The 72,089-nt window shown below is 40.7% G+C and overlaps 4 protein-coding genes across 6 annotated transcripts; 3 read left to right on the top strand and 1 right to left on the bottom strand.

Moving 5' to 3' along the window:
- The first annotated feature begins 24,363 nt into the window (after nucleotides 1–24,363).
- On the top strand, nucleotides 24,364–39,618 carry chrna1 (cholinergic receptor, nicotinic, alpha 1 (muscle)). Its single transcript, XM_079168659.1, has 10 exons — nucleotides 24,364–24,500; nucleotides 28,530–28,672; nucleotides 32,488–32,532; nucleotides 33,105–33,214; nucleotides 33,338–33,533; nucleotides 33,747–33,984; nucleotides 34,378–34,601; nucleotides 34,678–34,792; nucleotides 34,939–35,063; nucleotides 35,860–39,618. Exons 1-10 carry the CDS (start codon nucleotides 24,446–24,448, stop codon nucleotides 35,986–35,988), a joined length of 1,380 nt encoding a protein of 459 aa, XP_079024785.1. The 5' UTR covers nucleotides 24,364–24,445; the 3' UTR covers nucleotides 35,989–39,618.
- Nucleotides 39,619–39,662: 44 nt separating this feature from the next.
- lnpk (lunapark, ER junction formation factor) lies at nucleotides 39,663–47,680 on the bottom strand. Of its 3 annotated transcripts, XM_079168577.1 has the most exons (16): nucleotides 47,543–47,680; nucleotides 46,055–46,115; nucleotides 45,310–45,351; nucleotides 44,868–44,918; nucleotides 44,642–44,778; nucleotides 44,424–44,482; nucleotides 44,232–44,272; nucleotides 43,803–43,886; nucleotides 43,650–43,701; nucleotides 43,379–43,495; nucleotides 42,857–42,949; nucleotides 42,600–42,705; nucleotides 42,186–42,256; nucleotides 41,915–42,085; nucleotides 41,201–41,290; nucleotides 39,663–40,046 (listed from the first exon to the last, which is right to left on the bottom strand). In XM_079168577.1, the coding sequence occupies exons 2-16, from the start codon at nucleotides 46,079–46,081 to the stop codon at nucleotides 39,841–39,843; spliced, it is 1,347 nt and encodes a 448-aa protein (XP_079024703.1). In that variant the 5' UTR covers nucleotides 46,082–46,115; nucleotides 47,543–47,680; the 3' UTR covers nucleotides 39,663–39,840. The 3 variants fall into 3 exon arrangements, with proteins under 3 accessions (XP_079024703.1, XP_079024704.1, XP_079024705.1); XM_079168578.1 differs by lacking the exon at nucleotides 41,201–41,290 and having other exon boundaries at nucleotides 39,663–40,041; nucleotides 41,865–42,085; XM_079168579.1 differs by lacking the exon at nucleotides 41,201–41,290.
- Nucleotides 47,681–55,569: 7,889 nt separating this feature from the next.
- Nucleotides 55,570–57,950, top strand: LOC306702753 (homeobox protein Hox-D11b-like; the record flags this gene model as incomplete). The annotated part of the gene is made up of 3 exons (XM_079168425.1): nucleotides 55,570–56,242; nucleotides 57,393–57,534; nucleotides 57,857–57,950. 3 exons carry the CDS (start codon nucleotides 55,570–55,572, stop codon nucleotides 57,948–57,950), a joined length of 909 nt encoding a protein of 302 aa, XP_079024551.1.
- A 5,155-nt stretch (nucleotides 57,951–63,105) lies between these two features.
- On the top strand, nucleotides 63,106–65,797 carry LOC306703523 (homeobox protein Hox-D9b-like; the record flags this gene model as incomplete). Its single annotated transcript, XM_079169521.1, has 2 exons — nucleotides 63,106–63,826; nucleotides 65,553–65,797. The coding sequence occupies 2 exons, from the start codon at nucleotides 63,106–63,108 to the stop codon at nucleotides 65,795–65,797; spliced, it is 966 nt and encodes a 321-aa protein (XP_079025647.1).
- Nucleotides 65,798–72,089: the final 6,292 nt, after the last annotated feature.

The following is a 72,089-nucleotide window of genomic DNA, read 5'->3' as shown; positions in this document are numbered from 1 at the left end:
TACACTGCTGGTTGTGTTTTTATATTATATATATATATTGGTTAGATTAATGTTTTTTTTTACTGGAGCCTATCACAGCCAGCACAAAGTAGAAAAAAAGCTGGTTTGTGAACTGGCAAGGCTGAATTATCTTTTTGGACCAGGGGGCAACATCCGGTTCTGACTTGCATTCTCTCTGCTGTCCACCAGGGGGCGACTCCTCTGGTTGTATAGAAGTCTATGAGAAAATGACTCTACTTCTCTCTTGATTTATTACCTCAGTAAACATTGTAAACATGAGTTTATGGTCTCAATCTCTAGTTTCAAGTCTTCTTCAATACAGCATGATGTTCATTTAGTAAATGATGGTCCATTTAGAGTCAAACAGACCATAAAGCAGGAGATGATTTAGGGCGGGGCTACTGTGATTGACAGGTCTCTACCACGACGTGTACGCCGTCTTTACGTCACTCCTCCCCATCTGATGCTAAAAACCCAAGATGGCGAAGATGAAATCGAGGCTTTAAAACATCAGTCCACAAACTAATGGGTGACGCCTCCATGACTATGTCCACTTCTTATATACAGTCGATGGTTTGGACACATATCACTTCAAGGAGGCTGTACAACGGATGATTGACAGCTCTGTCCTTCACTCAGACATCCTCACACTGTAAATCCTGCCTGTAGGATGAAAACACCACATTCTTTGCTCCTCACTCTCAAAATGGAAAAGCGTGGCTGCTGTTAAATTTCCCATCAACAGTCCACCCAAAAATCAGTTTCGGAGTAAATTTCAAATAAAGTTAAGGCCAGGCAGTAGCAGAACCAACCCTCAGTTTACATCTATCGAAGTTCTGGTCTTTTCATATCCCTGGGCAAATTTCAAACACTTCTACAACCCCAGACTTATTTAATGTCAAGAGCCTGGAGCCAGGAAGACCTGCAGTGTGAGTCTGTCTGCTTCGGGTGGAAGCTGAAATGAACAAACAGACAGTTTTCACTCTAATGCTCTACGTACAAACAGGCAGCATGTCAGCAGAAACAATAATCTCCCTTCAGTCACAATTGTTCTAAAAACTCATTTGAGTTGCAGAGAAAGGCACGTTTCCTCAGATTGTTACAGAACTTTCCATCACGTTGTTGGCATTGAGACTCTGACTGCTTGTCGTGTTGATTTGTTTCTGTTTGCTTCATTTATTCATATTATATTAAATGTATTCATTATTATTATTATTAACTTGCTATCTTGGGTAGAGAATAAATATAAAACAAAATTGAGAATCATAGCCTCTCTGTGAAAAAGAAATCTGGTTTGAATTGAAATCAAACACTATTACTAAGCTTGTTTACAAGATATTCGCTCGATGCTGATCTAAAAGCCTCTGTTAAATATTCATGTGGTGTTGTTTTTGCATCTGTTGGGACTTCAATACTTGAATTTACCTGTTTTGATCACAAAATATAAAATAAATTGTGGGTAGTGTCGGGTTAAGTTTATTTCTTCACGTTCCCAAATTAACACGGTATTGTTTTGTCTTTTTAATGAACAATCCGTTGGAATGAAAGCTTTTAAATTGCAACTGAAACCGATAACTGTTTGAAGTAGTATTGAGTGTATTGACAGTATATTGACCAAACTTGGCGTTTTCATCTCCTGTCTCTCACGCCAACATCCTCTCCTCTCCCATGAGCCATTTCTTTCCCTCGATAAACCTTTCGACCAATCGTTGAACAGCCGCAGACAAACTCCCCGCATCACAGCATAGATTACCTCGCTAAGAGAAAACAAAAAGCTCGGAGTCTTCTCCATCAGCCGTAAAATCCGACCATGGATCGAGGGATTACTCACTGAGGGATGGACCGTGTGGCAGATAGAGAGTTGTGGAGAGAAAATAAGATGTCGGGAGCAAGAGAGTGCAAATGGTACATAGAAAAGTTTTAAAAAAAGGAGCTCTAGAGAGTAAAGGACGCATGGAGGGAGAGAAATAGAGTAAGAGAAGAGAGGAAATCTATAGAGGTAATCCCTAAGATTCAAGGCTTTGTACACTCCATCATGGATGCATGGACGGGAGTCCGGACAGAGGTCAAAGGCTGAAAGGAGGATAAAGTAATGGATGAGTAGAGGGAGAGAAGGACTCATAAAGGAAGGTAGTGGTGTAGAGGCAGACAGAGAGGAACAGGAATAAAGTGAAAGATGGATGGATATAGGTGGACAGAGGGGGTATTAAACAGTGCTTTAGAGAAGTGGATTGGGGCCAAAGGACCACTAACAGCCTTTGCTTCTCTTAGAGGATCACTCTGATGGCTCACAGTCCGCTAATTCGGCTTTAATTCGGCTTTTCAAGAAGGTTTTTAAGCAACTGAGAAAGCATGAGTGACCGTTCTGCAACGCTGGATTCCTGCCAGAACTCTTAGCATCCAAATAAACAGTAAACCAACATACTAGAAAAACTCATGCAGGTATAATCCTTCAGTCCCACCGACCATGCAGAATGACTGCCAAGGCATTGTGACATTTAGTTTAGACATAAGACCAACGTTTGCAACTAGTGTTTCTAGAAGCCTGAATATTGGGATATTTCATATATTTTTCATATAAGCTAGTAGGTTGTAGCATTAGCCACAGGTGGGCCCTGTTTTGTCCAATTTCAGTGTTATAACAGAGCCGCTGGCCTCCGGAGCTTCCGTAGAAATCCAAAGTAAATATAGAAGTTATTTATGGAAAACAAAAAGGAGTCAACTTTGAAATAAAGTTAGTTTAAAATGTACAAATTTTGCTCCTATATAATAAGATACCTTACGCTTGTGGTGCATGTAACCCTGAACCGTTTCCAAAAGTGTTCAAAGCTCATGAACACAGGCAGCTTTTCCCAACCATTGTTTACTGAGAGAGACAACCTCCAACATGGCCACACACGGCTGAGTTCTACTGCCCCGAAAATCATCCGTTTGATTTTTTTTAAATCGAAACTGGGTCCTGTTGAATTGTGGCAGCAACAAAAACAGCACAAATCTTCCGCGGCGCCCCCCCCTAACCTGTTTGGACAGCCATGAAAAGACCAGATTTGAGCCACAAAGAGAGAAAAAAAAAAAAACATTGTTTTTCTCTCTCAAATGCAAATCCGGTAAAGTGCTTTCTTTTTTATTGGACGCTGTTGCCTGTGATTGTGATTAGCGACACTCGACGTCCTCTTTCTTGTCGGGGGTTAAAATGATTTGTCCGCTGGCAGATTTTTTCGCTCATTTACTTTCATTGGAAGTCGTCCATCTATGGCTAATTAGACGGCCTCTCAGTTTGGCTGCCGCTGGAATTCCCATCAGAAGGAAAATCCCCACATAATAGGAGAGGGGGGACGCCAAAGGGGGGGATTACCGAGAGGAAGAGAGGTTGTGTACGCTGTGTGTGAATGCATAGAGGTACTCTAGTTTGGTGAAGGCATCTGCAGCATGAGAGAGGACTGATAGGGAGACACATCTTTGCTCCTTGTTGCATGCTTTGTCATTTAAAATGCAATAATATAACACATGCATTACCTTGATCCCTAAAAAGTAAAGTTTGTGTGTGTGCAGCAGGTGGAGGAGAAGGTTGGTGTAACACTTGAGTTAAAAAGTGCATAATTGGACAAGGTTCCTGCAGAAAAGTGGCAAACATCCCCCAAGAAGACATTTATTTAGCTGTTGACCTTGGGGATACGGCGACGGCTTGAAGAGGCGGAAACAACATGATAAGAGCTTTTTATTCAGATAAGCGTCCCTCTTGCTCCCTTGTCCTTTTTTCCTACTCTGCATAATGTTGTAAAGTGCTACTAGGTGATTTTTCAGCACTCCAAATGGAATAATAACACTGCCTGCTTTTTTTGGTGAAAAACACCCCTAATTACCGCCAACCTTGCAGCGCGAGAAAAAGGGCAGACTACTTACTTTGACTACTCTCGCATTGAACAGCTCTCGACTTACAGACTCATGCATGAATCTGCATCCTTATTTGCTTGTAATGTATTGATTTGTCAGTTTATTGTTAAAAAAAAAAAAAGGACGCGCAGTAGCTCCTTTCATTTTTCAATCTGTAACATTCCACAAAACAGTATTTTGCAAGTCAAAAACCTCTGATTCTGACAAAACCATTATGTCAAATTGTGACGTTTCCTTTTTTACTATATGTTGAGTGAATAATTCATTCACATAGCAATCCTTTTGTCAACAAGATCACACTGTTTTTGTGTCTTCTATTTGTTACACAAAGATTACAGAATAGAGGTTTTGTTCCATTTGGTGACACTCAACTGATTGATCCCACAAAAAGACATGACGAGACTAAATGTCGCTGTAGTCATGGACACACTTGGCATCTTTGCACCCTGGTGTCCAAGTGAATTTTCCGTTGGACCGCAGGACTTTTGTGAAGCCACAACTCACGTCAGAGAACGCTCTTCTGGTGTTGGATTTCTTTTTTCTTTAAATTAAGAGTCATTTCACATTAATGGCGTTCCTCCACCGTTGCATGACCGCTGAAGAAACTCGGTTCTTTTCGAGTGCAGAGCTATTTATCACTTCAAAGACAGTTGTTGCAGACCCAGTCTTTCCCTCCCTCGGTTTCTCTCTCTCTCTCCTACTTATCTTCTCAATGCTGACTGGGATCATCACGCTCCACTGGTGCTAAATGACTCTCGGCCCTACCCTGCGTTTTCCTTTGTCTGAACCTCGGTAAAGTTTACATTGTTGTTCACACTCACCAACACAAAGCAAGCCAGGGCTCGTAAACAAAATAAACCATCAGTTAGTTCCTGGTTCTGGTCTTGCCATTCTTTTGTTCTTCTATATCTTCTAAACAAGAACACACTGATAAATCATTGAATACTAACTTTAGCAGCACTTTCTATCTAGTATCTTTCGTCATAGTGTAACTCGGTTGAAACAGAAGCAGCTTTGATGCAGTTTTTCTGTGATGTTAAAACTGCATTTTGCTCATTCGCTGAAAGTGATTCAAACTAACTGCTTCAGATAATCTGTTCCAAACATGCCACCCACTGGCTTGCTTCCACTTCCTCCTCTCTCTCTCTCTCTCCCCCTGCATGTCTCAACATCCATCTTCTCTCTCCGCTCGCTGTCTCTCTGGATAATAATAACCTACCACACTGGGCTCATTACGGCATCAAAGAGGGTCTCCGTGAAAACACTGATCACTGCGTTGGGGAGCGGAGCACTCGGCTTTGATTCCCTCTAACACCCAGCATGAAAAGAAACAGCTGAGGAAAAACAAGAAAGAAAGCTGTTCTTTAGCAGGAAATTTGTGCCGTCTTTGAACGTGATAAACAGGCGACAAAGACGCCCGACCAATTTGCCAATCTGAATGGAAGCAGCTGTTTTTCAGGGTTGTTTATGATCTTTCCCCTCCGTCCTTCAGAAACATTTTGCTCTATTCTCCGTGCGCTGTGATTACCGTCTCTGCTATTCCAAGAGGTCAACAGTATCCGAATAATAAGACATCGTTCAAGTGTTCAAGTGATAGCTGTTCTTGGAAAATACTCGTTTTTTTTCTTGGCAAGGACACATACTAGAAGATGACTACGTGAAGCGTATTGAGAGAATACTGATAGATTTTCTTTTCTTTTCTTAAAGCTACAGAAGAACATCATCCTGCATTGTGATCATTTCCAAATCTATATGTTGCATGCACATAGTGACATCTGTGACTGACCGCAATCAGATATTTAGAGCAGACTAGAGAAAAGAGTGGTAGAGAAACAAACGCTGAACTACAAGAGATCCGAGTGCCGACGTCTGCTGGAGGGCAAAAACTGAGAAAACAAAAGCCAGAAGGAAGGACAGGAAACTGACGGAGAAGGAGCAGGATTAGTTGGAGGCCTAAAAGACTTGGGAGACTGGGAGGGTGAATATACTGATTAAGGAGCAGAGTGGCCGACTTATGAGGAGATGAGTTGTTCAACTGAGTGATGATCTCTGGAAGGACCCAGATAAACAGAGAGCCAGGGGACGAAATCAGCACCTGCCGCCTGCCAAATACAGGCAGGTAAGTAATGATAGGTGACCTACCACCAATTCCTTAAAAACTGTGACTCAGCATTTACAATTCTCAAGTGTTCTTCATAGATTTCAGAGAAGGCAGACCAAAAGAATAAATAGTCTAAACTATTAATAAACTAAACTTGTGAGGAAATATATCACTTATGCAAATGCATTTTTAGTTGTTTTTGGTGTGCTATGGCACATTTTCTATTATACAAAAATAGTATAATATTTATAATAACTTTGAGGATTTTCTTTTTTCCTCTCTCTTCAGGACATTAGTTGACAATGATATAATCTCTATGATTAGATATCTGCATATGAATGCAGAGTCATCGCCAACGGCTCGATATGTTGGCGCTGGAAGCGTTCTGGTTTTCCGTTTGTGGTGTATTGACCAATCATCTTTGAGCCACATTTGGTTTGCATGCAGCTAAAGAGTCTGTTTGGAGAGCCAAAAAGAGCCGGAACGATTCGTCCAACGAGAACTTTTATTAATCTTTTCTTTTTCTTTAAAGAATAATTGACCTAACCTTCTCTCTCAAATCAACAAGCTTTGATAAATCCCCACAGCAGTGGACGCCGACTTGCCGTCGACTCCGACAAGAGAGGGAGACTGAAAGAGGACAGACGACGATCGTCTCTCAAGTTCTACCTCTCCTCTCTTTGCGCCCTTCTCTCTCTCCCGCTCTCTCAGCTCGTCATATGGAAGACCTTGACGTTAAAGAGCAGCTATATTGAAATTCAGGGCAGACAAGTGGAAATCAGTCTGAGTCTGAGGGTCGCAATTATCACACTGAAATAGCTCTGAGGGAAAGCACACACACTCTCTCACACAAAGAAAAACTGATTGGCATCAGAACAACATACAATCATAACACCCAGACCAACACGGGAATGTGTGTCGGTCTGATAAACAGACTTGACTCGCATATCTGCTCACAATAGAAGCTCACAGACAACCCACTTACACTCATTTTAACCCACACATAGAGACGACAGCTATACAGAGAGATGAGGAGAATCAAGTTGAAGGAGCTTCTTCCTCCACATGTCTGGCCTCCAGTTATACATAAAGCACCGAGTTCACGGCCCCCAGTAATGGCTTCCCAACCATCAGAGAGGCTGACCTGTGAGCTCATGGCTTGTTTCTTTTTACCCCCTGTGCTGTACAGCCCTGTGGGGCCAGCTGTCAGTCAAATACAGAGTGGAGTCGGGCTGTCAACATTCTCATACATGTATTTGAATCATAAGACTATAGATGAGAAGTGGACGTAGTCGTCGTGACGTCACCCACTGGTTTGTGGACTAACGTTATCAAAATGACACGCTAGGACACTGTGTCAAGGACATAATGCGCAAATAATATTCCTATGTGCAATGGTGGAGAAATCTTGCTTTTTTTTCTGGTTTGCTGTTTAAAATAATTTGATTCCTTTCAGCATTTCTTACACACAGCTGTGAAGTGACATCCTGAGCTATCACTTCTTACAAAACACCCACAGCTGACTGTGGAGAAAGTAAAAGCATAAAAGGAGTTACTGATCAACTTTGGAGGTGCAGAGTTAAAAAAAAGGGCAGTTTGATTCCAACTCTTTTCAGCCCGTGTCCTCACTGTAAGCAGCTCCGGATAGCGGCATCAGTTAAAGAGCCGAAACGTCAAATGGAAATGTCGGCAGCAAATAACCGATTGCCCGGGCGACTTGCTATCTCCGTGTCTGCGTTATTACACCGCAGCACCGTTCTATTATGCATGAGAGTGATTATGCGTTTGCAGATTACAAGCTGACCCCATTGCCTTTGCTTTTTACCTGAAGTGTAATTTGGAGCCGGCAGAGACGGGATCTAATGTTTGTACCATCAATCTCTCTGATGTCGGGGGATTGAATGCAGTAGAACAGAATAGAATGGGTAAGGCTCTTAATGACGTCCTGATATCACTTTAAAACAGAATGGGACAACAACATGATGAAAATGCTTATTTCCCTCGCTGACAACAAAACCAGTACAAATGGTTGCACACACACACACACACACACGCGCACAATGTTTCCAGTGGAAATGGAGTCAGCATGCGTGCACACGCTGCAGTATGATGTATGTCGAAGCTGATGTTAATGGAATGGATTCCGACTGACTGAGAGTGCCAATTGGATAAGGCTGGGTGAAAATGACCGAGCTCTCTCCTGAGCAGTCTAATATTTCTGGGCCTCGGTTCTCTCTGCGCCTCTGAAACACAAAAATGGTGGTTTGAATCTCTCGTCTGGTTGGGGGGGAAAAGTTGACCTTTAAGTGCCTTTAAGCCAGGCACTCAACTGCGTCGATGGAGCAACTTGCATTTCGTCTCCAGTGATCTTTTTCACAGAAGAAATTTTAATTCATTCAGCATTTGCAGCTATACCTACGAAACGAAATGCCCCGCAATTTGTAGATATCCCACGAAATGTTTTTGTAAGTTGTCCACATAATCATGAACGAGCAAGAATAAAGACCTCTAAAGCCTGCACACTGTCTGTTTTAGTGTGTTCGTTCCCCGTGTGAAACGAGAAGTCATTGTGGATTTATTTGTCTCGTAACTTCCGTAGTTATTTTAACCCAAATTACAAACTTTTCCAAAACCTAACTGAGTTGTTTTCTGTGAAGACAGGAGTTTATTTTGAAATCAGAGGAAATTGACAAATGTTTCCGGCTAACTTTTCATAAGATATCATACAAACCGCTGTATGAGGATACGTTGTACTAATAACTCTGCTTCATCTAGATGTCCCAGTGAGCCACCGTGAATAATAGCATGACCTAAATGGTACGCAGCCGTGATTACGACTTTTTCTGCCATCACAACTCAAAATGTCTGCCATGAAAAAGGTCTATTAAGTGCCACGTTAAATTCATTAAATTGACTCATGTCAATTTTCCTTCCACCAGATTTGCATGGGTGTTTTTGCCAAAATAGTTTGTCTGTGTTTATTTTAGCTTGTACAGAATTGAATAGTCTGTAGTTGACTGACATAGCTGAAACACACATAAACCCCAATTAAATACGGTACTTTGTGGTAATTCTGTCTTTCTCAGATTACCTTTCCTCTCCCTGGTTCCCGATTCCCTCGATTCCTTTCCCCTGGATTCTATCACAACGTTTCATTTCTATTTCTAAAAGTATGACCATTTTTTCTCTTCTCCCTCATTTGCACTTTTGCCACTTAAAAAGACTTGAAGCACCAGCCTACGCACACGCACACAAACCTCTCTTCATCCAAGGTTAGGATCAAAAGGCCAGTTTCTACCTGTCCCTTTCCTCTCTCAAGTGTGTCTCTTTAATGTAGAAGAGCCACAGCACAAAAAAAAACACCACACACACACACACACACACACACACACACACACACACACACACACACACACACACACACACACACACACACACACACACACACACACACACACACACACACACACACACACACACACACACACACACACACACACTCTGATGTCCAGCCTGCTCTCTTTGTCTGATCCAGCTTCAAACAGTCACATGACAGAACCAGGCTGGGTTAGAATGTTAATCAGAGACTAAAGGACAGCAACGCTGCAAAACAACTTCTTTAACAATTAAATGCAAACATGTGCTTCTACTTTCGAAAAACTTGAGTATTATACATCTGAAAGTGCGATTGTATACGGAAGGTTGTTCGTCAAATCCATTGCCTTGTTGTTCTATTAAAGAAAGGTAAAGATGGATGTAGTCCTCGTGATGCGATTGGTTTGTGGACCGTCGTTTTGAAGCCTTAAATTCGCCGTCGCCATCTTGGATTACGGCCGTCGCCATGTTTTTTTTGCAGCCAATGAATGGAAGATAAACTCATGTTTACAATGTTTACTGATAATAAATCAAGAGAGAAGTAGAGTTATTTTCTCATAGACTTCTATACAACCAGAGGTTAGGGGTGAATGCAAGAGAGAAGAGCAAGTTTTAAGAAAGTTCTGCATCAGCAGAACCAGAGGTTGCCGCCTGGTTTTGTTCAGACTGTAGAACGCCACACAGACCTTTATCGGCTTAATGAATGAACTAATTAATGAATTATCTTCAGCTTTTTGCAGCAGAGCCTTCTTTGAGACGCATTGCAAACACACTAAAACAGACAATGTTTTCAAAGTAACACGTCGTAGGAAAATGTAGGCTATGCCTCGGCCTCACATTGTAAATTTACAGTTTTAAAAGTTATTAAACACTTTCGTTTGTTTTTTGTTATTGCCCAATTATGCAAACTAGTGTCAGATGTCCCAGATGTTTTTAAATTAAAACATGATGTGATGATCATGATAGGTATATTGTTGGGGGGATGGATGCTACTCCATATCCTTGTGGAAAGCCCTGCTTACTTCCTATTACCAATAAACTCATCTTCATGTGTAAAATCAGAGTGCCCAAGCTGCTTAAGATGAAACACAGCATGTTACTGGCATGCTGGAAATGATCCATCCTTTAAAGTAGTTTATTTGGTTTGGTTTAAGTACCAGTATTTTAAAGAGATATTCAAATTAATCCTCAGAGGAACATTCTAAGATAGAAAAGAGATGCATGGAAGCAAAATTATTCTACTAAAAATATAAAAAGAATCAATAAAAACACAACGCGGAACATCGAAACACAAAATGAGAACTAATTTGTGCGGGTGACATAAAAGAAAACCTGAAAGGCAAATAAAACCATCTCATATCAGAGCTGTGTGTTGATTGCTTGTTTTCTCTCAGAGAATTGATGATAAAAGGTTACGAGCAGCGCTGGCAGAACAAGACGGAATGGAAATCAAAAGTGGGGAAGCAAAAGATGTAACGGAATTACAACAATCTGATATCAAATCAAATGACAACAGAGCTTTGGAACGATTGATTTTAGAGATGTTACGAAGCCTAGAAAAACACAGACAGGGTTTTCGATAATAGACATTAATTAAGGATGTTATGACATACCTTCAAAAATACATGTGCATTTTATGCAAAAGCAATTTGAATTGCATATTTACATCCATGTCTGTCCAAAATGTCATATCTTCATCATTTTACACAAATAGACATTTGTGTAAAATTGTCATAATTAGCATTTTCAACTCTTGAGTTGTGACCTTTGACCGGTCAAATCTCAACAGTTCATTGTTGACCCCGAGTGAATGTTTCTGCAAAATGTGGAGAATTTCCCGAAAGGTGTTCCTGAGATATGACGTTCTCAAGAACAGAAAAGAATATTTAATATTTATATTGTTATTATATTTTTAGAGACCTGAGGAAGAAACTCTGCAATCATGTTTAACCAATAAAGGTTTATTTGCAAATTCCCTCACAGTGGGACTAATAAAGGATTATCTTGTAGGATTATTTATCTTATGTGTGCAAATGTTATCAACGTCAATGCTAGTCTTACAAAATATAAATACATATTGGCATTAGTTCTCAAGATAACTTGTCGTGGATGAAATCTAACCCCGGTGGTTATCCTCATCACCAGGAATCTATAGGACTGTGAAGAGATACTGCAATCTGATCAGCAAGTGTGAAGCTCTCCTGAAGCTGAACCAAAACGACGGACAAACGGACCGATTTATAACCGTCCAGCTGACATTGCTATCTGTGTGTGTGTGCTTTCACGGGCTGTGGTCAAATGTTTCCCGATATGCTCCTTCAACGTAGCCATTGAGACGCAAAACTGTCCTTGTAATTCTCATTCCTGGGGGTCAGCACAACAGAGGAGACGTATGGACGTTTTGTGGAAAGGCCCCGTCTCTCCAGGTCCTCTGTGAGAGTGTCTGGCCCGGCGCCAGTTGTCAGGATGGCCAACGCTGTCCCCCGTCTCGCAACTAATTGTCAGGGACAGCCTGGTAATTCGGCAGGTAATGGCGGAGCAGCCCTCTGCTAATGTATTCCTGCCCAGGAAATGAGACTTTGGAACCACAATGACAGGATGACTGACAGCTAGATTAGAGCACAGACAGTGGGAGGATGGGGAGAAAAGAGAGAGACAGACAGGTATGCAAACAGAGAATGTGAGAGGAGAAGAAAAGAAAAAAAAACATGAGCACAAGATGGAATGAGATGAGATAACAGGAGAGAGGCCTAAAACTAAAGTTTAGATCGAAAAGTGTGCTTTCCCAAGAGAGGAACTCACTAATATGAAACTAACTGGTTTTCATGTGATTTGTAATAGATTACAACTGTTTTAAGCTAAGATTACATTCCTTGACATTTGGTCAGGAGATAACGCAAAACAATTAATAAAGTTAATAATAAAGTCTGAAGGGATGCGAGTCACAATAATACAGATTACTTTGATGGGAGAGGTGGAGCAGAGGATTGTAAGAAGACGACATGTTTTAATGGCTGACATCTTTAAATGTGGATAATATATCACTCAATGAGTTTACTCACCACTGAAAAATATACGGACAAACTTACTTATTAGCCCATGCCACTTCAATTATACATTTTATTCTAATAAATAATACTTCCTCCATCTCTAGACAGCCTTAATTCTTGATGCTTTAAAATCAGCCTGATTTCTGGTGCAGGCTTATTCTTTAAGAGACGTTTCTCTGCAGCTCATATTCTCTCTCCCGCTAATGAGGCACTTGTTTGGAACCGGTAGTCATTCCACTTTCATAAGAGGCTTTGAGCAAACATGTTTATTCCTTCTTAATCTCTGCACCGACAGTCCCCGAGAAGCTAAATGCCATTCAGAGAGTTTTACTCGAGCCTACGAAGGTGAGGGCTATTAATGCTCCGCCATCATTTGACAGCATCAAACTCTTTGCATGGAGAAGTCAACTAAGGAGGCGCAACCCCGAATTTAAAGAATCAACACATTGTTCTTATGTCCTCAGTATGTTCAGATGTAGTTTAATGTGAGACAGACATTATAGTTACATCACAACAGCAAAAGTATCTCAAATTGTACTCGAGTAGCTCCATTTTCTTTATACGTCGACTCCACACAAACAATGCATCACTGATTAGAATCCAGTTACAGGAAGTAAAAATACACATGATTCTCAAAAGGTCCATTCTGCAAAATAAGCACATTGCTTTAAGTACTTTGAGTACATTTTGATGCTTTGAGTAAGAATTTGAATGCAGTACTTTTACTTGTAACAGAGTGCAGCACTGTTGCCGCTGTTAGCATCGTTAACTGCTAGCCACCTGCTCAGCAGTCTCCATGTTGAGAGCTGTGTAGAGCCAACATATGCTTTGAATTCTGTAATTAGCATCTCTACCTAAAAAGGATCTGAATACTTCTTACAACACTGCACACAACCTTATCCATGCCAAAACAAAAGTCGTGCTTTCTTGATTGTGGTAGACTAACAGTACGTAGTCACACCAAAGTGTAGGTAAAGTCTGGGATTAAAAAGCAAGTTTTAAGGATCGTTTAAAAGCCTCAATTGATGTTCCCGTCTTCAGATTTAGTGGCAGGGAATGACACCGTTTACTACTTTTTCCCCTTTCTATACAGTCTTTGGATAATCATGTTGGAAGTGGTTTTTCCACCTGTCCTACTGTGTTGTGTAAGAACATCATCACTGTTTCCCACTAAAAGCCCAGCACACAGCGTAACGACATCACAGAGGATGAAAAGAAACATGTCCCACATTTTCATATCAGTCCTTGCTTTTCATAATCCTACAAACACCTCAATAATATTAAAAATAATAATAATGTTTCTGGCCTTTGAATATGATTGAATGATTTCAGTTCGAATGATAAAGCCGGGGGTTCCTCTTGGCTACTGGGAGGTATTTTCCACCAGGACATGAAGAAATATAAGGGGGGATTTTCTGGGGATTGCTTCAGTGATCTTTTCAGAGGGCGAACACCATTACTGCTGGGACATCATCATTACAGCAACACTACACGGGTCGACTTGGTTGAGTCCGTTGTAACCGTGATTGGGGCCCCGATTGCTTTCTTCACTGCAGCAAAAGAAAATGACAGCAAGAAGCAGCTGTACATCTTACAGAGAAGGTTAAAAATAGATGCGTCGAGATGAAATCCTCCTTCCGCAAAAGGTTGGGTTCGGGGAATTTCAAATACAAACATGATCATGTTCAGATTGACCATCATCTCTTGGGTAAGCTGGATTTGTTTTGCCAATTTAACAGCCTTAAACCAAACCCAGAAAATAATCCTTTTCTTTTTTTTAATCAAGCGTTTGGAACGTGCATCTGAACGGTCCTCTCGGCTCATAATGTTCCTTCTTTCCTCCACCTATTACTTTCCCTCCTTTACCCCGGCTTTGTCAGCTGTCTCTCCTACTCGCACCTTCTTTTTGCAGAATACGGAGAAGTGAATCACAGATGAGACGTCAACTTTGACAGAAAACCAGAGGCTGAAAAAACCAGAAACAGTGAAACAACACTCCTCTCTTTTCTCATTCCGTTTCCACTTTTGAAGCTCAGATGGATTTGAGTTCTCTTCACTGTCGTGGTTTCTGTTGCTGTCCGACTACTGTTGTTTTACCCCTCACTCTGTTTTGTCAGTACTCATCCGTCTCCCTTATTTCTCTCTCTTCCCTCCATGCATTCGCCTTTTTCCCTTGTTCAACAGAGATGACAGGATGTGTTGTTTGTTTCCCTGCTCGTCAGATGGTTCTTTCTCCTCTTTTTCCTTCATGTGCTTTCCACTTGTTTTTTGTTTTTTTTCCGCTCTCCCTCGCTCTTAGTTTTTCTGTGCCGAGATGAAAAGATCACTCTGGTCTGCCGTTTGTTGTCTTTGCTCAGAGTTTTTTTTTGCCACATGCTGCTAGTCTGACGGCTCGGGTCAAACGAACTGACCCGCCGCGCATTGCTAATGTGCTCCGGGGGAATCGGTTAAATTATGCTCACTGCGGGGGTGAAGACATACATAACACTGGCATCAAAAACTCCTCAAGGTTGCGCAGCATTTAGCCCTACAGCTTCCAGCTGTTTACAGAAGATGAGGCATGTTTGCCAAGTTGACATGCACATGTCATGCGGTTCTGCCTGCGTTGGCCATGAGAGTGACTGGGGGGCCAACATTACAGTCGACGGGCTGCATCGGCCTGCAGCGGTCTCAGGGAAGATACGAGATGACGGTTTGTACTGCTGCACTGCCACGGACATCTAAAGGGGGTTTATTTTTAACACTTTCACCAGATCTGAGCCACACACACACACACACACACACGATGTCAGTGTTATGTCTCTGGTAGGTCTGACACAGCTCAGGGCTTCTGCATTTTTACAGCAAATTATGTATTTACTATTTTTAACATATTTTTACTACTCCTTCCTTTTTTCAATGCACCCTAGAGGACAAAGAATCAAGATTTATATATAGATAATACTACCACGTATGAAACTGTATACTTCATCCTAATTATGTGTTATTAAATCAATGACGTGGCAATAAAGCTTCATTAGCACGGCAGAAAATGCCAATGCTTTGATGAGGTCATTGATCAATGTCCACGAATCGGGTAACTCTTCGGCCACATGCTGAGATTTCTATCTCACCTTCCAGAAACACAGACGACGAGAAGACAGAACAGAAATAGATCAACAGACCGACAGAGGAGAGCAGACATGCGAAGCCCGAGGGAGATGTTGGGTCTAGGTGAGGTTTTACAATGTGGAACATCACAACACATCCATATCAAACATCAAGAGGATTTCTACAACTCTCTTCTGTCCTCTCTCTCTCTCTCTCTCTCTCTCTCTCTCTCATTCTCTCTCTCTCCACCACTGTTTTTCAAATCTTTCTGCAGCCACTCCTTGTCTGCCACCTTTTGTTTTGCTGTCACTTCTGCTCCCTATTATCCGAGGTGGAGTGAGACAGATGACTGCTTTTCTATACATACTGACATAGAAGTGCAGTTACAAACACAAAATCGGCAAGTAAAAGTAATACGATTTTGTGAAAAGCCCTCCACGTACCATCGAATTTTTCCAGACTCTCCTCACACCTATAATAAAGCTCAACTTAGCCGAGCCCTGCGACCAGATGGCAGAGAGGACCTTTCCCACTCCTCAGTTCCTGGCACTAAAGGGCTTTTTAAATTGTAAAGAACGAGTGCTGCTTCTGCTGCTTAAGTAACTGCAGAGTGCAGTGACTCATTTATGGCATGAGTACAGCACGTCTCTCTTCTTGTCCTCTATGCCTCCCCATCTCTCCTTTGACAGCATGTTAATGCCTCCGCCAAGGCAAGGCCATGGACAAAACAAAAAAAAAAACACACAAGACAGGGAGGGGGTACACAGACAGATCCAGAGATAAAGATGTGTATGTACGGTACAGAAAAGAAGACAAAGATAGACGGGGTGAGCAGAAAGGCATCAAAGAGGAATATGGAAATCTTATGCGGGGAGAAAAGTGATATCACACTGTGGAAGAACTTTTCTATCCAGGCTCCGAGAGCCATATTAAGGGAAGGAGAAGAGAAAGATACAGCATCATTTGACTTGCAGATTTTTTTTTTGTTTGCCTGTGTGTGTTTTCATGCTGACTGAGGAGTCCGACTCTTCGCTTTAGAAGTCACCTCCACCACCGACAGACAGACAGACGAGGACGAGCGAAACGCAAGAATGTTTCAGCAGAATGCACGACGTAGCCTGAGGTCTAACTGTCCCCTTCGATAAGGACAGACAAACTTTAGAAACAACCAACCGGAGAAAACAGGAATGCCAAGACGCATCACTAAGCTCGTGTATAACATTAAATAAATAAATAATTCAGGACGTTCAGGAAAAGCCATGAGGGGACCTTTTTGAGAATTTAAAGCAGCCTTCGGGGATCACAGCTTGGTGTTTTGTTTGTGAGCAGTTCACCGAGATTCACAAAGCTCTAATCCTGCATTATTAATCGACTTTATTGTTGCTTGGCAGTACATGTCAGAGACGACCAGATGGTTTATCAAAGTGATAAGATAATAAAAGCATTTCTCAGTATCTCAGTGAGGTGAACACGTCAATACATACATTGCTATTAATTATAGTCTTAAATATAATCCGGAGATTTACAGAGTTCAGTCATTATTTGTACAGTGAAATAATTACCTCGGTCTCAATTGGTGCTCCGTGGAATGCAGAACGATGTTTCTACAGAGGCAGAGTCACTTGCCAGTTGGAGAACCTTTCTACATGTTTCACTACTTTTGTTTTCTACACATTTTAGCATATGAATAAAGTCAATTTACAGAGCTTCAAAGGGTCCCTGAGAAGGGTAGGTTTCAATATTGTCGTCTGTCCTGTTTAATCGGGTTCTAAAATGGCGGAGTTTTGTGGACGCTAGGGCGCAAACGTAGCAAAAGTTATACGTTTTAAAAAACGCAAATGTAGTCGTGTGGATGTAGCCACAGAAGAGTGAGACCGTTTTCTCACCGAGATCACAATTCTGGGTTATCTGGCACAGCGGCTGTTTCTGCAAGTTCAGACTTCTGAACACATTTGAGAATCTGTTTACATGAACACACGCAACAACAAAAAAACATTCAAACGTTAAAGTTAAAAGAGTTCAGGTGGGGAGTTAACTGTCACCTTCTTTACTGTAAAACTTTGGCTGTATGGTCCTCTCTAAGAGACGGGCCAAGATTGATTTGCCCTTCTCTCTCAAATCATTCACATCAGGCAGCACTGATAAACAACACACACACACACACACACACACACACACTGTATTTCTCATGACCAGAGGACTGCTGGTCTATGAACCGTACCCTGTGTATCTATATGTACGACAGCCTATATGTGTTTTTCCATACATTTATTTGTTATCGTGTGTGTGTGTGTGTGTGTGTGTGTGTGTGTGTGTGTGTGTGTGTGTGTGTGTGTGTGTGTGTGTGTGTGTGTGTGTGTGTGTGTGTGTTAAAGGGTGAAGCTGTCAAGTGCACTTAGCTCAGAGCCCAGTGATGAGTTCTCCACAGTGGCTGGAGGGGTCACGACCCCATTATACACAGGTTACACACATGGAGCCTTTAGTGTGGGGGTTTATGGGAGTGAAAGTCCTGGTGTGGTCAGATTGTGCACTTTATGGATTATATATTTTGTACGTGTGTGTGAGTGTAAAGAAAAAGAAAGACGGGATAGAAATAGAGTTTCATATTAAACGCACATAGAAAGTATAGCTTTTTTCCTCTTAGAATTTATCACACAGGTGAAGGTAAAAGAGCAAATAAACAATCGTGGCTGAGCAGCTTCTGATTAACTCATGAACTGTTTTTACACCAGAGTATATTGCTTCCAAACGGAGTAAATGTAGTCTCTTTGACTCAGTCCCAGACACATTACAACTCTTAATGTATTTGCTATGTAGAGAATCGAACAGAATATTTAGTTTTACACCTCGGTATTCTCCACAGTCAAGACAGTTTTACACCTGGTAAATATCTTCTTTTTTTCTTGAATTCACAAGAAAATGTAAATTGACATCTTTTCTCAAGTGACCAGGAATGTGGTACATAATCTAAAATAAATGCAGACTATAATAGTTTTGTAATGAGGTCTTTAGGCGGCATTAATAGATTGGGGGCTTATGGAGGACACAACAAGGCAAAAACTACACACCTCAGGTGTATTTATTTAACTAACTCCTGAAAAAGAAAAACATTTGGCTCCAACAGCTGCTAGACGTTTGACTTTCTTCACCAGCTAGTTGCTAACTTTGTCAACATTGAACGCACCGAGAAGTAATCAGTTGGTTTATTTGGTGTCACTATAAAAAATATGAATTAGTACAGCTTTAAATAGGAGGTAAGTAAATTCTATTTTTTCATTTTGTCACCTCTTGTTAATAAATTAAACAGACATCCCATTTATAAGAATGAAGAACGGCCTCTTGATGAAGTCATTAGACCCTGATCCAGCTCGTCACTGAGATTGCTCTCTCCACTCATGTTGCTGCACTTGTGATTTGCTGCCTTCACCTTTTGACGTCAAACTGAACTTTTAGCTTCTGAAATGATTAATGAAGTTACGCTGCTGTTCTTCCTGCGTAACTGCGCACAGCGTCTCTCTCAGCTGTCTGCTCCCCGCCATGTTCACATTTTAGAAAATGTCATTGATATTTTCCTCATTAACAAGATATTATTTCACCCACCAGCAACCCATCTGTTGTTAATGGAGAGTAAGATGTGATGCATTTCTGCCCTCCTCAATGCACAAACACTAACCCATCCATAAAACACTTCAGAATGTTGTGAACCGTTACACCCCTATACCTCTTGTCCATCTGGGACAGAAATTTCGTAAATGTAGGTAAATTAAAAACACATCAGTGCTCTCCTCTTATGAGGACTCAATGCGAGTAAATATAGCATAAAGAATCCAGGCTAATTAAAAAAATACTAGGACTCTCATCATTTGGGGACTTGTCCTTAGTAATCATGTCTCACCTGGGGGCCTGTTCAAAGGGGACGTTTGTGTTTTGAATTCCCGTCCTTCAGACTTTTTGCTACTTCAGTGAATCATCGCCACTGAGCTCAAAGAAAGAGGACGGGAGGGGGGGTGCCCTCTAACAACAACAAATTAAATTAAATCACCGACTGAGTGAGCGACTGAGTCGGTCAATCACTCAGTCGGTCACTCGCTCAACTGCTGACTTGCTCAGTCAGTCGGTCGTCAGTCGGTCACTCGCTCAGTGAGTTGCTCAGTCGTCACTCGCTCACTCACTCAGCCTGTCACTCAGTCAGTCGCTCACTAAGTCTGTCGGTCACTCGCTCAGTCAGTCGTCACTAACTCACTCAGCCGGTCACTCAGTCGGTTCCTCACTCTGTTGATCTCTTACTCACTCAGTCATCCCTCACTCAGTTGCTCACTCACTCGCTTAGTCACTCACTCGGTCGGTTGGTCGCTCGCTCGGTGCGTCGGTCACTCACTCAGCGGTCACTCACTCACTCAGCCAAATAGCCGCTAACTTGGTCGTTGACTCTGTCGCTCACTCACTCAGTTGGTCACCGAGTGAGTGAGCGAGCTAGCAAGTGACTGAGCAACCGACTGAGTGAGTGACCGACTGAGTGAGTAAGTGACAAGTCAGACAATCCTGTCGCTCCGTCTGCGGTCCAAAACAAAATCATTTACTGCACAAAGCTGCATTTACAAATACCATGAAGGAAAGAAACAGAACTGAATAACTGATAAGACCATTTTCAAATCTCCCGATGGTGTATCAGAACAAAGGCCTTGAAATAGATTTGATTCCGAAAGTCTCTGGCTGTACAATCGCCCTAAAGGCTTATTGTGGTTATACAACATGTCTGTCCTCTTCTTTCTCTTTACTTTGTTATTAGCGTTCCATATGCACGCGATAACCTTCCTTCACATGAACCTATACGGCCAACAACTTCACATCAAGTGCCTCAAACTGTCATCTCAAGCATCCAGTGTTACAACTAAGCCTCCCATAGTGTAAAACAATAAATATGTTTCATAAAAAGGCTTCATAACCTCTTTGCTTTGACCCGATAACAAACTGTACATTCTGCCTCTCGCATCAAAAGTAAAATAATCCATTGTGACACACGAACGCCAACTTTAAAACTTAAAATCTTTAGTTATAGCACCGCGTCTGTGTCTAATTCAATACATTTCACTACGCCTCCAAGCACATCTTAAACTGTTCTGTTCATTTGTAAGTAGAGGTTTAGGATAAACACAGAATAGATTAAGTGTAACCTCTGAACGGTCTCTCCAGTTAATGAGAAAACACTACTTTCTAAACGCAGACATTTGTGTGACTAGTTTGTTGTCGGCTTCCTGCAGAACGCTTCCTTCTTCAACTGAATAACCTTTTCATCAACAAGGAAAGTAAGTTTCATTCTAAAATCAGATATCTGCCATTTCAAAGAGGAGACACTTCCTGTGAAGAAATTGACTAATCTAGGAAATGGAGATTTTAAAAAGGGTATTTGGGAATGCAAGAGTGTGATTGACAGCACCCTGATGCACTAAATTATTTTCAATAAATTATAGATATACAGATGAACTTTGAGTAATGATTTTCTGAATGTCATTAAATGAGATATGAAGTGTCTATAAGACACTGACAGGCAGCTTACATTACTCATCTCAAAGTGCTCTTTCATATCACCTCTCTAAATTCAGTCTCAATCCCCCCCCCCCCCCCCCATGTATCAGGGAGGATGGAGGAAAAACAGAGGTGAGAGTAACTCACAAACAGAACAGAGACAGCGAGACAAGCAGATGAGAACAGTGAGACGGAGAGAAAGAGAAACCAATTGGGGGCAAATGTATAGACGGCCAGAGAGTGCCAGACAGACGGAAACACACCGATGCAGACTGAGCACACACACACACACAAGTATATGTCACATGTAGACTATAGCGTCATCGAGCCTTGTGCTGCACTGTCTCAGTCTTGTACTGCCATCTAGTGGCGAGTACAAAATAACCACATAAAATATCAGTTTGTTCTTTATCTGGAGAACAAGAGACACACTAAGCTAGACAATTCTTGTAAGATAACGAGGAAAAAGATAAGCTGGGCATTGCCTTTTCGCCCCCATAGTGGTTTGTGATACCAGCAGACGCAGTTTGTTTGGTGCGTTTACTCGCGTGTCTGTTTTAGAGACAATGGTGACGGAAATGAAGTCGCTCGACTGTGGGGTGAGAAGTTCGACTAACCCGTCAACATCGTCAGAAAATGTGCAAATTGATTCAACTGACAAAGAACTAAATGAGTATTGGGAGGTGCATTATCCCTGCATCTTTGAGCTGGACGGGAAAATTATACCATAAATAGCAACCGTTCTTGTTTCAGCAACTAAAAGCTGCTTACCGCTAGTGTCGAGCCCTGACTCCATGGTTCGTTGGCACCCTTGTAATACAGTCAAAAGCATTAGGAACGTGTTGTGTTGAGCCGTACAGCATGAGAATGACAGCATGGTGGGTTTGCGTGAGCTGAACCTGTTCATTGGACACAGTACACAGGACTGTGTCATGTTTTACCTTTAAAGTAAACTCTGTTTATAGTGTCTGCTTCAACTGTGAAATTGCATTCCCTTAGCTACAACTTTATCCAAGGGCAACAGCTGAATCCTTGCACTGTTGTGGACAATAAATATTGAAGAATATCGGCATTCAAATATTGTCCACCTGCAGGAAAACTCCCAGTTTCTTTCTTAAGAGCTTTCATAAAGAAAGAAAGTCGACCCACAGGCCCATTGTGTCTCCATATTTGTTCCTACGTCTCTGTGCTGGACTGAGCTTCCTGCCATCCAGTGGATGAAATGCAACATAACATTGGCCCGGTTACAAACATATGACAGGTCCTGGTCTTTTTTAATTGATATTATTGACAGAATTTTAAAAAAATTAAATATTGCAGTTTTGGCCAGGTTCTCTTTCATTACCAAAGTAAATATGCAAATTCTATTTTAAATGATTTTGAATAAAAATAACCTGACTGAGCTTGTTGAACTTCATCCAGGGTCGCTGATTGGACCAAACAACAAATCCATCCTGACATACTTTTCATTAATCAGTAAGTCGATCACTTACAATATAAAATATCCAATGAAAACATGTGCATTAGCGATAGAGTAATGTAAAAACTTGACTTGTGCCAGTCAGTCAGTACGTCAGTCAGTCAGTGAGTGAGACAGATGATTGTATGTTTAATTGTTCAATACTTCTAAACTTTCATCCCAATGAAGCCAAATTGAATTGTGAAAGACAGAGACACACAAAGACACAGAGAGTGAGACAGAGAAAGACAGACACACAAAGACAGATAGACACACAGAAACACAAAGACACAGAAAGACAAGAAACACAGAAAGACAGACAGAGACGGAGACAAAAAGACAGAAAGACAGAGACAGAGAGAATGAGACAAAGATAGAGAGAAATAGACAGAAAGACAGAGAAAGAGAACAAGAGGAAGACAGAGACAAAGAAAGACAGACAGACAGACAAAGACAGACAGAGAAAGACAGACAGAGAAAGAGACAGAAAGACAGGCAGAGAAAGAGATAGCAAAAGACAGAGAAAGAGATCGCGAAAGACAGACAGAGAAAGAGACAATGACGGACAGACAGAGACAAAGACAGAGATGGACAGACAAAGACAAACGGATAGAGAGAGACAGACAGACAAAGAGATGGATAGAGACAGACGGAGACAGACAAAGACAGACAGACAAAGAAAGACAAACAGAGTGACAGACTGAGTGAGACAGAGACAAAGAAAGACAGAGAGACAAAGGAAGACAGAGACAAAGAAAGACAGAGACAGACAAAGACAGACAAAGAAAGACAGAGACAAAGAAAGACAGAGACAAAGAAAGACAGAGACAAAGAAAGACAGAGACAGACAAAGACAGAGACAGACAAAGAAAGACAGAGACAAAGACAGAGACAGACAAAGAAAGACAGAGACAGACAAAGACAGAGACAGACAAAGAAAGACAGAGACAAAGACAGAGACAGACAAAGAAAGACAGAGACAAAGAAAGACAGAGACAAAGAAAGACAGAGACAGACAAAGACAGAGACAGACAAAGACAGACAGACAGAGACAAAGAAAGACAGACGGACAGACTGAGTGAGACAGACAGAGAGAGTGACAGACAGAGAGAGTGACAGACAGAGAGCCACAGACAAAGAGCGAGACAGACAGCGAACCAGAGAGAGAAACAGTGACGGAATGAGACAGAGACAGACAGAGAGAGATAGAAACAGAGAGAGAGACAGAGATACAGACACACACCTCAGTAGTGTGAGTGTGTGTGTGTGTATTGTGGGGTAGCAGCATGTGTGAACATGCTTGTCATTCCATCAGTGACAGCTCTCAGCTGTCCTCCTGTCTGCCTCCCTGTCCCCGTCTCCGTCCCCCTACACCGTCCATCTGTCCGTCCTTCCTCATTTCCCCACACGCTACACGTCTGTCGTCAACCCTCTCGCTGCCCTCTGCTTCTCTATCACGCTGATATAAGAAGCTATACTGAGTCATTACCGTAAGAAAAACTTCCACATGTGAGAAATGATGACGGTGTTGATTTGTGAATATTCAACACCCACCCACCCACCCACACACACACACACACACACACACACACACACACACACACACACACACACACACACACACACACACACACACACACACACACACACACACACACACACACACACACACACACACACACACACCCCCAGCTGTCTCCCGTGCCTTGAAGTGTGCTGAGAGGTTGGGATGTTGTTGGGTGGGGGAGGAGGAGAAACCAGAGCTCACTTACTGGGTGATCCACCTTCCCACCACCACTCACTATAACTGCAAAGAGACTCGGCTTTAGTGCACGTCTGCTTCTGTGTAGAGTCAGTTAGCTTGAGGTTAGTTTGTGACCTGCTAACAACGCAGTATTTAACGGATGCTGTAGATTTCAGGGCGGTTTTACATAAACGTCTGGTGGAGGTATGAATCTCTCCAAGGTCCAGATCTTGCTGGCATGGATTCTTGGTGTACTTGCCGGTAAGTTTTCCTGTGTGTGCGCGTGTGTGTGCGTGTGTGTTCAAAGCTTTGAACGATACTGCTAACTATAATCAAAAATGTTTTTCAGCTCATAGAGGGATGAGCCTGTCGTTTCCACAATCTCACCAACTTCATCAATTTAGTAAACAACCTCCCAGCTGTCTTCTTATAAAAGCCATTCGCTATTCAGTTATATTTTCATCGTCTCTTTGGGGGGATTAAGTCTGTGTGACAGGAGCAGTCCAACAAACAGTCCGACCCCGTTTGTGGATCACTTTACAGCTTTGTAAATCATCCATATACTTGGCTTTATCTTCTCTTTAACAATGTATTCTATCACCTAAACATGCGTTTCACCTTATCGAATGCAAATTAATAAAACTACACATTAATGAAATGCTCAAACTATGTATTCCACAAACGCGGCTTTGAAAGAAAGTCATTGTGACATAAGCGAAAGGCCAATGAAGAGACCATGACTTCACTCACTGAAAACATCAACACATGATCCACTCATACCTGCCGCCGAGCATTGGACGTACCTGAAAGAGAACATATGATCTAAAATCAACTGGAAATGAAATTAGGCAGAGGGAACAAGAGCAGAAAATCACATGGCTAAAATAAAACCTTAAAAAAGAATATTATCATCACAAATATTAATAACACAGAATAGCACAGAGTTTTGATCGGCTCTTAATACAAAGTGTTTTACCTTCTGGAACTGCTTCAGTCAACACTTTATAAATAAGTGTGTTCCTCAACACAACTGCCAAAACATTTTTCATTAAAACGGTGCATTCATCAGGGAGACGTACCTGATTTTAACAGATTTCAGCTCGGTGTATATTTGAGTTCTTTCTATAATCAAGCATTACGTGTCTGCACCAGCAAGATTAACAGTCTATTCATTTCAATACTTGTATTTATCCTTTTCCAATTCAGCGATTTGAGCACTGGCACATCTCCTGAACCCCACTGGTGACAAATGGATGTGATTTGAAGGTCTTCGTTCCTGGATGCTACACGTATTTACTGGCTGCAGCTTGTTTTTCCGTATATCAGACAGATTATTCCAGTCTCCAAACATGATTGTTTTGTCTCAGGTTGGATGAATTGAGATGTCCAGATGACTTGAAAAGATAAATCACACTGTGGCCTTCCATTGCCACATGATGAGCTGGTCAAACATAGAACACGTCCGTCTCTTAATGAGATCACAGCGACAAGGAAGATAAACCACAGGAATGTTTCAGCAACACAAAAACAAAAGCCAGAAACACAAGGATTCATTTCTTGGCTTTAAACTTCGCGCAGGATGTTTTAACTTTCATACAGTACTCAAGAATTTAGGAATAGAAAGAATGAATTAATTCACTGACAATAACCTTAATAGACAAGAATGCAGCCAGAAGTATTGTGTGTTTAGAGTCAGATTTGTGGCTGTCATCACAGACGCACTGCAATGATCCGAGTAACTAGTAATTTATAGCCAAACATACCCATTCAACAACATGTCATACCCGATTTCTGGAGATTACACAACTTCAAGGGGAAAGTGAACGGATGAGGCAATTTGAGGGTAACTGGCTACCTATTTTCTTTTCTTTTGCTCAAATGCATTCTAACAGCAGGACCGATTAACTCTCCTCAACAGACTGCCACAAGACATTTGGTCAAAAGCTTATTTCCCACAATATCATCATGGACTCAAATACAACCAGAAATAATCTCCACACTTCTGTCACTTTCCAGCTAGAACGCGTCAGCAAATACGAAAGAGTCTTATTATCTTGTATTGTGCACTGGTGGTTCGGTATCCTGCGTAAATTGGGAGTTTAAAGTGGGCAATGATTGACAGCTCCAAGTGGCTCCTCTGTCCCGCCTTCCCTCCCATCTATTCCTGTCTGTGGCCGGATCAAAGCGTGCTCACAGGACAACAGACAGGCAGCAGCCATCGCTGGCTAAATGAAACCAGATCCTACAGCCGGCTCAGTTCAGATTCCTATAAAAACATGCAAAGGATGGAACTTTGCATTATGTTAATTTGCTGAGTGATATTACAACAAAACTACGAGGTGCGTTTACTGCGATTACATGAACAAAGGTGATGCGATAGTCCACTTGTAGCACACAGTAAACTACAGTAATTAAATCAAGAGAAACTACAAACTAAATACTCTATCATAATAGATCGTTTGACATGAACGTACGAAAGTCTGAGAGTCTCGTTTAACAGCAGACAGGATGATATCTAACAACGTAGGTGTCTCGCTGATACCACGATTGAATGCAAGGATATTATGAGTAAGCATGCATCAGAGGAGACGCATCCGCAGGATGTATGAGAAATTACAGGCCTAAATATGCAATACAGGACATGGCATCGTTTCTTGCAGAACCAGACCAGTTTCTAAATATGTTATCAACAAGTACTGACCATAGATAAATGTTTGCAAATATTCAGAAATAAATTGCAATCAGAAACTCTTCAAGTTGAGGGATGTATGCTAACCGTTCGTATCTGGAATTCTCAGATATTAACATCAACAAGTATCAGCTCCACAAATTCAGCCTCTATTTCATATTCAAAACAACAACAACAAATTAATGCTCATGTGGATAAAAAAAAGAAATCTGTCTCTAGTTCATTGTAAAGCAACAAGTGCAGCTGGTATATGTTTATGTTGCATATCATAATGTATAGGCTCATAAAGGCATGGTTAATAAAAGGAACTGTAAGTCTGTTAGCTGGAAACACCTTTTGTATGAAGGTGTTAAATGCAGGTTAAATGTTCTGAACTCTAACTGATCCAGACTTGATGTCAAGGCCAGGGATGGTTTTCCCCAAACCCCCTCTTAACACTCAGATTAGGTTCTGCTCCGAGGATTTACACAGACACGCACTTGATCGCAGTGCTTCGACAGCTCCAGAGACACTCAGCGCCGAGGCTTTTCGCCAGCATGGCACGCCAGTCACTCCACTGCTCTCTCATCTGATATATTTCCTGTAACTTCCCGTCAACTGCCTCTCTTCCAATGCATTCTCTCTCCCACTGAAGGGTTTCAGGTTGCTGGTTGTAAGCCTGGGAAATGTTTGCAGTGTGAATCACAGTTAAAAGCAATCTGCTGGCCTGACTCACGCTTCAGCTGTGATTTTGGTTCCAGCGTGAAAATATTTGCGGGGACACGGGCGTCAGCTGGATGTGGTGACATGTCCTATTGTGCATCTCAGTCAAAGTGAGCACAAAAGGAAATGTATAAAAGGTCATTGACAAATAAGGCTTCTAAAAAAGGTCATTTTAAAAATGATCTTCAAAATGGATGTAATGCATATCTTTGTGTCCGGAACAATGTGGTGAAACAAGTCTAAAGTTGTGAACCAACTTATATATACAGTGGGTATGGAAAGTATTCAGACCCCTTTAAATTTTTCACTCTTTGTTTCATTGCAGCCATTTGCAAAAATCAAAAAAGTTCATTTTATTTCTCATTAATGTACACTCAGCACCCCATCTTGACAGAAAAAAACAGAAATGTAGAAATTTTTGCAAATTTATTAAAAATGAAAAACTGAAATATCACATGGTCATAAGTATTATATACTTATTATTATATAATGAAACAAAGAGTGACAAATTTAAAGGAGTCTCAATACTTTCCGTACCCACTGTATGTATGTATGTATGTATGTATGTATGTATGTATGTATGTATGTATGTATGTATGTATGTATGTATGTATGTATGTATGTATGTATGTATGTATGTCATGAATTGATACAATTATTTTGAAAGGAAATGGTGGACTCGGACACAGAAATACGCACGTCATGTCATTGACCCATAAACCAGTTTGCCTACAGCATAAAGCTCACATTACAGACATTACTTTCAAGTAAAGTTGAATTCCTCTACAGCCGAAATCTGTGTTTTCCTCTGACCTCCCTGTGCAATATGTTCAGAAGATGCCACTCATCAGTGAAAGGTGTGACTGAAGTATTTGCGTACACGTCTGTGTGTCCTATAGGTCCAGTGTTCTGCTCAGAGGATGAGACGCGTCTGGTGAAAACGCTGTTCACTGGTTACAACAAGGTGGTTCGCCCCGTTAACCACTTCAGCGAAGCAGTCGAGGTCACCGTGGGACTACAGCTGATACAGCTCATCAGCGTGGTAAGAGAGAGGGATGGAGGTGCTAACACCAGCAGCGAAATGTATGAAACATAACTACTCAATTTAAGTGGCATGACATTATGCTCACGACATTTGCACTTGAGGCTTTACTCAAAATACTATCGAGAGTGAAGAGCGTCCGGTTTCTGCATTTTACATAAAATAAACGATGTAACTTTCACAGATGTTTGAATTATCATCGGGAGTTGTTAAGATGCAGATGATTTAAGTAAAAAGCGCACCATATTCTGGAGCCTACATGTAAAACGGTGATGTACATCCCAACGTGACGTCGGCCACTATTGGAACTCAGCTCCACCGATAACAATAGTTTGTAAAATGTCCTATGAGCACCATTTAATGGCCGACCTCTACTCCACACCAGTCACGATTAAAGACCAGAGGTAATGACAGTTTCACTTCACTTAATGATGTTGTGCTACTTGAAGTTAAATATAGGATAGATAATATTCATTTACAACAAATTACATCAAGAAATAGGCAAAACAGGCCCGTTCATCTGAGAAAAAGTCACAGCAATCTGTGGTATAAAAGCATGGATTATGCAGCATATGCCACTATCCATGGTACCGAAATAAACAAGGCAGGTCTGAAAACCTTCTCGGTCGATTCAAATAAAAAGATTGCATTTTATGCAACGGCCAAACTATGTGAAATAAAAACACCACACTCACATGCAGACAGCAAGTCACAAGCATTTACAACACGTCATGGCACGGCAGCCAACATAACACAAAACAACCAGGTATTTGGGCCAAAGACTCACAAGAATCCAGCCGGAATGTTTATGAGAAAAAAGATGCAACAAGGTGAAAGAGAGCTCATGACCAAAGGCTGGGCGTGGCAGCCATGTCTGCCTTTACACTGTAGCACCAGGGTCACTACAACCATATCTGCTCTGTGATGGCACGGCGGCCACTAAACACAATGCATATTAAAATGAATTGCTCTTACTGTTTGTAGCTCTCCTTCTGCGTTCAGGCTGTAACGAGGTCGTCCATGGCACTTCACAATGCATGACGTGAAGAGGATTTGAAGTCTTCAATGTTTCACTCCTGCTGCAGGGGGAAAAAAAATATGTCGGCTCCTTGATGGCACGGCGGCCAAAAAGGAACACAAACAGCACAACACAAGCACAATGCAAATAAACAATAAGATGGCACAGCGGCCAGATAACACAAGCAGCGCTACACAACCAGTCTGTAAAGATGAAGACCATGTGGCACAAATGGAAATTAAACAACTGAATTTAGCTTTATCGGCACATAAGTAGACCAAATGATGAAGATTTTCAGTTTTCACATGAACAATGTGGATGTGCACCTGGAGTGGAGTCATCAATAACTCCAGTCCCATATATGTTAAATCTTTTGGGGGGGGGTAGGCTAACCAGACTATAGGACCAGGATCACGTCAAACATATCCACTCAGAGATGACACAAGCAACACAAGCAGTCTTTAGCTAGGCAGGCAGGTCTGAAAACCTTCTCGGTCAATACAAAAAAAGTTTGCATTTTATGCAACGGCCAAACTATGTGAAATAAAAACAGACAATATTCCGCAATGCAAATAGCTTCTCTTTTCAATTACCATACCAACACACTCACATGCAGACAGCAAGTCACAAGCATTTACAACACGTCATGGCACGGCAGCCAACATAACGCAAAACAACCAGGTATTTAGGCCAAACACTCACAAGACTCCAGCCGGAATGTTTATGAGAAAAAGATGCAACAAGGTGAAAGAGAGCTCATGACCAAAGGCTGGGCGTGGCAGCCATGTCTGCCTTTACATTGTAGCACCAGGGTCACTACAACCATATCTGCTCTGTGATGGCACGTCGGCCACTAAACACAATGCATATTAAAATGAATTGCTCTTACTGTTTGTAGCTCTCCTTCTGCGTTCAGGCTGTAACGAGGTCGTCCATGGCACTTCACAATGCATGACGTGAAGAGGATTTGAAGTCTTCAATGTTTCACTCCTGCTGCAGGAAAAAAATATATATATCGGCTCCTTGATGGCACGGCAGCCAAAAAGGAACACAAACAGCACAACACAAGCACAATGCAAATAAACAATAAGATGGCACAGCGGCCAGATAACACAAGCAGCACTACACAACCAGTCTGTAAAGATGAAGACCATGTGGCACAAATGGAAATTAAACAACTGAATTTAGCTTTATCGGCACATAAGTAGACCAAATGATGAAGATTTTCAGTTTTCACATGAACAATGTGGATGTGCACCTGGAGTGGAGTCATCAATAACTCCAGTCCCATATATGTTAAATCTTTTGGGGGGGGGTAGGCTAACCAGACTATAGGACCAGGATCACATCAAACATATCCGCTCAGAGATGACACAAGCAACATAACACAAGCAGTCTTTAGCTAGTTCAACCAGTCCGTAAAGATGAAGACCACAATGCAAGGGAATAGGAATCTTTAAAAAGAAAGTTTAAATAACAACAATTTAACTAAAGTATTACAATGTTCACCCCACCAACGGGAACATCTGAGCACCTTCAACTGATGTAAAATCTTTCAGGGGTTTACCACCCAGACTATAGGACCAGAGACGACACAAGCATCACAAGCAGTCTTTAGCTGGATCAACCAGTCTGTACAGATGAAGACCATGAGGCACAAATGGAAAATAACTGTGCCTGGCGTGGGAATCCAGTCAGTCTCAGTGTTATGCTAATGTTTGGCTAATAAAGTCAGCAAAAGACACCTCATTTTTCTACATAGTCACAACAAACATATCGGCTCAGAGATGACACAAAACAGCACAACACAAGCACAATGCAAATTTAAAAAAAGAAGTAGCTAGTTGTATTAGCTCTTACTGTTGTAGCTCTCCTTCTGGGTCCTCAGCTCGCTTCAGGGGTCTGAAGACCGGATGAGAACCGTGGCTGAAGATGAGACCAATTAACTAGCTAGCTAGCCTTAGCGGTGTTGACAAAAACACTAAGTTTGGTTCATAACTCAAGCTCCTCAGCTGGTGAGCGCCGAGGTGTGACTGCTTCAAGTCCTCCAGCTCAGTCCTGCAGAAGAAAGAACTCAACTGTGTGTGTGTACATTCTCAACGTTCTAGATCTAGAACGAGGACGAGCGCACGTCAATCAAGCGCGCGGCGGTGACGTCAGCGGCACTTGCTTTAGCAATTAGCCAATCAAATGACATTTTTTTTGTTAGATTTTTTTTTTTGGCTCTGAGCATGCGCATTGTTGTTTTTTCACACTACCGGTACTTGACCTTGCGAGTCAAGCCAAACTTAATACACCATTTAAAAAGCTATTCTATCCAGTCACTGATCTTATGTTGTATAGTAATGATAAAGTACAACTGAGGATGCTTTATGTCATGCATTAATACAGAATTATCCACACATGTTTTTTTGTTGCCAGCAGGTAGCGCTTGACCATTGCTTCTAATTATTTCTCACATTAACATTAGCAGTTATATACACCCAAACAACCTGTGACGTTGCTGGCATATGTTTTAACATTAAGGCAGCTGTGACTATCTCCAAAACCTTTTTACTTTGAATATGTGCTGTCAAAATGTTTAATTCTCATTCCAGATTACCTCGACCATTAATATAATAGGATGTTTGCCTCTAAATGTGCTTTTTTTTATTGTTAAAATGCCACAGACTGTCCATAAAAACACAAAATAAGTGGTTACAAGCGTGCAGGCTATATTTTGTCCTGAAATCTCTTATGAAAATCTTATTTGCCTCTGACTGATTTTGTTTATTCTGTCTTGTTCTGCTTCTCTCAGGATGAAGTTAACCAGATTGTGACCAGTAATGTTCGTCTCAAACAGGTAAATGTGACTGTTGAATTCAGGAAAACCAAAAATATATGCCAACTACACATTTAGAAAATTCCAATAAAAATGCTCAGAGGGTACGCCACATTGCAAGTATGTAGATTTAACAGGATATGGACCAATGGATTAATTAATTAGTATTCATTTCCCTAGAAATTAATGCTATTAAAGTTTGTACCATGTGACACCTAAAATACAGTTACTCAATTATTATAAATCATATATTTTAACAGTGAATCTGCTGTTTGATTTACATACTTTGATGTAGTTGCAACTGGCAGCCCATTATCGTGTATTTATATGCTTTTTATTGGTGAATATATTACACAAATAGTGTCACAAATGAATGATATTTGTTATTTACTAGTTGAAATAGAAAGAAGGGTTTATGACATGGTGACTGCTGGTGTTTACAGGATTTATATTTATTCTGCTGTGATATATACTGTACATGACAACTTGTATTTTCACAATGTATTAATTCAGGCAATAAAAACAACTAAACTTGGCTTCATCAGTACATTAGTAGACAAAATGATCTCACGTTTCCCTGATTTTCACCCCAGCAATGGCTCGATGTGAACCTGAATTGGAATCCAGATGACTACGGAGGCATCAGGAAGATCAGAGTCCCTTCACCCGACATATGGAAACCAGACCTGGTGCTGTACAACAAGTAAACACACACTACTCAAACTCACACACACACACACACACACACACACACACACCTATACGTCCAAATGCCTCACATGCTTCTCTCCCCATCCCCCTCTGTCCCCGTCTTCCTCTTCCTCAGCGCTGACGGCGACTTTGCCATCATCCACGAAACCAAAGTCCTGTTGGAGCACACTGGGATGATAACGTGGAACCCTCCGGCCATCTTTAAGAGCTACTGCGAGATCATCGTCCTCCATTTCCCGTTCGACCTGCAGAACTGCAGCATGAAGCTGGGCACCTGGACGTACGACGGACTGCTGGTCGTCATCAACCCAGTGAGTGTGACTTACAGATATATATTCACAGGGTTATGTTGACAGATCAGTGTGAAAGCTTGTGTCTGTGGTTTCAAATACTACAGATTTAGTAATCATTACATGACTCCTGTCATCAAACTGTAGTTTACAGCATGTGACCCCTAAATATCTTCACCTTTAAGGCCCTTTTCTACTGCGGTGCATTACCTCCTATACTCCTCTGTCTTCTAGGACAACGATCGGCCTGACCTCAGCAACTTCATGGAGTCTGGTGAATGGGTGCTAAAGGACTACCGGAGCTGGAAGCACTGGGTTTACTACACCTGCTGCCCCGACACGCCATACCTCGACATCACCTACCACTTCCTGATGCTGCGTCTGCCTCTCTACTTCATCGTTAACGTCATCATTCCCTGCATGCTGTTCTCGTTCCTCACCGGACTGGTCTTCTACCTGCCCACCGACTCCGGTACGTAGACGTACACAGAAACCTGTCCAAAAAAAAGCTTTGTTGGTGTGACTAAATAAAGTAGGTTATGAGCGTTTCACCAGTTAGTACAAGTGACACATTTACTTGCTCACATGTGTGGCACATATCAGGCAAGTATTGTGGAAACTGAGGAAAAGCACATGAAGTCAGATATTTTCACACCATTTTGGGGACACTTTCATACATGGAAAATACATGAAATCCAATGGGATGTGCTTGTACTACATGAGCTTGTCACTCTGTAACATTAGAGCATAAATAAAACACAAGCTAGTTCATCAGTTGGCCTGTAAAGCCATAACTTGCCACCATTTCTACTATAAGAGCCGTTTAAAAGCGTCTGTCTCTGTGTCCGTCTCCCTGTCTCTACAGGTGAAAAGATGACTCTCTCCATCTCCGTCCTGCTGTCTCTGACCGTCTTCCTGCTGGTCATCGTGGAGCTGATCCCCTCCACCTCCAGCGCCGTGCCTCTCATCGGGAAGTACATGCTCTTCACGATGGTGTTCGTCATCGCCTCCATCATCATCACCGTCATCGTCATCAACACGCACCACCGCTCGCCCAGCACGCACACCATGCCCCCCTGGATACGCAAGGTTTATACCCGCGATGATTTGAGAAAGTGTTGTGTGTGTGACTGAATAAAAAGAATGCATCGGTTTTTTGTCTCAGGTCTTCATCGAAACCATTCCCAACCTGATGTTCTTCTCGACGATGAAGCGTCCCAGTCAGGAGACCCGGCAGAAGAGGTTGTTCCCCACTGACATGGACATCTCTGACATCTCAGGCAAGGCTGCAAATAAATGAATGATACATTTGCTTTATTAGTAAAAAAGCTAAATACACTTAAAGGTTACCAGGATGCCGTTTCTCTCTGTGTTGTACTATTATCATGTTTATAATTAATATGTATGACCTGTCTCTCCCCTGCAGGTAACCCCAACCCCACCAGTGTCACCTACCAGTCTCCCATCACCAAAAACCCGGATGTTCGCAGCGCCATTGAAGGGGTGAAGTACATCGCTGAGACCATGAAATCAGACGAGGAATCTAACAATGTAAGACAATGGACACAAGTGTTTACACAATTCATAAAACAATTCATACGCTTATTAAAAAAAAAAGTCTCTACCAAGGCAGCACAAGAGTCGGTGTAATATTTTATTTTAAAAATACTGAAAGAAAGGCCTTTAAATTGCAGAAGCTAAAATTAATTGATTAATTGCCTGGCAACCAGCATAGACTCAAGAAAGTTACTCCGCCCGAACAAAAACAAAAAATAGACATCACATCTCATAAAACCACAACTTGTCATTCGTACACTTTGGTTTTTGTCCAGATTAAACAAAGAAGACATAACGTGTTAATAAGAGTCTTTGGATGGAGCCAGGCTGTTTACCTCTGTTTTCAGTCTTTGTGCTAAGCTAAGCTAACCGGCTGCTGTCTCCAGCCTCACATTTACTGTACAGACACAGAGAGTCGTATCAATCGTCTCGTCTTTTTTTTCCCAAATGTCAAAATATTCCTTGAAATTTCCATTAAATTTAATTAAAATGTAATTAATTATAAGATTTTTCAAATACCTTGGTAACCAGACCAACAAATGGGGACCAAAAACATTTGTTTTGGAATGGCAATTTCATTAATAATTTACCAACATTGACAAGTCTCACGTGTGTCTGTAAAGCAAACTTTAAATACATAAAGCAGCCAAACCCATCATACAACTGATGCAAAATGACATCAGTATCACATCCCTTTAACTAAATACCCAAATAACATTCACTCATAGTCAGAGCACTTCAAACACGACTCTCTCTCTCTCTCTTCCTTCCTCGTCTGGTCTCGTCTCAGGCAGCAGAGGAGTGGAAGTTCGTGGCCATGGTTCTGGACCACATCCTGCTCTGTGTGTTCATGGCCGTGTGCATCATCGGGACGCTCTTCGTCTTCGCGGGGAGACTCATCGAGCTCAACACGCTGTAGAGGACCCCGCCCCATGAGGGGGGTTTAGGTGTAAGGCAGACGTCGGTGTTCCCACACAGGTTTGAGTTGACCTTTAAATCACCTTCCAATGTGCACGTCGGTGCGTTCACTGACATCCAGATGTCCATGCGTCATACTTGAAGCTACTCTTGTCTGTTATTTCAGGTGTTTTTGTAGTGTTTTATTGCTGCCATTGACTCTGGAGTACATGTTACGTAAAAGCCATAATAATTCATTTTTGTCTTTTTTTGGGGGGGGAGTTTGATTTAAGGTTTGAGTCAGAGGATTTTCTTAAATGTTAAAACAGACCTTTTAACACGAGAACGTTTCTCATGAGGATCAACTGAGGATGGATGCTACATATCATTAGAAAATACTGTCTCTTAACAGTTGATGAACCCTGACTCATGACTGCAGGTCAGCCTGTTTAGATTTGATGTAGAAGACGTGTTTTAATTGTATTTAAATCTACCTTCATTGCCAGTTGTACAGCCTGAGTCAGGTTGAGGACACAGTCTGGGTCTTTGAGTGCAGACGAGATTTATTCCTGCATGGAAGTTTTATTGTTTTGTTTCGTCTGACACTCACTTGACTTCTAAACGTGTCATTTATATTCTTTGTGTAAATATTCATGATTTGGTGGCAAGGGTTGCTTTGTCGCGTGTAAATTCCTCTTGAATCTGCTGTACAGTTTGTTATGAGCTCACTAGTTTTTATTATTATTTTTGGATAAATGGTTTTCAACCACACTGAAGGATTGTGGTTGAAAATCAGTTTAAACTGATCTGCTGTTAACGGTGGAGTTTCATGAAGTTAGACGTTCGTTAGGTAAACTAACTGTTTTCCTTTGGGGAACGTGCGGTTAATGCTGATAAGTGTGTTTTGTGCAGCTTTAACTGCCACAGCAAATAAAATGAACTGACATAACAAAAGAAGCCACATCACAGCTGCAGTGTTGCTGCCTGAAGGTAACTTGATTTATTTTGCAGCTGTGACAAAAAAAAGAATTTAATTTGGTTTATTTGTACAATAAAGTTCTGCTGTCATATTGACTTGATCAGTTGTTATTTATATAATCACAGTTGTGAAAGAGTGACAAATAAAATGCATTATTCGTATCATTTCTACCATTCCATCTTTCTTTATTGTTGTATATATAAATAAGTGGCTTATTACTTCATAGAGAAAATATCTCATCATGACTGTAAACTTAATATCACAATAATGAAAATGTTCACACTAGTGAGATTCTGCAGCCGGTTTAATTTGGACCAAAACCTAAATGAACCTGTGAAGCGGACATGCAGAGCGTTCAAGAACCACAACTATTGGCTTCCTGTTGTTGAAAAACTTTATTAGGCGTGCCATGCGCCCACGTAATGACAACCAGCGTTGGCAGGAAGGTAACCGATAAATCTAGCAAAACTAAACTACAAATGCAAAGTAAACCGGCATGAAGAGATTCTGTGAGACAGAGCAGAATCTGAGGAGCTTTCAAATATTAAATGTAAGCGACAGCTCCAGATATAGAACGTTTACCATGTTCTCATCAACACTTGAACCATCAAAGATCAAAACGTGGTCACAGTGTGGAGTCTTTAAATTCATCACATGGTTTCTCTTCAACATTCAACAAACCTTTTGTCCAAAAAGCACTTCAGCTGCGATGTACTGAGTCACACGAGCTGAAACCTTTGAAGACAACTTCTGCCAAATAGTTCTGGGTTGTTGCGAGTTTTTGAGGAGTTCAACAACTAACTAGAAACACACACACACACACACTTAGTGTGGAAATCCTAAATTAAACGCATTAAAAATACATATTAAAAAGAATATAATGAGTTGTTGGTGTACCCCTTTAAGCACATTTAGCCTGTGTGTGTTTCTAGTTCCAGACCTGTACAATGCAGGTGACGCCACATATTCACATTTGCATAGACACTCATCATTTATTCTGGTTCTATTTAATAAAAGAAGAACTTGTTGTCAAAAACACGCCGTGCTACTGCCGGCCAACAAACCTCCTTAATTCTCATGTTGCTACAGCAGCTAGACATGGTGCAGGACACACTGTTAAGAACAGTAGACACACTAACATGGCACCACTTGCCTACTGCGAGTGCACACATTTAAAAACGGAATGAAAGCAACAAGAAGAAAACGTCAAAAAGAATTTTCAAAATCCTACCGAGCCCCAACCAGGCCGACATTTCTAAATAGTGATTCCTCGTCTAAAAGTTTAAAACCAAACAGTGCAGCAATACTTCAAAAGATTAAAACACAATACGGCCAAATAAATAGAAAGAAACTCAGTGCAAACATCCTCAGGACACACAGGTAAAACAGTGCATTTGGCAAACGATAGTTTATAATAATCCCACGGAGGACTAAGATTGGCAATAACCAGAAAGAGAGAAATTGGCAGTTTTAGCTGCAGTCGGTTTGTTCAGAGACTCCTTCACTAACAGCTTTGTTCATCAACACTGACGACGGACTCAAGATACTAGATTAGCTTGGGTTGACACGCCCCACTTTAAAGAACGACTACATTTAACTGTGGAGGTTCACTTCTCCCGTGCTGTAAATAAAATGTTGGTTAAGAGAGATAAGACATAAGAGTGCAGCTAAAGCAGCAGAGTGGTACTGAACAGGTTTTAACCACACATTTAAAATACAAGAAAACATGCTCCTCTGCTAAAAGCACATTTTCTGGAGTTATCAGAGTTCAGTTTTTGAGCGCTGCACGCCGTCTGAAGTGGGACATTTTAACATAAGTGAAAATAAGTTGCAGCTGACAAAAGTCGGCCAGTGAAAAAGTTCGACTGCGTCTAACTTTCTAACTAGAAAAGAGGAAACAAATGGCATCAATGTAGAGACTTTCAGCAGCAGCAGCTGCTGCTGCTGCTTTCTCTGGGGAGTATCATCGATTCAGCAGCAGATCTGAGAGCAGCTGACGAGCTCGTACGAGGATTAAAAGAAGAGATGAAGAAAAACTGAAGCAGCACCTTGAAACCTTGAGGTCCTGATTCACAACAGGAGTGTCTTCAGATGCTTTGTTTGATTTCATGTGTTTCTCACAACCCAACAAAAAAAAAGAAACAACATGCATGTTCCATACTTGAATTTGCGTCGTATTAAGAACCTGTGATATTCAGCTAAATATACAAACACCACACTAAGTGGTGTCAGCTAAATTAAGAATCAGGAATTAAGATTTAAACATGTTTGTGCTGCAGCCGTGTGTGTGAACCAGCAGTTCTACCTAAAATCACAACTCGTCATTAACAAATCAAACAGCAGCCGACCAACTACGTCAAACCTAAAAAGGAACCTTAAAGTATAGAAGAGTTAAAGATGAACTAGGTTAGTCGCCACATGTAGAGCCGTGCAAGCAGCCAGCTGCTCTATCGAGAAACAGCTCTGGGATTCAAACTACAATCATCGATCTGACACCTTCCCATGAACCGATCCAACTGTCAGCACATCATAGGTTGGCTTCATTTTAGGCAATATCGTTGGACTATTCCAGTATAATTAATGATGCATTAATTCATTTAGAATACACCATTCTCTGAGCACATCCTCAGAGTCTCCTCCGTGTTCTTAGTCTGACGGTCTGTTGATGGTGAAACATCAACAGACCCCCCCCCCCCCCCCCCCCAATAAAAGCAAACTGAAACAAGTGAGACTGATGTAGTTTTTGGTTGCAAGGAAGAACAATGTAATTAAACTGTTGATGCTTGTCCGCCTATGTTGCATTAAAATGCCACCCGTCTATCATGGCCAGTACCAACACCTGTTGTTTGGACCGGATGATCCGACGTCCCCGGTCCTCTTCTGGACTCTCTGCAACTACGATGGCTGAGACTCGGTCTCAGGGGGGGCGCTGTGACGCTGCTCTGATTCCACCTCTTCCTCCTCCTGAACCACTTCCTCCTCCTCTTCCGCCTTCTCCTTCTCCTCCTCCTCCTGCTGCTGCTGCTGCTGCTGCTCCTCCGACTGGCTCTCACTCTCTACTTCTTTAGTGGGTCCTTCGTCTTCCCCCAACTCTCTCTCATCTGAGGAGAAGATATGCAAGTAAGACTCGTATAGAACCATCAAATGAACAGAATAGTGAAGAGTCAGAGAAAGAGTCTCAGGTAATGTGAATAGTTTGCAATGCAGCACATGATTGGTTGTTGGGAGTTAAAATCAGTGTTAAAATCAAAGATAAATTACAGCATTCCCTTTGTTAGGGTTGGGAGGAGTGGAGAGCGTGAGAGGCGTCAGGAACGTCTCATAAAATCTCCTCCTCTTATCCAACAACATGCTTTCAAGAGGATCAAGAAGATGTCCGTTCATCTCAAACAAAAGCCCTTTTTCATCATCAACACCAGAATCATTGGTTCTTAACATCAAGCTTAGTATGTTTTACTGTGGATCGAATAATCTATCTCCATGCACCAAATTCACACGACACTGAACTGAAGATAACTGGGAATGCAGGTCTGAATGTGTGAAAACTCAGACACATACTTTAAAATACAAGGTACAGATGGGCCCTGAAATACAGGATGAACTAGCTGTACACAATAAGAAGATGTTAGGAACTCTAATTACAGCTGGGATTGGGTAAAAATGTGCTGAAGGTCGGATTAAAACCACTAATGAGAGCTTTTGTATTAACCTAAACTAATACATCTGGTCTGAATGGGGGTTAAATCATCAGACACAATATAAAACTTTATGCACAAAATACTTCCATGAAGTGACCAGGCACAGACTCTGATCCCTTTTAAACGTGCAGATTAGAAAGCAAATCAATCAATTAAGAAATACAGCTGAATGTTTTGTGCACTCAGTGAAGACCAGATGTGGGTCAAACAGGTTTATTTTCATATTTTAAGGTTATATTCATCATTTGCTAAACAGGACAATTCAGACGGTAATAAATCAGTTATTCCGTTTGTGATTTTCTAAACTTTGCCAGATTGATTTTAATTCTGTGAATAAAATGAAATGCATTTGGACACCGTGCTGGACCCAGGTCTGGTGAAAACATTAGTCCTTCAACCCTGAGGTCTTTAGAGTGTGATTAGAGGCAGCAGATTGGGAGCGGCATTGGGCTGCGTTCTACCAGGTTATGGACTCTACAGCGGAGCAAACGGATCCATTCTGAGGTAAATCAGTCTAGATTAAGCCGGATCAGACGGTGCAGAGAGAGGAGGGGAACCTGGACTCTGCAGAGGTCGGTTCTGAGGGGTCTTTGGACTCTGCTGGATCCGGAAACTGTGGACCAAATTCCACGGAGCCGGACCCTTGGCTAGAGGCAAAGTTACACCGTTACACCCGCTGGTCACGAAAACGCAACACGGTTAGTGCGCTCACAGCTCTGACAAAAAGGAAACGTGCTGAGGAACGTCTACGCTGTTCACCGTTTGTACAAATGAGACGAACTAGCATTTGGGTAAGACACACACTGTTTAACTGGTATACCACTCTGCAAGCTACTTTACTCTGCTTACTAGTTTGTGTTGCACCACCAGGACAACAAACGATTGCCTGCACCTAGAAGGAACTGGTAAAAAAAATATGAACAGAAGATATTGAGAGATTACCTCATGCCAGTTGTATTTCTCAACTCTAACGTTACAGGTTCTTAAAAACTCTGTTGCTTTCTGCAGCAAAGAGGATGGAGATATTTGAAGGTGGTGGTGTCTCACCTCTGCTGGCTCCTTGCTCACTAACAACTACATAAAGGGTAGAAGTTGGGAAAAGAATCAAACACTAACTAATGAGAAAAAAAAATCAACTGGAGCACTGCACTAGAAGCCTTTCACACGAGCGGTTAGGACATGGAGTCAGTGACATTAAGATGCACAGAACGGGGAGAAGACCTTGCCTTGCTGGCTGCTTGTCTGTGCATCTGTGTGTTTTTTCCCAGTACCTCCAGAGGGGGGCGCACTCTCCTCTGTGTCTGTCCCAGAACGAGGCGTTGGCCCAGGGGAACGCGATTCTGCTCGCAGCCTCCTCTCGTAGCTGAACTCTGGAAGCCTGGGAGCCTGAGGGCGCGTCTTCCTGGCCGGATTCAGGAAGTAGCAGTACGCACAACGGAACGCTGAGCGGGAGGGAGATAGGAAACAAGAAAGAGATCAGAAGGAGAGATTGTTAACGGAGAGTCCTTCTCATTAAATGTAATGGTGTGTTTCTGTTCTTACCGAGATATTCAAACTCTTCTTTCAGAGCCATGCCGTTATGAGAAAAACACTGCTGGCAGACCAAAGCGTACCTATAGGAAGGAAGGAAGGAAGGAAGGAAGAAAGGAGGGATAGAGGCAGATGCTGTTTGATAAAATACTTTTGCAATGTTCAGTGCAATCAAGGAGATATTTAGTAAAAGTTAATTTCCATTAATCTTCCTGGTCTGAGTCCTGAAGGCAGGAGAAGTATATTTATCATTCATTCCCAATCCAATAGATAATGCAGGTTTGTGCGGTCGAGGAGGTCTGACAATGACTGAACACCGCTCCCTTATGGGGAATCTGCAGACTGCTAAATGATACGATGAGTTTGGGTGAAAGTTACAAGCTACTTCCACAAGAGGGGGTTTACGTCCAGCCGAAGGGTCTTCACCTGTTCTGTGGTCCGTCCCCGACCAGGTATTCAATGACTCGGTCCACGGCTCCCCTGTCTTTGGGCAGGATGGGTCTTGCTAACGGAGGACCCGGTGGGTGCATGCCTTCAAGAAAACAGATGGGAATGATACATTTCATACAGATTCAATGCTTTACATTTGAGTTCACAGACTTGCTGATCTCTGTTGGCCTCAATACAATATGCACTCATAGAAGCATTTATGACAAGATGCAATCAAAGGCTTTTCAACCTACCTACTCCTGGTATAGGAGAGCAGGGGGTCCTGGGTATCGCCCCCTGGAGGATGGAGGCAGACAGAGCCGATCTCTCCGGCGGCCCTCCTGGAGCTGAGAGAGGGAGATGTTCTGTGAGGAGAGCAACACGGGATAAAGACACACACGCATGTCTACAACAACTAAGTCAAAGGAAACTGGGCGTTCTGTTCATTCCTGTTGCCTTTGACTCAGTGCTTCGCCCAGAATCGGAGAATCTTCACAGCCGGACAGAGACCTGTAGTATTCCTCGGTGAAAGAACACAATTTCAATTTCTCTTTATTTGATATGGACATCACAGTAGCATTAGAATTGTAACATACATTTATGCACAAAGCCCAGATGCACTGTGTTAAGTGTTTGTAGCAAAATGCTAATTTACAACACAGCTGACAAGCTCTCACTGTCAACTCACGCCGCTGTGTGTGGGTCCAGCACCAAAGCTGATGCAAACTGTGATGCTCCATCACACCTGATGTTAAGTGTCTGTATGCCCCCCTTACCCACAGGTGTGCCCCCTGGTCCTAACATGGGCCGCGCTCCAGGCGGGGGAGTCATTGCCATTGCACCCGGGGTGCCCATCGGCATGGGTCTCATTGGCATCCCTCTCTGTCGAATCTCTGCAGAGAGGACCGGAATAATCACAGAATTTGGTCTTTTTCAGATGCAATGTTTTGTAGCTCTCGTCGATGCATACCTCTGACCTGAGCTCCCTCAATGCCTCTAATCAAACTTTAAACGATGCTTCCCCTTGTGTACTGATGTGCATCATACCTTGTCCTGGCCTGGGAGTCATCTGAGGACGCAGCGGAGTCGACTCCAGCTCCTACAACATAACAGCAAACAGAACCAACAAAAGTCAACACAAACAACAAAAACAAACACTAAAAGATAAAACTAGAACAAAAAAAAGACGACGGCACTCACAGCTTTCTTCTTAGCGTCGGGATCAAAGCGTTCCAGGATGAGTTTGGCGTTTTTGTACGTCTCCGTTTCCATCACTTCCTCCAGCTGGGAACACAAACGAGGGAAACGGTCATTTTAACACTGGATTGTGATCCGTTAGTTAAAACAGAGATGAGCCCTGGAGATAAACTCAGCCTGAATCATTTTCTACCTTGCAAAACATAAATGATGAGAAGGGAAGCTTCATTAAGGAAACATTAGGAGGCAGCTGCAATGAACACGTAACAATTGTTGTGGCAAGAAATATTACTTTGCATATTGTTAAAAAGAGACAAGATTTTGCATTTTGAACAGTCACACTCCCTCGCCTCATGACATCCAAACTCTCGTTAAACAAGTCAGTAAAAGCCACATATATTAAAGGTTGAGTGTGAAAAATATGGCACTTACAATCTTTTTTTTGGAAACCTTTAAATCTTCCAATTTATCATCTAAAAAAAGGAGACAATAATAACAGGGTTGTGAGTTTAAGTAAAAAAAACAAGAGGTTATAAAAACTGCTCAGTCAAAGTGTCATAAAATGAACCAAACCATGGAACAGATGTGTTTTGTGTTCGTTGGATGGACAGACGGACAACTTACTGTTTCTCTCCGTGCGTTTGGAAAAGAGAAAGACCAGCAGCTTCCTGATGAGCCACACCCTGAGGACGAGGGAGAAGAAGAGAAGCAGCTGCTCTTAATAATCAACTTCACGGTCACACTTTTCAACTAACATCAAGTCACTTTGCACACTGTACAGTTGCTCAAAGAAAACACCATGCACACAATGAACAGGGTACTAAAGGAATATTAGCACTCACAGCACAGGGTAGATGAAGAAAGGCAGGGCCATGGCTATTCTCTGGAACCATTGTTCAGGTAGATAGAGCCAGTACACGACCAGCGAGGTCATCAGGTACAGGACTGACGAGTAGAAGAGCAACCGGCCGACCCACAGCTGCACACACACACACACACACACAAACACCACGGTGAGAGAGAAGAAACTACAATTCAACCACATCTGGGATGTTTTGCTGACTCTACCTTTTGCAGACGATGGTTTTTGGCTCTGAACTCCTCCAGCTCTTTAATCTCCTACAAGGGAAACGTGGAGGTTTAAAGGTTATTTAAACAGTGTGCAAAGAAGCTCAAATAATTATGACGTTGAGGTTAGAGTTCACCCATTGGGAGTTTGCAGAAATCTATTTTCTGTAACTTTAAGTTCATTTTGGGACGGTCAAATATGAGTTTCAGGTTGATAAAAGTGACCTTTCTCATGAAGCAGGATTGAGGACGTTCCTGCGCCATGTTCAGAGTGACCATCCCGTAATTCAATCATCCTGCTTTTGAGAAAGGCCCCCGATCGATCGTATAACTGTACATATTCATCGTGAGAAACTAAAATGCAAACTGGGCATGATAGAACAACACAGAGAACCTGAGTGACTGAGAAAGACAAAAATCAGATCCAGAGTTTAGTTGGTACCTTGTCAATGTTCTCCAGCTGCTCGACTGTGGTTGGCTTTGTCTGGATTGAGGATAAAGATCAGAAAGTCATCATCGCATTCATCAGACAACAGTATCAGTGTTGCTCAGTCAACAGATTAACAACTGACTGATGTGTCAGTAATCAATCAACCCCGTCACTGTAAACACTGACTGTCTGTCTGTCTGTCTGTCTGTTTCCCTTTGACGTCTAAAAATAGCAGATTAATTTCATCGAGCTTGGGTTCACTGTGTCGACAGTTAACACAACCAAATCATCTCAAATACTCAAAAACCTACTAAGATTCAGTGTCCGTGTCTTTTGTCTCACTTTTTAAGGCTTGTGAAGTAAAATAATTGTGTTGCAGAGCAGAGGGTCTGTCTTATTGATTTCTATCCATTTGTAATTGTTGATTGTATATTTTGGAACTGATTTTAAGATTTAATGAATACTGGCTGACGTACTGCATAACTTGGCCTCATGCTAGATTTCAGCCCTATTAAATCTTTGTAATGAAAGACGACTCTCTTCATGTCCGTCACAGCTCTCTCCCTGAAAAGCTCAGAGCAACAACATCAGTTTTGCCATCTTCTTGAAAAAGACTTTCATCAAGATTTGATGAAACCTGTATTAGTCTTGTCTCATAATTATGGTTTGTATCTTGCATTCTGTTTATATTGTGCCATGTTAACTCCTTGATTTCACTTCAACCTGAAGTGTTTTTGTTTTTAAGCTGTCTTGTTACCTTCCATCGGGATATCAGGGCCCCCATAGCTGTAGATTACAGTCGTCTCCTCTTTGGTTCACTGTGGAAGAGAAAGTCTCTGTTGAAACACAATCCTGGCTACAGTTAAACAGTTCATGCTGCTGATGTTAAACACCACATTTAAGCCCTGCTACGACATTAAACGCCTACGTCATCACAGGATTTAACAAGCTGCTGATAGAGAAACTGTTCACAGTGGCTGCCATTGTTGTTGTGGATTTACTAAGGAAATCTTTGCCCTCACATAACTTATTATAGAACACAACCTATTCTGTCAAGACCTCGCATGTTATAACTTATAGCTGTTTGCAGGCAAATGCTTAATTTAGCATTGTCCTTTCACAGGAGACAATTAGGCTAAACTATAACGTTAAGTAAAGAAATGGTTAGTTAGTACCCAGCTCTGTCAGCACTAGAATGTAACCTTACTGTCCTCAATCTGTCACCCGTCTGTCTCTCTGTTGTCACCCGTCTGTCTCTCTGTTGTCACCCGTCTGTCTCTCTGTTGTCACCCGTCTGTCTCTCTGTTGTGTTGTCACCCGTCTGTCTCTCTGTTGTCACCCGTCTGTCTCTCTGTTGTCACCTGTCTGTCTCTCTGTTATCACCCGTCTGTCTCTCTGTTGTCACCCGTATGTCTCTCTGTTGTCACCCGTCTGTCTGTCTCTCTGTTGTCACCTGTCTGTCTTGAAATTACCGGTTGACCCTCATCTACCTGCATGCATGTCTTTTATTGTTGTTTAGCTGTGTCTGACTGATATCACATACTCTGCATGCTTTTATGAGTTGTGCCACTGACATGGAGTTTTTTAGTGTCCAACAATGCAACATAATATTGTAACAATGTAGCATAATCTTGTCTTTAGTCCATGTTTCTATTTAACATAGTTATCCCTCATTTTATTTGCTTTGTGTGTGTTGAATTTGAGAGCCTCTGTGCTGCATGTCTTGTTAGTACTTGACAATGCAGTACTAGAGTCTCCTGAATGATGATACTACTAATATTCTCACTTCTTTCATATATATATATATAACATATTTTCGTTTACTTTATAACATCTGTCCCGGGACTACAGATGAAAAATAGCTTCTTGACTAACTCTGGCGCAGTTACAGCAATGTTTTGTATTAATGTGCACTGTCCCTTATCAAATAAAACCCATAAAGCTAGCGTGAATGCTAACTTTAATGGAGCTATAGCTAACAGTAGCTGCTCTATTGAAACATTACGTTATACAACTATCACTGTACCAGACAGAGAGGCCGATAGACTTTACAAATATCTTTGGTGTGAGTCAAACAGAATCGTACCAAAAGTGTAGCTTAGCTTTAGCTAAGTTAGCATAATGTTAACGTAACTGATATCTTAGTGCAACAATAACAATAACAGATTAGCATCGTCACGAGCAACACACTGTCTTTTCAGGTTATTCATCTTAATTAGGGCTTTTAATTTAAATAAATACTTACATTAGTTGGTGTTTAAGTGTTTATGCTAGCCGGCCATTTAGCCAAGTTGGTGCCGAAACTACAACACTTTCGCTGTTACATGAACTGACATCTCCTCCTCCTCCTCTTCCTCCTCTTCTTCTTCTTCTTCTTCTTCTTCTTCTTCCTTTTCGGCTTCTTCTTCTTCTTTTACTTTTTATGGCGGCTGGCAAACAGCTCTCGGGTGCATTACCGCCACCCACTAATCTGGAGGGTGGACTAAGGATACCCTCTCTAATACAAAAAACAAACGAAATAAAATAAATAAAATAAATAAAATAAATAAAATAAATAAAATAAATAAAATAAATTAAATAAATTAAATAAATTAAATAAATTAAATAAAATAAATAACTTCTCTCGCTGACTTCTCTCCTCTGACAGGACAATAAAACATGGTCCACAGTTCTTCTTCACAAGACTCACACTTTCCATTGTTGTTTTTCCAATCACATAGAGGGAACTGTTAAGACCAGTGTGGCCATTCCTTAGTCTTGTTAGAATCATCTCTTCTTTTCTATTTCCTCCACTAAAACCTGCACTCCCAACCAATGGTTCATTTTTTTAAAGATAACTTCCTTTACTCCCTTTATTCCATTCGTTCTGCCATATCTTTTTGATTTGTCCCTTAATCACCACTTTAGCTTCTGACTTACTTATATTTACATTAATGTTATTTCTCCAAAGCCCTTTTTGCTGCTTTATCCACCCTCTCATTGCCATCAACTCCAACATGGGCAGGGACCCACCCTAAATTACTATCACTCTGAATAGTGATTGAAGTATCTCATACAATAAATCCTCTACTTCTGGAGTTGCAAAATTTCAAACTCATTAGCACTGCACATGAGTCTGACGCAATTAGCACTCTCTCTGGCCTGACGTTCTCTACCCACTAAGGCAATAACTATGACCATCATCTCACATGCTAACACAGATAAATCATCACTGAGTCTTTTCCCACACTGCACATTACATTCTGGGATTACTGCTGCTGCTACTGTTCTACCAGTTTTAGGGTCTTTAGATCCATCTGTATAAATCTGTACATAATTGTAGTAATTCCTCCTGATGTATGACTTGAAGATCTTACAGTTTCCTCCACGTTCATCTCTCACCAGTTCAAGGAGGCCACGATCTGTTTCAGGCTGTGGCAGTAACCCAGGAGGAATAGCTGGCAGAACCACAGTTGGAGAATAACTCCTGTGTATCTAAATCACTAGCCTTCTTCTTCACAGCCCAACCAAAGCTCTTTGTTGGACTTTTTTCATGTTCCCATGGCTCAATAGCACTTATTGTTGGATGATTATGTCCTTGTAAACTGACCCAATATGTCATCATGATCTGTATTCTTCTCAACTCCAAAATGTCCCCCATTTCTACCTGCAATGCTGGCACAGATGTAGTTGTAAAGGCCCCACTACATATCCTTAATGCTTGTGTTTCTATTACATGTTCCCAACAAGGTTTTAGACGCCGACCTATATGCCACACAGCCATAGTCTAGAACTGATCTGATCCAACAACATTTACTGAGTATGTACATCATCAAATATTAAATATTCACAGCCACTAATGAAAAGTCTGGCCCAAATGAAATACAGCCTCTTCCTTTTTTATTCTAATTTTAAGATGCAAGTCACGTTTTTCACCACTAGATGTCGCACACATTTTATTATTTGACGTGAGCTTTCATTATTCAATGCATCGCTCAATGTGAGCTGATCAGTGAGGCAGAGAATAATATATTTTAGTTAGTCAGGTGTGTCACTAAGCTGTGATGAAATCACATCGTAAATACTCTTGTCATTGTTACGCATGTCACTATATATTTTTTATTTAATAAAATCATCTCCAAAATATCTGCAATGTAATAATTCAGCATTACATTTCCTTTCCAGCTAAACAGCAACAACTGTTACATGTAGTTATTCTGACAACAATGTCTTTCTGCAATGTGCAGCGTTTTATGACCACACAGCACATGGTTCAGGCTGCAAAACCACATATTTATGGTTAATCATTTTGTAGGTTTTCCGTTTAGTAAAAGTGACTTATTGTACAAAATAAATGTAAACTGCTGAATGTCACGCACCAAAGCAAATGAGGGCACAGCTCAGCCCCTTAAACACACATTTGTGAGTGTTTCCACTGCAGCGGAAATGTTGTGGAGCCTCTCGAATATTCAGCAGCATTTTCTCAACTCCCAGCTGAGCTGTTTCGCATTAGGGTGCAGTGTGCAGAGATTTGGCCTTCAGCTTGAATGCTCACAGCTTCCTCTGGAGACCGAAGAGTTATGAGCCTAATAAAACACTCTCTCTCTCTCTCTCTCCCTCTCCCTCTCTCTCTCTCACAAACACACACCCACACAAACAAAAACCAAACACATTATGTGTATTATAAATGATGAGTAATATTAATGCTGATGTCATTTCCGTTTCATTAACCCGATATATATTAATTGCTAAGATAAAACATTAAATGTGAGGACCTTTTTTAATCTTTATACAACTCTTCCAAAAAAGTAGGCCTAATGTGTGTGTGTGTGTGTGTGTGTGTGTGTGTGTGTGTGTGTGTGTGTGTGTAGTGTGTGTGTGTGTGCGTGCGTGTGTGTGCGTGCGTGCGTGCGTGCGTGCGTGCGTGTGTGTGTGTGTGTGTGTGTGTGTGTGTGTGTGTGTGTGTGTGTAAGTAGTGGCCTGGGACAAATGGATTTGGCAAAGTCACACTAAACAGTAATCACATCATCTTTGATTAAGGCAAGATAATTAACAAATTTACTTGATATGTATCTTATTTTGAAAAGCCGTGCGATTATGAGAAAGCGTGGATGAATTTGTTGATTTGCACACGAGACCCAGACTGTTCGGAGCGCAAGTCTAAAAATACCCGTAGAACTATATCAGCAGGTTTCGTTCTGCAGCAAAAGTGAAAGTGAAATTTGGTTTAATTAAAATCATAGTATAATAAATGAAGCACAGCAGGAAACCTGTGCTATTTTAATATCTTAGTTGTGATCTTAATTATTTCCCCATGGTTTGATTTAACATTGATATTGCCTCCCATTAACTCTTCCCAGTGAGGAAGGTCCCACATTGCCACCATTTGCTGTCTGCTGACTGAACGGAACATGGTTCAAAGACACTTCACTTTGGGGGGTTTAGACCCTTTTATTGGACCGACCGGTCAGTGTGTTGTCTGGCAGAGAAAAGGAGACACCTGCTTGAGGACAAATGTCCACGCCGACGCACGACTCGCTGCTGCTGCTGCTGCTCGGCCTCACATCCACAACCAGGTAAGCCTCCACTTCTGCTGGCTTCTTTTTGCGCAGCTGTCCATCCCGCTGTTCAGTAATTCACGTTCAATCACTGCTGAAAACACGTGTTTGTTTATGTGTTTCTGTCCTTGACTTCCTTTCTGTTTGTTCACATTTCAACGCACTAAATTGTGATACTTGCTGCTCTGCACTTTCACTCAATGGAATGCAACTCATTGCATTTTAATGCACAACACATTTACTTTAAATGGACTAAAAAAAGGAAAACGGTGAGCTATAAAATGTTATTACAAGCATGTGATACATTCTAGAAGCACGCCCTAAACAAGGTCTATTAAGGAAAATAAAGAACCAAATAAAGAAACTAAATAGGTTACATGCTGGTTTTTGACCTATTTACATTTTTTTAATTACTTCCACATTATGTATTTATTTTCAGCGCGCAGAGATGAGAGTTAACTGATGTTAATTTGATAATTAACATGTTTATATGTGGAATTAGGGAAACTATTAGATGCAGGACACTTAAATAACGTTAATGCTGCTGTGGTGTCCTTAGAAACCTCTCACTATCAGCCGTCGAGAGTTTATTTAACATTGTTCTGGTTTCTGTTTCGACATTTCAGGTGTTTTAAAGCCAAACGAGACAACAGTATCAGCACAATATCTTTGGTCTAAATCCGATTTGTTGATCGATTTAGATCCAATACCGAAATGACTTCAGTTCATCATGGCAGCACAGGTCATTTCACTTTAAACTATGAGCTTCGTTCATTATTTCTGTTCTCATATATTGTCGTTTGTGACCCCAATGTTGCCAAACATAAAAGCTCAAAGTTCCCTTAAGATAATTGGTTAGTTTTTTTTCTCTCCTCATAGTATTTATTTAAATAGCAAAAATCTTTTAATTATCCATACATATTAATTATCCAATATAATCCCTATGCACCTTTTAAGGTTTTTATATTGCTTTAGACCAAAGGGCTTTCCAGTTTTAGTTCATTTTTGATGACTCTAAATAGCCACAATGCACATTTTAGGGCTACATCAGTTTGTTCAAAATGACTTAAATGTTCACAGAAGAGTTCTGAATCACTGCAGGTTATAAGTCACATCGTCCAAACGTATGGGATGTCACCAGCAACAAAACCAGCTGAGTATCTGTTGGTGTAAATGCTCACTGCAGTAACTGTTAAATATGCATTGCACAGCCCTCTTGGTCAAAGAAGCATCCGTGAACTCCTGTGTAGTGAGAGAAACTGCCCAAACACGTAACCTGTGACAAAGACTGTCTCAAGTGTAGCTGCCCACCTGCAGAGACACCTGCTGAGAAAACAAAACGTCAGCACAGCTCATGTATCACGGCAGGTTGTGAAATAGTCACGAAATGCAATCTATTGGTTTTCGTGAACATTGAAAAATAAATGTTCTCGTATTTTTGTGTCACTCTGGATGAAAAATGATGGTAATTGAAAGTCAATTAAGATCTTTATTCCTGGTGGAGACACACATTTAATGCATCCACGTGACCAAGCAACAGTCTCAGCAAGAGACAAAGTATTTAATATCCAAAAAGACCCCTCATGGTGGGTGTGAGGGGAAGTGGATGAGTCTAACAAACACAGACACCATGTTGTGGTTTTTATGGTTGTGGTTTTGTTGCCTAAACCTAACATTTGTGACAGTTTTCCTAAACCTAATTATGTAGTTTTGTTGCCTCAACCTAACTTTCAGTTTTTAACATAATGTCTTCCCAAAAAAGAAAAGTTACACACAAACCAATAGATTGTATTTCATACGTTATTTCACGAACTGCCGTGAGACTGTGTTGGCGATATTAGCAAATAAGAATTATTGGCATTTTCCACAGCAGACACATGGGCGTTATTAACACCATTAACGATGACTCCATTCTTAATCGTCCCAGTAAACCATGAAAGTGTGAAAGTGCGAGAGACAAGAAACTAAAGCAGGACCCTGAAAACTGAAGCCACCGGATGAAATTCAGCCATTTTATTCTTTACACCTGTGCTTCTTGTATTTGAACTGTGGATTGTCAAAATGTCTTCTATGAAAAATGTTCCTCTTCTTATTCATACATATATCTTAACTATAATTCAAAACTAACATACATGCTGACAATTAGCATTATATTTCATGACAGTGGTGTGAACAAATTAAAAAAAAGCCACTCTCAGGCCGTGATTTACATCTCCTACATTCTTCAGGGCCTTTTCTTCGTTTGTCCCTGTAAAATCGTTTGTCCCTGTTGTCCTTCATTAAGATATTTTACGGCGTCTACTTTCTGAAGCCAGCAGCTTGCTTCCTCAGCACACAGCCTTTTATTTATATTTATTTAACCTTCATTCAGTCCTCACTATCGAGTACCTGGTGCTCCTTTTAATGTAGCTGCTTTGTGTGTTGTTGTATTTATGTACATGTGTTTTAATGTCTGGATGTGATATGTTTTAAAGTACCTTTTTTTAAGAGCCCATCTGGAACATGCAAAGAAAGGAGTATTTTTTCTGCCTTTTGCACTCAAAAAAATAGACGATAAAGTGTTTTCTGTTTTCTATTCTTTCGACAGTCACGCTGACAGAGTCAGCCAGACGCCTGTAGCGGTCCCTCTGTCTTCTGTCTCCAGAGCCAAATGAAGTAATGAACCTGAGTGGAGACGTCCACGGGCAATAGACGACAAAATGGAGAGGAGAGAGAGCACGATTTTGGTTTTGACCTGTTTTCAGGTTTTGGTGTCAGGTCTGGGTTCATAGACTGAGGTTGTTGTTTGGCCCTTTTGCCATTCTTCTGTTTTCCTGGATTGTAAATTCAAATCTTGTTTATAAAAACTTTTTTTGTGGCATCAAATGGTCCTTACTTGAGCTTATGTGAATGTGCGTGTTAAGATTGAGAATGCATCTATACTCAGCAGCACTTTGATGTGATCAGCTGAGTGTCAGAATCCAACCTATATGCTCATATACAGTAAAAACCAGAACATCTCAAGAAAAGAACATAAGTCACTGTGGGCGTTTAAGCTTTAGCGACCTCTCTTCAGAACAACACACTGATGTGTGTCAGTGAGATGTCCTCATGACGAGTGAATGCATAAAATAGGAAACGTCTTTTGAGACACATACATTTACTGAGCAATAACTGGGAAAACCCCGACACATTACAAGGGTTTCCTTTACAGAGCTCTTACTTCATAAGGACATGACACGACTGCTCGACTAATACTCTTTAACTGCTGCCAACCACTGGTTTACTTCTAAAACAACTACTCTTACTAGGCAGGAATTATCGATGGAGGGTGATGGGTCACCAGTTAACTTACTGCTGTTAATGTATCTGCTGCTACTGTTACTATACAATTAACCACTATTGCTTACTTTGCAAACAAGATATATTGAAGATATTTCCCTTGATATATTTTCATTAACCAGATTTATGTGAGACTAAAGTCTGAAGTTGCAGAGTTGGAAAGCTTCAGAATAGTTAGTGAGGCGTTGCATATATTAAAAGGAAAATGAACAATAAGTTGTTGCTTATCATGATGCAAAAGCCCACCAATAAAGTAAAAACGTATTAACTTTAAGAAGAAAAAAAATCTGTTAGAGTTGAAGTGATAATATAGTTTGCAAAATACTGAGCTGATAATGTAAATGCATATTGGTTTAGTAAGTTTTAAAATCAAAATTTTAGGATGAAAATCCTTTTAATGTTTAGGCAAATGCACAAATTTAAAAGATGTTCAACACTGTCATAAAACACAACTGTCTGCAAAATGTCCGATTTATTGAACCTTAAAAATCTTGTGAGTAAAATTAACATTTTCCCTTCAAAGACATGATTTGATGCTAGATACTGTACCTCAATGTTATTGTTAACAACACTGTAGAATACCTGACTTTATCCTTTAAATTAGGGATTGATGCTTCACATATGTGCAATAATGTGTAGCCAATCACTCAATCTGATTATATTGTATTGTTTTTTTCTTTTACTGTATACTTGCTTTGTTTGTTTGTTTTCTCCTACTGATGTCTCTTGTTGCACTATCCACTGTGCTGCTGTAATCTTGCAAATATCCCCACTGTGGACAAATAAAAGATCTAGGATAAGATCTTATCTTCACTAATCAGCATCCTCGTTTAATGTGAATGCTTCTTTTGTCTCAGTCTGGACCTCATGAGACAGGATGTGGATAAAAGAAAAACATGTAAAGGGCTCTAAAGTAAGCCTCCTAAAGGTCCAAAATGAGCTTTGAAGTACAGCTACTAAGACTTGTCTGTGCTCCTTATTCGAAGAAAACTTGCTCTAAACATCGGGGTGTGGTTTTACAAGTTGAATAATATCCAAGAGGTCTCATGACAATGAGTGCATGCCAAAGCAGATCCAGTTTGGGGCAGGCTCAAGGTCAAAGACTATGTTTTCCTCACTTTGCAGAAGGGTATTGAGAGGGTATATGGTTCCAGTGGGAGGGAATGAAGATATGTGGAAAAAGGCTTTTTTATTTTTAACAATATTCCAGTTTCTTTGTTTTAACCTACAGGGCTTGGGTCACGATGCAGATATATTAATTGATTATAATTACAGAGTTGAAACAACTAATTTGCCCCCATGTGGATTAAGAGAAGGGGGTATACATTATTACCCTGTTCATATCTGTAGGTTTTGTTACTTCTCAGGCCAAACCACACCCTGTTAGAGTTTTTTCAAGTATTTTAAATTGTCCATGTATTTACCAAGCTGCACCTATCCGTCACAGTCGGACTTTGGCTCCATCACTTCGCCGTTTTTAACGGAGAGCGGCGCCGCTCTGCTGGACCAGAGCACCGCGTCGGCGAGACGACTGTCCGATTGCCGGGGCTGCTGTCACCACGAGCCGCGGCAGCAGTATCCTCCTCCGTGGAAATGGGCTCTCCACCGGGCGGAGCATCCCATCACCTCTCCGCCGCCGTCCTGCGTCCGTTTGCCGGGGGATGCCGTTCCTCACGAGTACCGGGGACTACGATCCTCGCCTGAGACGATGCTCAACACTGGTCAAGACTTTCTGTACGGTGGAGCTGTTTACGGCGCCTCCGGTTTTCACGCACCGGCGTTTGCCGGAGACCCGCGGGGTTTCCCCGGGGGATACGCGGCGTTCAATCCGAACTCAGAGCTCCTCTTCCCAGCAGGACGTAATACAGTCCTTCCGCCGGTTTCTGACCAGTTTTTCGAGGAGAGAGTGGACCCGAGAGCGAAGATTACACCCGGGAGCCAACGGCAGAAAGAGACGAATCGGGCCCCGCGGACGAGCTGTCACACCGGGGGGAGCAGCAAGGTGAGGGCGGGGTCAGAGTCACCACAGGCCGGGAAGGAGGAGGATGCGCCGTCATCCAGCGGCAGTGGAGGAGACTATTCCCCGCGTAAGTGGAAGTCATAAAAGGCTATGATTTGAAGAATAAAAATAGAGAGAAAGTATTATTCCTAACTGAAATTTTTGAAATTTTTGAAAACCCCCACGTGCGATCACTTATGCAGACAGGGCCACGAGAGATGTGTCGGCCTTCAACTGAATAGATTTGATATCATAGGTGTTTCAATAACATCATAATGATGCATATATAGGTATTATTTATTTATCTTCCAACAACCACCTCCATGTTCTTTAACATAACTCTTTTTGGCTAAACTGAATGAAAATATTGGCAAGAACCGGAAAAGGCCCAAACATGCAGCCAAGAAGAGCCTTTTATTTATTGACATTTTGTCAGAAAATAGACTATTAGTTAACCTTTATATTTATGTGTTTGTTTATTTGTTGTGTAGGTTGATATTATGTGTTTACTCAGTATAATATTAGACCAGGTTCTTCTTTTCAAAATAAAGCTATATGGTACTAAATGTATTAACAATAACACAAAAAATGGAACCTATACTTTTATATTCTACTTTCTTTTTAGGCTACATTTCTAACACCTGAATGTATTTAATGGGCCAATATAACACTGTAATCAAATATAGACGGTTGAATGTTTATACGTTGAAATACGTATTTTTCATGTGAACTATTATTTTAAATTTGCCTATAAATGTGATTATTTATCTATTTCCATCAATACAATTTGTTAATATTTAATATTCTCTCCATTTGTTGGCACCTCCAGCTGAAGGTTGTTGGTTGTTGAAAACAGTCACGTGGGCTACTAACCGCACGTGGGCCTAAATTTGCGTGACTAACACACTTGCAGATCTACAAACGCAAACAACGGAATTTGTCATGAGAGCTTTAATTCTAGACTTCATTAAAACAATATTAAGTTCATGTTAACTTCTTGAACTCACTGTTTTGACTTAGACCTTGACATTCACCTTTAATTAAAAATGTAAAGTCATTTCTGCACAATAGTGTTGAATTACATTAGTAATGTTCCAGAAACACTCTAAAATTAGATTACAATTCTTTAGTATTTTTGGTTTTCCTAACTGCTTCAACTCTACGGTCATATTTCTTTGTAAGCCCTTTTCCTCTATATCATTCTCCCTCTCTCTCCCTCTCTCTCCCTCTCTCTCCAGCAGAGCCCCTTGTCAGGAGGAAGAAGCGATGTCCTTACTCCAAGCAGCAGATCAGAGAGCTGGAGAGAGAGTTTCTATTCAACGTCTACATCAACAAGGGCAGACGCGTGCAGCTGTCCAGCCTTCTGCGTCTGACAGAGCGGTGCGTGCATGTTGCAGTATTTCTTTAATTCTGATTTATTTTAGTCTGTTCTGATTCACTGACTTACATTTGATAGATCTGCTGGGCCGAGGGCCACAACTCAATATCTTTGGGTTTTGGACTGTTCATCACACATTTCAAGATGTCTGAGAAGTTTAGATCACGATCTGACCATAAAATCAAGAAAATATTTGGCAGATTAATTGATATCAATCCAAAAAAAAATGATGTGATGATCATCATGCAATTACACTCCCTATGAATATTCTGCTAAAATACCCACAAATACATCAAACCTGTTTCTGTCCCTTTGCTGATCCAGACAGGTGAAAATCTGGTTCCAGAACAGAAGAATTAAAGAGAAGAAGCTGAAAAGTGAGAGACTGGTGTACCACGCAGGATATCACTTGTTCTGATGGACAGAGGAGGGAGAAAGAAGTAAGAGAGAGTTTTTCTGTTAAGGCCATGCATCGTGTGTGACAGCTCTGCATTATTCCAACCATGAGGAGACAGCTGAATAGGAAATCACCATGAAAATGCCCCATTGATTACTAACATTAAGACAATTGTTTTTTGTATTTCAAGTTTTCTGAAAATGTTAAATGTGCAAATGATCCCTTATTTTATAAAACATGCTCATTTGCATCCATTTGAGAAAGCCAAGTTCCAAATTCTTATTTCATTTTGTTGACATATGAGAGTCAAAGGTTTGAGAGAGGGAGTTTTGGATATCTCTTTGTATCCCTCAATAAATCAGAAAATACTGTCAGCAGCCATTAAAAATCCATTTTGGCCATGTTTTAGTAATATAACTTGTATAAATGAGTCTGTGAGTGATGTGTGAACAAACCCCTCTGTGTTAACCTTCAGCACATAGAGAGGAATGAACGTGTAAAGTTTGGTGTATATAAGAGCTGCTGAAGTGGAGATTTATCATCAGAGTCTGAGAACAAACTCATTCAGAGAAAACGTCCTTTAAAGAGACGTTTAGCTCCATTACAGACATTTAGAGACTCTACAGGTGAAGAGGGTCAACACATGAACTCATAGATATCACCATGAAGCTTCACCACTTCATCACTCACATTAAGACAAATATTCTTGTTTTACAAGTTTTCTGAAATGTGATGTTTAAATATGCAAATGACTAGCTTTTGACTAACTTTTGGTGAATTTAGGAGACATCTACAGACGCAAACAGTCGTAAAGTAAACCCCCTTAATGTGTATTTTGGATGTTTTCTTTCCACTAGTCTTAAAGATCACATGTAATGGAATCAAAATGACCCCAAATCTCAAAATGAACCAGTGTGTAACAAAAGAATGAACAATGTTTTGGCCTTAGTGTCTCGCCTTAAAATAGTAAAAAAAAAAGTAAAATAAAAAATAAATAAAAATAAATAAAATAAATATATAAATCCAGTTCCTTCCTGAGTTTTTCTAGAGCACAAACACATCCAGAGCCGCCTTTCTACAGTCACGTGTGTTATTGTGAAGAAATGAACCTTCTCTCTGCCGGTCGGTCCTTCCTGTCCTTTAAAACACGAGGACATACATTCTTTATCATTTTCCTTCAATAAAACAACAAAAAACTTAACATCAGGAAACCCCAAATACGGCTGGAGCTCGTCTGTGGATTTCACATTTCTGATTGTTGTGTGTTTTAATGTTGACCTGCTGACAGTCTAATATGTGTTATATTAGGTATCTTTCTATCTGTATTGATTTCTGAATTATAAATCCTCTTAATGTCCACGCGAATTTGTTTATGATTAAAAGGTAAATAATGACAATATACTTATTCCTAAAAAAAAAATTGAATTAACATATAAATATAATCATTTTATGCAAGCGAAGACAATCTAAATTCATCATTCTCATACCGGCTTCATATTGTTCATATTGCGTCTGTGACTGCATGAAGAAAGCAATATGCGTTCAATCATGTTCTGTTGAGTTAAATGTGACAAAGACAATCAACGAGCCTGATCTTCTACTTGTGTTCCAAGTATGTTTCCATGCAACATCCTTTACTGCAACATTTGGATGTCATTATATTCATGTTTTATATATCAATGCATGTACACTTGAAGACAATGGAATAAAAAATGCTTGCTACAACATCTCGATAAGAGGAACTGTTTGTTGCTTGTTTTGAAAAACGCTTTGAGGGACTTTTTCCAGGAGTGTGATCCTTGATTTCATGTGAAGTTTTATGATGTGATGCATTTCTAATTTAAAAAAGGTAAATCAATGCGGCATTTAGAGGTTGGATTTAGTCTGATTGTGAATTATAAACACCACCTCTTACACAAACCAGTCGACGCTTTTCAAAGTTGCTCTGTAAAATAAAATGTCTTATGAAATCAGAGAACAGCTACACAAACTATTAGTGATTTTAAATGCTACAGTGTTAAACCATTCACAGGATGTTGTCTGAATGTCTTTTATACAGCAATAAAATCAACATGTGTGATCACTTCTGCACCAAGAAAAGCATTCCCAGAAGCTCAATTAAATTAGGCTCTCATTTAAGTTGGACGATGCCCTGAATCGTAAACACAAACAACTAAAAAGCAGATTATTCAGCAGGTAATTGCTGCCCAAGGTCCCATTGATGTAAAGTTTGAGTGAAACTATCAAATAAAACTGGTGAAAGTAGTAAATAGCGTCTTTGGTTGTGCATTTCTGGACCCAGACAGCGGAAACGCACAGTGAGTCCAAGGCTGCAGATGAACCTTGAACCGCAAAACAACCACAACACACCACACCGTCACAACCACCACTTCCTCCACTTACAGGCTTTTTATTGGGGCAATACAGACCGTCTGCTGTCCCTCTCATTCTCTCTTTGTCTCACACATTCACTCAGTCTGTGTGAGAGCGCGGCTGTGTGTGTGTGTGTGTGTGTGTGTGTGTGTGATGTACAAAAGAAAGACAAGGAGATGAAAGGAGAGATTGTGTTTGGGTTTATTGTAGGTCATTGGTTGAATGCCTTTAGTTCAAACTACTTTTTATTTTGATTTAACCAACACAGACATGCTTCAAACTGATTTATTGATATTCTTATTATTGCCAAGCATGGCGCTGTTACAATCTTAAAGAAATGGATAGTGTAATGTCAGTAATCACAGACAACTGAAAGTAGGCCTGGAAACAGAACTCGTAGTTTAAGCACAACCAGTTATTCTAGTGCAAAAAGTAGTAGGAGTATCTGTAGAGGCGTCATCAGTAGTAATACTATATGTAGCAGGAGAAGTGGTATTTTAGCTACATTCTTGTTGGAAAGAGAAGAAGAGGCAGTAGCATATCGCAGTAGTTGTATTGAGATTTGTAGCAGTAGTTATATTCCTGCCAGCTGAAATAAACAGTTGGTACCACGAACAGAAGTTGTTGTTGCAATAATAACAACGCTGGTTGATGAAGCACATTTCATTCCAGATGGAGGAGAAATATGTTGCACAATGCGTTAGCAAACACGGACGATTCAGCCACCGACACCGAGATAAAACATTATAAGTAAGCTCAAATTAAAACAGATACATACATGATACACATATATATTGAATATATATACACATATATACACACACATATATATATACACACACATATATCTATATAGATATATATAGATAGTGATAGAAAGATAGAGACAGGCAGGCAGACAGACAGACAGGCAGACAGAGAGAGACAGGCAGACAGAATACAGGCAGACAGACACACAGAGAGAGAGAGAGAGAGAGAGAGAGAGAGAGAGAGAGAGAGAGAGAGAGAGAGAGCGAGAGACAGACAGGCAGGCAGACAGACAGACAGGCAGACAGAGAGAGACAGGCAGACAGAATACAGGCAGACAGACACAGAGAGAGAGAGAGAGAGAGAGAGAGAGAGAGAGAGAGAGAGAGAGAGAGAGAGAGAGAGAGAGAGAGAGAGAGAGAGAGCGAGAGACAGACAGGCAGGCAGGCAGAAGGACAGACAGGCAGGCAGGCAGGCAGACACCTCTTCCACCAGAGTAGCTTTGATGTTACTGCCATCTAGAGGAATGTATTGCAGTAATGTCACTCTGGCCTCAATCCTCAAAGGTCCAGCTAAATGAAATTATAAGCACTGATTCATGTGTTTCTTCATTGTATTACTGGGACCAGTTGACAGGGCTTATACTGATTACTAAATAATAATAAAAAGGATGTAAAGTACCCGCCTGTTGAAGTATCTTATCTTGCATTATACAGTTTAGGACTCCCTCCGGTTTGCACACAGTTTAAACTCATCCAGCCAGCAGATGGCGCTACAGGTGCACAAGAGACAGCGATCAAGGTCTATGTTAGAACATGTTGCAGCAGTTCCTTTTGTGTCTCTAAACCACGCCCCCACACTGATAATCTAATTTTATAATATGTAGATCTTGAATTGTTCATAACCACTGGTTCATTTGAAAAAAATAAAATATATACATCTATATATAGATACATATAGATATCTATATATCTATATGTATATACTATATGTGTCTTTATAAATGTCAATTATGTATAGGAGAGAAAAACAGCCCTGATTTCACCTTAATGAAGATGCATTTTTTTAAATAATCCAACGGGTTGTTAAATGGCTTATTTATCTTAAAACTTATGTCATCCTTCAGTTTTTATTAAAAAGTATAACTCGCCAAAATTGGAGTGGAACAAAATATCCAAAGAAAAAAAATAGCCGAACCAACTCATATATAAAAATATATATAACATCCATGCAGCTTTGCAAAGCTGCCAAACATAATTGTTGAATTAGGCTAATGAGTGGGCTGTTAGAGAGTAAGTAAGTAAGTAAATAAGTAAATAAATAAATAAATAACAGCTTTAAAAGAATCAGATAACAGGTTGCAGAAACAAGATCCAATTAAAGGCAGCAATTAAAAGAAAGCTCACCTTGCGCCGCCAAAATTCGACGATGATTTTGCAAGAAATTCACAATATTTTCAGCGTAATATCAAGATCAAGATATACTCCAGGCAGAAAAAGCAACCTGTCCTCTGAATCTCAATCCCGTTACTTTGATGCCACAAAAACGTGATTTTGTCACTAATTAAAAGCTTTGATTTTGCATTAAGAAAGTGGTTTGGCAGAAGCACCTACTAAAGCGTAATACCACACACACACACACACACACACACACACACACACACACACACACACACACACACACACACACACTTCAGACAGGCTTGTAAAGGACTCCCTGCTACTTTTTATTCGACTTGTAAAACGGTGTTTCAAATACAGAGATTTAAAAAGCTTGGCCTATGTGTGCTACATTCAGGCCCGTCTGGCAGGCAGGCTAGAGGGCCTATTATCACGTTTCTGAGCACAAAAGAATGCTAAGATTTATTTCCTATGCTGGGTAAATACAGTCTAACCATGTGACCCGCGGTGTAACCAATGGGCAGCCGAGACGAAGGTATGGGCAAGGAAAAAAAAAATACTACCATTTTAGGGGAGGATGTAAGCCACTATACCGGCCCCATCTAACGTTTTACAGTCGCACTTAAGTGTCTTTTTATTGAAATCATAAAATAAACATGTCGCTAACGAATTATTATTCCATGATGGGGCTCCAGACTGAGGAGCCGTACGGGGCACATTTCATCCCGGGAGGCTTGCAGGGTTCGACGGCCGGCTGCACGAAGCCAGCCCGGAGAGCGGAGGAGGAGGAGGAGGAGGGGACCCCCGGCTCACACATACCGGATTTTTCGCATTTTTCCAACAAACAAGCGAGCTTAAACGGCTTTTCTCCCTGGGTGAACACCTCGACTTCCCCTTCGCCCTCCTCTCCGCAGCTGCAGTCCACCCCCGGCGCCTCCATCCCCGGCCTTTTTCACCCACACCACCTCCTGAGCCACCAACACCACCACCACCACCACCACCACCCATACTACGGCCCGCAGACGCAGACCCATGCCGAGCACCTCGCACCTTCCGCGGTCGCTTCCGACAGCAGGTTCGTCCGCTGCTGGGAGGGGGCGACCCCCACCTCGGAGACCTCGCTGTCACACGCCTCGGCCGGGTTTCCCGGGTGTGTCCCGGCTCAGGGTGACCTCTCCGATCCGAGCACGAGGTACGAGGCGGTCAAACCCGAGAGTTCGCCTCCGCCACCGCCGCCTTCGCGCGACAGCCCCGCGGATTCCAGCTTCGCCAGCCCGACCGAGGTGGTCCTCGAGCGGCTCGGGACCGTGGAGGAGCTGGGAAGGAAGCCGGAGCCCAAAAAGGAGGACGAGGAGAGAAAAACAAAGATTGACCCGGGTAAAGACAGATACAAGCTACCAACCTCAGGAATGTTTATTAGCGTTTAAGAGGTGGCGGTACACAGGTGTGTGTGTGTGTGTGTGTGTGTGTGTGTGTGTGTTGTTGTGCGAGTGTGTGTGACAGAGAGCGAGAATGTGGCCTAAGTAAGTAAGTGTGTGTGACTTTTATAGCCCTATAAATGTCTTGTAAACGGTCAAATATAAAACTTTATTGTCCATTAAAATAATGAAGGTGCTATTGCTCTTATTTAACAATTTGTCACCAAAGAGAAAAACAGGTAAAGCTTCCGCTGCATTTCTCTCTTCAGATTTTGGAAGTAGAATCATGAGTTATTCTATTTTTCTTGCAATTCATGCACGAGCTTATTTAAAAAATAAAAATAAATATATACACAAGTATACTTTAGACTGTATGGTGTACGAGCATGTCTATCCAAAACGACCTTAATAATGTAAAAGGCCTTTACTGTTTAGCTTGCACGCTTCATAATGCAGCACGCCTCAACCACAAAGAAATAGTTTTGTAATAATAAGGATATTTTGTTTACTTAAGATGCACAAAAGTATTTAAAAAAAGCTTGAATTAAGATAAACTAAAGTGACAAAGGAACACAAAAAAAAACTTGTCGTTGGGCTAAATAAAATGTCTGGGCCAATAATAACAACAATAATAACAATAATAATAATAATAACAATGATAATAACAATAATAATAATAACAATGATACATTGTATTAGATTTTTTCAAAAAATCTTTGCAAAGTTTTATTCCTGGCATTGCCTTGTAACTTTCTGTACATATAGGCTGTTAGTTTATTGTTAAAATTGAATATGAACTTCCACTAGCTTGTCAGAAAATTAGGTTTAAAGCATTTGAATCTAAGAGTTCTACTTGTTGGTAAATAAAAGTTTTCAGGACATGTGTCGAACAGAGTGAGCAAAGATGTCCTCAGTGAGGTGTGAGTGTACGGCTGGCAACCCAAAGCCCAAATACTTGTTGCTCTGTGGCTGTCTGTCCGTCTAATAGTTTTCACAGCTCTGTCTGCTGCCTCTACTTTTCTTTTTAAGTGGCCAGTAAATTATTTCAGATCAGTCAAAAGGTTCAAATACCGTTCACCCACTGCAGTTTAACTGAGTTTGGCTTTCTGACCAAACTCACGCAGAGATTTACACTTTATTGGGTACTCTTGCTGTTTTTATTGCTGCTGTCCTCCCAACAGACATTTTCATCTTTAAAAAGGTTTACAGCTACATCACAAACCACAAATACATTTTTACATAACGACACATTATGGTAAATTATTAAAATGAAGGAAAGGTAAAATGAAGACATAAACAAGCCTGATGCTAGTAAAACTGTTGTAGCTTTGCTAAAAAGGACTAACAGTTTAAAAAAGGAAAACAATCAAACAGTCTGTATTTATGGAGCTGTGTTTGAACAAGTGGGATTGTTTCTTTTTCTAATGAGCCAAAAGTTGGCGGCTCATAAAATTTGTTCCTGTGAATATTTTTTCTTCTTCTGATTTTTATGTCAGTCTTTGAACTCCACACACACACACACACACACACACACACACACACACACACACACACACACACACACACACACACACACACACACACACACACACACACACACACACACACACACACACACAAGCAGCAGCAGCTGGCATGCGGTTAAAAGTAAAAACATCTACGCCACCCTGTGTCTTCTTCTGCAGAAAACCCAGCAGCTAGTTGGATGTACGCCAAGTCCACCCGGAAGAAAAGGTGTCCGTACACCAAACACCAGACCCTGGAGCTGGAGAAGGAGTTCCTCTTCAACATGTACCTGACCAGGGACCGGCGCCTGGAGGTGGCGGGACTCTTAAATTTAACAGAGAGACAGGTCAAGATCTGGTTCCAGAACAGACGGATGAAGATGAAGAAGCTGATGATCAGAGAGAGGAGGGGTGTGAATGAATGATGGATTTTGTTCTCTCTCTCTCTCTCTCTCTCTCTCTCTCTCCAGGATATAGGTGAGGATGTGGTGAGATTATAGCTGATAAAAGAAAACGCAGTGCACCAAGATGCCCCAACATCTTTTAACACCAGCTGGCACGAGCAGCTGTTACTAAGCAACGGCTTGTGAAGCCAACATGGCTGCCCTTGGAAAACTGCAGTGAGGGAGGCGGGTGGTGGTGGGGCGGGGGGGACCAGGATGTGTTGTAACACAAAATATTCCTCAGAATACAACGTTCAAATTTACAGAAAGACCCATAAATTGATATATAAAAAACCATAGTTGATATCAAAGAGTTTGCTGTTTTTACGACGCATCTGTTTTTGTTGAGGCTGTATATCTCACATGTCCCAAAAAAACACTTGACACATACTTGACTCCACAGAAATGGTCTGTGCTTTCTGCCAGAGCACGGATATCGTTTTATGATTTAATGCTGAAACTTTTGTCCTCATAAAAAGTGCTTTTCGGTGTGCCAGACGTGACTGTGTCTGCTGTGACCTGCAATAGTGTTTATTTTGAATTAACGTAAAGGAAAAACACTTCTGGGAAGAGAAACCTAAAAACCTAAGTATTTTAAAATCAAGAACAGATTCACCTTTGACTTAAAGCTGACCTTCATGTTCAGTGTTATTTTAGGACACAACGCAGGACTTCCTGTCAATGTGCTGCTGGTTCACACAACACACTGCTTTTCATTATACATACATCACATTATATCGTGAAATACATGAAAATAACATCACACGTGTGAGAACCACATGAAATCATTACGTGTGAACTGTTTGGTGGAATGTAACTAAGTACATTTACTCAAGTACTGTGTACTTAAGTACAAATCTGAGGTATTGTGCTTTACTTGAGTATTTTCATTTTGGGCTACTTCTACTCTGCTACATTTCAGAGGAAAGTATTGTACTTTCTACATGTATTTTAACATTTTAGTTACTTTGCTAATTTAGATGATATAAGTAAACCAATAGGTGTTAATATATTATTATTTGTACAGGTTAATATACCCAGCAGTATACAAAGTAATCAAAATGAGCTCTTCCTTTACCAGCTGTGACATTAAGGTGATGAAATATAAGAAATATTGATGCTAACACTTTTACTGAAGTATGATTTTGAATGCAGAATTGTTACTTGAATCTGAGTATTTTTACTTTGTAGTATTGCTACTTTTCCTTGTGTCTTTCCAACACAGTCTCACAGCAGTTCGGTTTCGTGTACAGGAACACACGTTTTCTTTTTCCATGTCGCTCGCCAGAACTTCTTGTTCGGGGAGGACATTACGCTACAAAACGAAAGTTCAGTTTAGGCAACAAAACCCACTTATTTAGGTTCAGGGAACACATCAAGGTTAGGCTTAATATACGTACGTATAGTTAAGTTCAGGCAACAAAAAACACTTAGCTAGGTTTACAAAGGCGTCGCACAATGGTCACGTGGTTACAGTCCTGTGTTTGTTTGACCCGTTCACCATCAGTGGTCGTTCTCAATATACTGCGCCACTAGCTGCATGCAATTAATAAAAACATATTCTAATTTACTTTCCATTGGCATTGTCTTCGTGCTGAGCGTCACGAAAAAAAACAACCTTTTGGATTATTACTCAGCTTGTAATTTTAATACAGAAACATTTTAACTAAATAAACAAAAAGGCTAATTATGAATTAGATACAATAAAAACCACTGCCTGCACACAGATAACCACTGTGTTTGCTCCTGATGGGAGCAAGTCTCTGTGTTACAACCAATCCGTCTCCCCGAAAAATAGTCGTCCAGAGGGAATGTTTAACCTTTGGTTCATCAATGAGCTTCCTTGTTTCTTTGTTTTTATAAACTGTGCATGTATATCGCCTTAATGGGCCTATTTGTTGTTATTGTTGTTGCTGTGTTGTTGCTATATGTATATCTGTTGTTAATGTCTATGTTGCTCTACACACACACACACACACACACACACACACACACACACACACACACACACACACACACACACACACACACAGTCATGCTCTGGTGTGACACCAGTCTGATGGACATTTCTCTTTGTCAGGACACACACATGGACGTTTTACACACAGAAACAACGCACAACCTTCAGTTTTGAATGTACGACAACATCAAGTCAAGTTATTATAGGAATATTATGGGATATAAGTATTTTAGATGTGTTTTTTTGGTTTGTTTTTCACGAGGATGAGACGGACTCAATCAGAACACATTCTCTCTGGGAGAAAAGGAAAAACACGACAGGCTATGTTAGCCTACAGCGGCGGTGACACGAGCGCCTCATCTGCTCTCACTTAGGCCGAGTGTGCTGCTCGCGAGGATTTGCTTCAGTGGAATAAAAGTCGGATGACATCATCGTTGTTTAATGAAGCGCTTTCTCTGTTTTTATTCTTCTCCTGATGTGAACGTGTGGATTGATCATCTGGGCCACATCGGGTTTAAGGTTTTATTCATATTTACATGAATACTTTAGTTATGTAGTTGTAGATTTATCCGTGATGTTTATTCAGGTACCTGTTCAGAATTACGTGAAAATAGCAGCCGACTACTACTAAAAGTAATAATAATAATACATATTCAGTTAGATTATCAGAGCTGTAATACAATTATAGTTGAATTGGTAATTGCAATTTTTGTATTATATATTTCATGTGAAATGGACCAACATAAAATACTACAACTACTACTATTAATGATAATAACAATAGTAATCATACTACATTATATATATATATTATAATATATAGATACTACTACTACTATACTATTAATATGAATAACAATAGTAATCATACTACATTATATTATATATATATTATAATATATATTATGTTTTGTAGCCAATCATTTGGTTTGATTATCATAAAATGAGGCTAAAGTTGTAATGTTATTTATCTTTTTTGTCTCAAATGTTTATATTTTGTATAAAATTGAAAACACACAAAATACTACTACAACTACTACCAATACTACCACTATTACTACATATTATTTTGCAGCCAATCGTTTGATTATAGAATAAAATATAAATATAAAATATTGTATATAGTATATTGTAATGTTTTGTTTAATAAAATGTTGATATTTGTGTATGAAATATGAAATACTCCTATATAGCCTACTGCACTAAAGCCACACACACACACACACACACACACACACACACACACACACACACACACACACACACACACACACACACACACACACACACACACACACACACACACACACACACCTCATCGTGTTATCCTCTGTTATTATGGTCTGATCCCGCACGAGAAAAGCAAAGCCAGTTATCTCATGTAGCTCGACGTGTAATCGGATTACAGACCAATAACATTATGATGATATTGTCCCAACGTCAAGGTGTTGACGCTGCTCTCAGGTATGTAGCCTCAGTCCCGGTCCGCAGAGAGACATTTCGGCCTCCTTGGTTCGTCAAAGTCAGTGCAGCGCCTCGCAGCTTCCCTCCTTTATGGCGGCCATATAAAGTCATCCTACTGCAGGGTCATAAACCAACAGCATGCATTTGGAGAATAAACGTGACTTTCTCCCCTCCTCCTCCCCCCCTCCTCACCCCAACCCAAGACACAGAGACGCGCAGAGAGAGAGAGAGAGCGAGAGGCACCATAAAGTCATTTAGCCCAGACAGCCATCGGGACTATATGGTTTTATTGGGACACCCTTTCCTGCCTTGGAGCCTCAACTGTCCTTCTAAATGTTAAAGTCATTGTCTGCAGATGAGACACCAGACATCACATTTCTACACACCGCGAGACCCCCAAAAACACAGGACGTGTCATTATGTCTGAGAAGAGCTTCAGTCTGGATTCAGTTATTTCTTCTTCCAGCAGAACTCAGATTATTGTTGGTCTCTAATGTAAAATCCGGATTACCGGATAATTAATTTAATGGTTTTAGTCTATGGACAAAATAATAAACTCAATCCTCAATAACACAATTTGCTGCAATGAATGGACTTTTAATTCCTTTTCTGTTTTCTTATTAATTAATATGAAGCCGTAAAAAAATGACCCCCTCGTCTCATTTTACAAATTAAAACGCCGGTGTGAGACTTATTATAGCTTCATACAGTATTAAGGATATGAAAGCAGAGGAAGATAAGAAAGCTGGAAAATACTAATGAAGTGTGCTTGAAAAAACAAAACATATCTCAGTTCCTTTCCATTATTTTCCTTTTTGTGCTCCATGAAGTATCAATCAAAGTGGTGTTGGTTTATTCATTGCGATGAATAATTTATCTCTTTCTGCAAATGAATCCTTCAAATTTCGGTTTACATTTAATAACAAGTAAACAAGAGATAAATTAAACGCCCAAACCCAGTGAAACGTGACAAAAAGAAGGTGAATAATGATCGAAACGCGCATTTTAACAGTTATTGTGCTGCAGAAATAAAACAGGACGATAAGTGATGTTCAAATGATTGCTCAGGATGAACTGTTGTTCCCAATACAACGTCTGCAGTAACATAACGTGAATTCACAATATAAAATAACTGAAGGGAGTCACCGGTTCAGGCTAAATGATTATTTAGAAAAAGGATTCCTGCAGCATGTTTTTGTTGCACACGGGAGTTGTAGTAGTAAGAGTAAACAATGATCTTCTATTCTTTAAGGTGAAGATACAAGCGTCGTTTCGTTTCTCTTTAAATAATGTGAAACTGCTAACTGCTAGTCTCCAACTGATTTAGGATGAAGACGTTTAATCTTCATCCGATCAACATATATAAAGACTAATACAAGAACAAAACAGCATCCCAAAAAATGTCAACGTCTTTCTTCTCAAAACATGATTAGTTATGTAATAAATAGACCAAAAAACAGGTTAATTAATTTGCAGATTGCATAAAAGAAAAATAGTGTCTTTCTCCTTCAGAGAGCTCCTTCCCCCCTGACAGTGTGTGGGACTTTAACTTAAACATTGCAAATATCTCATCTTTAAACTGCTACTGTGCTTTTAACTGGGGTCATATCATATGAGCCCATATTATGATATTTCTTTAAAACAACAACACTAATTACAACAGAAAATAATGTCATCAGGAACAAATGGAAAGATAGAATAGAGCACCACGTGAGATATGACAAAAACACTAACCACCGTCTGAAAACACTGCTGCCTGTTGGTGTAATGACTAACTCTGCCCGCTGGGTGGAGGTGTTGCACCTCTTGAGCTGCAGCGAGTTGCCGCAGTGGTTCGTTCTGTGGTGAACGTGTGAAAAGGAGAAGCTGAACCTTTCAGCATCTAACAGACTGAAGAGTGACACTGACCCACCTGCTCAATTAAATGGAATAAATTAAGTATTTTCAAATGCATGTACTATGTATACTTCATGACATTCAGCCTATTTTTGGATGTTGGTTGCAGATCAAGATTAAACATTAAACATCAGATACTTTCAGAACAAAACGAGTCTGAAATATCACCTTTTAAGGAAATAGCCCACAATGCCTTTTATATAATGATTTTTATTAAATGATTAAAGAAATAAAGCTCCCTCCTTTGGAGACATGGGGTAAAGGGTCATTCAGGATATTATTAAATAATATTTCTGTGATTGAGAGGTGATGCTCGATTTTATTAATCTCGTTTTATATGAAGAGTTACATGAATGAGAAACATTCAAAGTAGTTTACGTCACTGCATCACTGCAGTCAGAAGGGTGGGATTCTACTTCCACTTTGCTTTTCAAAATAAAACTCTCTCTGCGGTCACTTAAACCTGCCTCGTGCTAATCCCCAACCTTTAAGACCTGCATAGTGACAAAGGTAAACTTTTATTCTGTAAAACCAGATAGAAAAAAGATTCATTGTTACCCTTTCTTCTCTCATATTTTAAAAATGAACCATTTTATTTTATTTCATTTAATTTCATTTAATTAAGGGGAGAAATTGGAAATATCTCATAACGAAATGACAAAAGCATGAAAATTATTCTCTGAAAATTATTGTAAGACGACAACATATTGCAGTAAAAAGGCATCTTGTCATTTTAAAAAGCGCCCTCTCTTTCACGGCTCATGACATGAATCAAATGAGTTTTCAAATACATGGAGGCATTAAAATGTTGTCGACACATCTTCGTTCTCGTGTTGTCAGAGCTATAAAGAGGTAAATCATAAATCATAGAGGAAATAAAAACAAAGAAGATGTATCACCACCAGGTTTTATTTCTTATTTCTGCAGTAATCCTTGAAAACATCGAAGGATTCA

The sequence above is a fragment of the Pholis gunnellus genome (genome assembly GCF_910591455.1).
Source record: "Pholis gunnellus genome assembly, chromosome: 11".
NCBI lineage: Eukaryota > Metazoa > Chordata > Actinopteri > Perciformes > Pholidae > Pholis > Pholis gunnellus.
Note: the sequence above shows the minus strand (reverse complement) of the source record. Positions and strands in the feature narration are given on the sequence as shown.

What these genes read in the sequence shown, in the direction of transcription:
- chrna1 (XM_079168659.1), top strand. Translation starts at nt 24,446, where the DNA reads ATGAATCTCTCCAAGGTCCAGATCTTGCTGGCATGGATTCTTGGTGTA. An exon ending in CTACCTGCCCACCGACTCCG is followed by an intron (nt 33,985 to 34,377) that starts GTACGTAGACGT and finishes CTGTCTCTACAG; the next exon opens with GTGAAAAGATGACTCTCTCC. An exon ending in CAGACGAGGAATCTAACAAT is followed by an intron (nt 35,064 to 35,859) that starts GTAAGACAATGG and finishes GTCTCGTCTCAG; the next exon opens with GCAGCAGAGGAGTGGAAGTT.
- lnpk (XM_079168577.1), bottom strand. Translation starts at nt 46,081, where the DNA reads ATGGGGGCCCTGATATCCCGATGGAAG. An exon ending in CCGACGCTAAGAAGAAAGCT is followed by an intron (nt 43,702 to 43,802) that starts GTGAGTGCCGTC and finishes GTTATGTTGTAG; the next exon opens with GAGCTGGAGTCGACTCCGCT. An exon ending in AGAAGAGTTTGAATATCTCG is followed by an intron (nt 42,086 to 42,185) that starts GTAAGAACAGAA and finishes CCTCCCGCTCAG; the next exon opens with CGTTCCGTTGTGCGTACTGC.